At 46.5% G+C, this 71,901-nt stretch overlaps 1 long non-coding RNA gene across 8 annotated transcripts; it reads left to right on the forward strand.

Annotated features, from left to right (window-relative positions):
- Positions 1 to 15,875: 15,875 nt before the first annotated feature.
- On the forward strand, positions 15,876 to 25,554 carry LOC122221656. Of its 8 annotated transcripts, none has more exons than XR_006203367.1 (5): positions 15,876 to 16,321; positions 19,362 to 19,440; positions 21,089 to 21,263; positions 21,753 to 22,332; positions 24,636 to 25,554. It is a non-coding gene; the product is annotated as an uncharacterized LOC122221656 (long non-coding RNA). The 8 variants fall into 8 exon arrangements; XR_006203368.1 differs by lacking the exon at positions 15,876 to 16,321 and adding an exon at positions 16,334 to 17,986; XR_006203371.1 differs by lacking the exon at positions 15,876 to 16,321 and adding an exon at positions 21,500 to 21,543 and having other exon boundaries at positions 18,915 to 19,440.
- Positions 25,555 to 71,901: the final 46,347 nt, after the last annotated feature.

Below are 71,901 nucleotides of genomic sequence, written 5' to 3' on the forward strand. Positions count from 1 at the left end.
TATGTTAAATGTCAATTACCACGGAGTTTCAAAAGTTCTTCACCAGGGAGGGAGGCGATAGGGAGAGCTTAGAAGAGAGCATGGTGGGAGTATCCCTTCACGGCCCAGATCTCCAGATGTCCTACGCCATGGTAGCTAAGCACCTGGGTGTTGACAGACTGGTTGGATTTAGAATGGTGACAAATAGGCAGGTGTGAGGCAGCACCACAGGTACCTAGGGGAGCACGGTTAAAGACCTGGAGTTGCTTGTCCGGTTTGTTTTCACAGAGGTTGAGAGCTGGGAAGACGACGGCTGACAGCATGGAGGGCCCGCAGTGGCACTGGGCAAGGGAATGTTCCATGGCAGACATGCACAGACCACTCCTACAGTCTCCACACAGTAGGAGGTAGGAGAAGTAGACAAGGGTCTTGTACATCCTCTGGATCACTTTCTTAAAAAAAATGTTTCATGCTTATTTTTGAAAAAGAGAGAGACAGAGCGTGAGCAGGGGAGGGGCAGGGAGAGAGGGAGACACAGAATCAGAATCAGGCTCCGGGCTCTGAGCTGTCAGCACAGAGCCCGATGTGGGGCTCGAACTCACCAACTGTGAGATCATGACCTGAGCCGAAGTTGGACACTTCACTGAGCCACCTGGGCGCCCCTAGGATCACTTTTTTTTTTTTTCCTGAGGCCACATGTGAATATTAAAAAGGCTTCAAAATTCAGGGGGTAATGAAACTGCCAGTTACAATATGGAGGATGAAGATTTCTCTCCACATAGGCATGTTCTCTAGTGATAAAGAAAAAAATAGTGAAGCTGTTTAGGTTCCCTCTTCTGATGCAGCCTTTGGCCTACTCTTTTGCTTTTTCTTTGAATATTTTGGAGGAAGTGTTGACATCTGAGAGTTTTCAAAAAAACAAACAAACAAACAAACAAAAAACCAAATACTCCCATGCAAGGGGATACGGCCAAGGAATTGGGTTTTGTGTTCAGGGCAGCCTCTGAAAGGGCCCGGACTTCTCCGAAACCTATTGCAAAGGGTAAGTTGATTTGGCATAAGAGATTGAAATTTAGCAAAAGGAAATTTAGCAAAAGGAAATATTGCAAAGGGTAAGTTGATTTGGCATAAGAGATTGAAATTTAGCAAAAGGAAATGTGCCCCAGAGTAACCAGTGGCCCCAAATTATGAACAACTGAAATCATTCCCTCTCCCAGCCTGAAGGGTCTGGTTGCACCATGCCAAACAGCCTGGGTGTCGGCTTCGTACACAATGTCGTTTTTGGCTCACAGAACATTGCAATCGGCAGGGACACAGAGAATTCCTTCCGGTATCCGGTGCAGAGAGAAGTAGCAACACCACACTCTCCAACCTCTGCTCCACAGCTTGGTGCCTTTTAAGGTGAGCTGTGCGTTGAATAGTCTGGGCTTTTCTTCCAGGGCTCATTAGGGTGAAGACACAGTATGGAAGGTGGCACATTTTTCCACCAAGTGAAGTGTTCATTAAAGAAGACGCTCTTTTTCCTCCATTTATCCATAGAGCCAGGCAGCCCATGCATGGCACCGACTCCCAGTAGAAGCCCTCACTGCCACGGGCAGGGCACTGCAGTGGACACAGTGGGCCCCAAAACATATACAGTATGGTCTCTGAACATGGACATGACACCTTGGGTTTGGAGGAAAGATGTACATCCTTCAACACATGTAAGATTTATCAGCGTGGTATGAACTGGGTGAGAACAGAGGGCCCGAGGTAATAATCGTTGGGCTAGGCAGCTGGGAAATGCTTCCATGTTGAAAGGACACTTGGCCTTGATTTGTGGGGGGATCTGGCTTTTGCCAGGTGGATAAGGAGGAAATTCTAGAGGGCATACCCATACCCAGTCTGTGGGAAGATACAAAGTACCCCGAGTTTGGGTGACAGGAGTGGGGAGGCAGGAAGAGCTGAAAGATGAAGTTGGTAAGGCTTTGCTTTGGGGCCATATTGTCAGAGGTCTTACCATATGAGATAGGATTTAGACCTGGTCTGGCAAGTCTTTGGGGGGGGGGGGGGAGCGGTAACACTGGACATGCTCTCCGGGGAAGTACGATGAGAGCAATATTTTGGATAGATTCTGGTAACAAAGGGGAGGGGGCTCTCTGGCTCATGGCAGGGGCTGGGAACGAGAAACTGCTCTGGGAAGCTAGTTCGCTTGTGATTAAACGTCAGTGGTTTGCGGTGTGGGGAGCACGGGCTCTGACCCCCGACTTCTTGGGTTTGAATCCCGGCTCTGCCACTTACTGTTTGCATATTCTTGTGCATGTTACCTAGTCTCTCTGTGCCTTGGTTTTATTATCTATAAAATGGGGACAATAGGAGCAACCAGAGGAGAGTTTCTCGTATTGGAATGTGAACACACATCGGCTTCTTACAGTGCAGATCCTGATGTACTTGGCCTGTAGCAGAGCCCGAGATTCTGCATCTTCAATTAGCTCCCAGGTGGTGTTAATGATGCTGGTTCACAGACCACAGGCTGAGTGGCTCAGTGGCTCTTAATGGTTGTTTTGAAGATTATGTGAGTCCACACATGTAATAAACACCAAGAACAGCACCTGCCATAATAAGTAGCCATTGTTAGGACCCATAAGAAAGACTGGAAGTGTATCTCAATTATTGCTTTACATGTGCTTTGCCCACTAGAAAGTTTTCTAAAGACATTTACTTGCTACCTAAGCTCTCTTTCTGGCCAGATACCTGCAGAGGGTTAGCGTGGCTTTATTCTGGAGGGAGAATCCAAGCCACCCACAGCGATGGGCCAGATGATTCAGCCACCGGGAAAAATAACTTCACAGTGGACAAAAGTTATCACTGCGGATCTTCCAGCTCTCCATCAAGTTGGAAGACGGGACACCTGGCCTTTTCTTTCTGAGCAGGACATGGGACTTTCCGTGTGCAAACAGCTAGGTAGACAGTTGAGGATCCTTTCAAACCCCAGGGTTTGGGCTCAAAAGTCCGGGACAACGTCCAGCAGCTTCTACCCTTTTTCTTTGCAGGAATTTTAGCTACGGGCACTGTTGGGGTTGGGATAGGCTACCTGCTTGGCTTTCCGTTACAAGAGGGAGCAACGCAGTGCAAACGCATGGCCTTGAATTTTGCGGAGAACCTGGAAAAACGGGCATATGGGCCTGGATAACAAAGAACGCATCAGTCACACTTTGTAAGTACTTGGAATTTTGTTTGCAAAAGTGAGGTTCTGGCCGAGAAAAGGACCCCCAAATCTCTACCCTCCCCCTCCCCCAGTCATCCCCATTTTCACGTTCATCTGCTCTTGCTTCTGCTGTGAAGAATCAGCTCCCTGTGGGGAGCGAAGAGTGGTTCTCTGGCAAAGAGCAACACAAGAACCCCTCGCGAAGTGCTTTAGAAAGCCACTATACACGGGAAGGAAAGAGGTTCTGTTTCCAGCAGAACTTCTACACCGTGGACCCCCGACTCTCAGCAAAAGGCCAGCGCTGCTGAAAAGAAAAGGAAAAACAAAATTCCACTAAGAAAAAGGAGCATTGGCTTTGGAGATCCAGGCCACAGATCATTTATTTCTCTATGGCATTTCCAGTATGTGGAAGGAAAAGAAAAATAGGAACTACCCGGCTTGAGATTTGGCTAATCTCCTGATATTTCATTGGAAGACCATGATCGCTTAACTATCACCCGGACCAAGTGCCCGAGCCTCAGTGTTAATGTCTGCGCAATGAAGATGAAATTCAAGACTCATTGTGAGCATTCCTAATGCTCCTCATGTACCTGGTACATTCTAGGCACTCCAAAAATGTTTGTTGAATGAATGAATGAACAAAGGGATGGATGGATGGATGGATGGACAAAACTTGACAAGCAGCACTTTGTTTACGTTTTAAAGCCCTGTGTATCTTTAAAGGTTATTTTTATTTATTTTTTATTTTTTTAATGTTTATTTATTTTTGAGAGAGAGAGAGAGAGAGAGAGAGGGACAGAGCATGAGTGGGGGAGGGGCAGAGAGAGGGAGACACAGAATCCCGAGCAGGCTCCAGGCTCTGAGCTGTCAGCACAGAGCCTGATGCGGGGCTCGAACTCACAAACCGGGAGATCATGACCTGAGCCGAAGTCGGTCGCTCAACAGACTGAGCCACCCAGGCGCCCCTCTTTTTATTTTCAAAGGCTAATTTTAATTGACACTTCCTCCCAGAAGGCCCTTCAATTTTTCCTGCCCACCTTGCCCTCCATCCCTGCGTGACATCATAGTGATGAGCAATTCTCGAGTGTGTGTGCCAGCCGCCGTGCCAAGTGCTCTGAACACACGACTCCAGCACTCACACACACAGCAGTGAGAAATTCCTCTTGCTTCATGGGCAAAGACGCAGGCCCAGGGAGTTAATGTTTCTGACTCAAGCTAGCAGTTTGGTGGGTCCAGTGTCCCCAGACTCAGGTGTGGGGGATGCCCAAACTTAAGAGAACCTTGGCGCTTTTGCATGGAATTACAGAGACCACCCGAGGGCCACGTTTTGGAGGGCAGCTCTTTGAGGCTGTCACTATTTCCTCCATCACTCCTTGCTTTCCTCCGAGAGATCCCTGGAGAGCGTAGGAGGTAGGAGGCTACCTTTGGGTCTGTACATGTAGTTTATGCCTGTGATGTGGGGAAGGCAAGTTTTCTATTTCAGCTTCTGGAGGATCTCACGCTTCCCGTGCCCTCCCTGGGCAGTCAGACATGGAGCCCAAGGGGGTATTGGGGTTCTGATTTGTCCTTTTGGGGACACTTTCCATAATGGGGTTTCTCACACTTGACATTCTCCCGTGAGATGGGGGCTGACCAACGAGGAGTTTGAAGAAGTCTCGGGAAACCTCGACTCCTTGCCTCCCCGGTTAAAACTTGGTTATTAGAGTGCAGAAAATCTTATTTTTGCTGTAAAAAGAAAAATAAAACAGAGGGCTTGCTAAGGCTCCTATGGTTGCTTTTTTTTGTTGTTGTTTATAAGAAATCTTTGGTACATCCCCTTTTCCTCATGGTATTATTGCCATGCCTCAGTTTATCCCCTCACTCTTGAGTTGGTGGGCAGAATTTTACCACTGGTGCTGCCCCTTCCTTGGCCTTGGTTCTGCCCTTGACCGAGGCATGTCTCTCAAAACCACTCTGTTAGAGACCCTGACTCAATTTTCAGCCTTTTCTTCTTGAAACTCCCTCCTCTCTTTTCTTCCATGATCTTTCTGCTTCTCTGCTCTTTGAAGCCAACCTCCCTGTCCTTTAAGAGACGGGAATTCTCCAGAATCATGGCCTCAGTGCCCGGGCCACCCTTCTCTCCCAAGCTTATCTTATACGTGCCCATGGTGTTCCCCCATATTCCCGGCTTATACACGTTCCTTACACGTGCCACATCAGTTCCCCCATATTCCCGGCTGCTCCCCGGAGTACTAGTCTTGTACGTGAAGATGCTTTCACTTTGCTGGAACTTTTTGGTTGACACACCGATTTCAGTGCCCCTAAATCGACTCCTGCTCTGCCCCCCACTCAACACTGTCTCTTCTGTCTATGTTTGAGTTCCGTTTCCATTTCTCAAAGCCGGTTATCTAATGAAAACACGTCTCAAATATTCGTCAGTCATCTACAGAGGCCAGCTGTCTGAAAATGTGAGTGTTCGTTGGGGAGGGAGAGGAAGACAGTGTCCCTGCCCTCAAGGAGCTCACAGTCTAGCGGGGGAAGCGGACATGCCAGCCCGTGGGGACGCAGCAGCAGGACACGTGCGGTGGATCCGAGCCCGGCTGGGGGAGGGGAGGCGAGGAGGGCAAACATTTGTTCTGTCCGGCTGGGCTGCACGTGGGCCGGGAGACTCCTAGCAGGTATAAGGCCCGGTTGGAAGTCTGTAAAGCCCGCATTCGCAGCATTGGCCTAGGCTCCGTGAGGGACAGCCTCTCATGCAGAGGTTTATGTGACAGGGGACAGCAGGACATTGTGATTCGGCTCACTAAGGAAATGCAGCTTCACTTCTGCATTTTTTCCTTCTTGACATACATCTTTTTTACAGTCGTTCTTGTTTGTTGGTTTGTTTTGTTTTTTGTGTGTTTTGTTTGTTTGTGTTTGTTTTGTTTTGTTTTGTTTTAAACTCTAACGCTACTCTGAACCCTGAGGGTGCTGCTTGGGGTCAACTTTACCACTTCCTGAAATCTAATGACATCTTTGAAACAGGGCATTTCTGTGAGTGTAACTTTCCTATGTTTCTCAGTGTATTAAATCCAGAAGATGGATCTGTCTCCTTTAAAAAATAAAATCAGCTTCCTAAAGAGAGGCCTCCAGAGGACTCAAAGGCCAAGCCTCCCATTTTATAGACAAGGACACTGAGGCCCACTGACATCATCCTTTGTTTGCATGTGGCCAGTGACTGGACCAAGCTGGGGCTCAGAAGGAGTCCCCCTCAGTTCTCCATCTACATTACTTTTTAGGGACAGGCAGGTCACAGAGGGCCCTATGCGTCTGCTGGGCACCTGGCCCTATAGCACTGGCTGAGGGTAGGCCGGCCTGGCAGGCAGGATGGGGCCTCCTGCCCAGTCCAGCTAGATAGGGAGCTGGGAGGGCCCCGGGTGGTGTATGCTAAGGTCTGAGAGAAAATCAGCGCGGGTGATGTGCACCCAGAGGAGGGCATCGTTTCTCCTCACATGGGGGAAGCTTCTGGACTATTAATAGGCTCCACTTATGGAACCCTTCCCGTGAACCCAGGGTGGGCCAAGAAAGGGACATAAATGACCTCACATACCATCCCTGTGAAATATGGACCATTTTTGCTTTACAGAAGAGGAAACTGAGGCACAGAGCAGAGCTCTAGAATTAGTTCCAGAACTGAGATTGAAACCTAAAGTGCATCCCTCCTCTGGTGGACGCTTTGCCCTCTGGGACAGAGGGGCCACCAAAGGCCCGGCCTCCTGCACCTCCGCTCTTCATTTCAATCCTCTCTTTCTCCAGAAAGTCTCAACTCAGCCCCTCAGTTCAGCCCTTCCTTCCTGTCTTCGTGTGGTTTCTGCCTGGGTGGCTGGTCAACTTGTTTCTTTTTCCCTCTGCTATCGCTGCCTGGGACAGCCAAACACCAGTGAAACTTTCTTTGGGCCGAGTCCCTGACGCCTTTTCTGGGGGATCCGGCTCCCCAGTTTCCTGGCGGTGATTTCTCCTGCCTCCCCACCCCTTTTCTCATGTTACTTTCACCTCCCCATATGGAGGTGAGCTCCCGTCCCCCACCTCCCTTGCTGGGCCTGTCCCCAAGGGATTGACTGGGACAGTCCCTGGGGGTGGGGGTGGGGGGGTTGGCTAATGATTCTGCTGGTGACTGCTGGTTCTCAGGGCCTCCCACTGGAGAATTTGAGAAACAGAGACTGTCCTGGGGCAGGGCTGTGTGCGGCGGCCTGCGGACCTCCCCAGGGCGGCCCGTGTGGAAACAGGCAGGCTCCTCTGGCCCCAGGGACCCTGGGAAGACCTGCAAGTATTGCGTGAGACAGAGATGGAGACGCTGAGACAGCTCTTCCGGTTTCTGTTCTCTGTTTTGTGATAAGTCTCCTTTCTGCTCAACTGGGATCCCTCTTTTGCAAGTGCCGGTCTGGCTGGCTTTCTGTTTTCCTGTTCTATCATTGCACTAAACTCCTTCCTCAGGCTCCATGTGGGGTATTTTTTTTTTTTTTATGACAGACACAGGGCATGAGCGGGGGAGGGGCAGAGAGAGAGAGAGAGAGAGAGGGAGACACAGAATCCGAAGCAGGCTCCAGGCTCTGAGCGGTCAGCACAGCGCCCGACGCGGGGCTCGAACCCACGGACCTCGAGATCGTGACCTGAGACGAAGTCAGACGCTCAACCGGCTGAGCCGGCCAGGCGCCCCTGGAGTTTTTGCCCATTCACCGTCCTAAGGGATTTGCGGGTCCTCAGTGGGGCTTTTGACTGGTGGCTGCTGGGGCCTCCCTGTGAGAGAGCTCCTCTGCCTCCGGAGACCCGGTTTCATCAGGGAAGCATCGCCAGCCAATGGTCGCTTGGCCCGACCACTATTGTTGCCAAGAGCAGGTGATGGTGTCTCAGACCATCTTCTTCCCCTTCTTCTTCCCCTTCATCTAGAAAGATGAGGCACACGTGCAAGACTCCTGTCGTGGGGGCCGTCAGAAGGGCTTCCGTCTGGATGGCTGGACAGAGGCTTTGCCAAAGTTTGTGTCGCTGAGGCCTGGCTTGGGGGCCTGGCCAAGCAGAGCGGGCAGCCAGAACAGAGCCTCGCTGCAGAGCCAGGAGGCTGGGCGAAGAGGGACCTGTTTAGGTCGTTTGGCAATGGAGATGGGTAGGGAGTCAGCTTCCAGAAGCAGGTGCTTTACATTGTTTGTAAGACCCGGTCTTGAGGGGCTGCCCCACGCTACGGGATGATGCACTCTTGTGTGTACGAGGGTGTATGGGGAAAGGCCCCTGGAACCCCGGCTGGGCGAAGGGCAGACATGAGAAACCGAACTGGTCCTGGGGACACACGAAGTCTCTGGGCATCAGGAAATCAGACCGAGGAGAGGGGCGCAGGGGGACAACCCCGGGAAAGATGATCAAGGCCCTGAAGGCAGTGAATCGGGAAGAAGTTCTGAGTGGAAGACATCCCCGGGAAGGATTCAAAACCAGTATCACTGCCCCATTGAGGAGGGCAGAACCCTAAAGCTTCTTGGAGGCTCTGATGGGGCACATGAGAAGCAAACCCTCAGGCAGAAGTGGAAAGCTGGAGACCACGAGAGAGAGTGTGTGCGGTGTGGGGGGCGGGGACAGGTCCGTGAACTTTGTAGTTCTATTTTCAGGATTCTGAAATACACACAAGTCCGACTTAACGCCTTCATTGGATGGATCTGAACGACAATAATAATAATAATAAAACCCAGCAAAAACATTTATAACTCTACAGGCCCGTGATTCCTGCTCTGATAGGCATTCTTGAATGTGGGGAGGAAACGATCACTACTCTTGGAATCGCGTGTGGCTGGCCCCCTTAGCTTTCAATCTGAATAAAGCAATGAAAGCCTTTGCCTTCTTAGGACACCAGTCTTGCCCTTCATATGATTTTACTTCCTAAACCTTGTTTTCAGAGCCAGGGATAAATTCCTTATAAGTTTCCGGATAACAGCCTTGTCTCTGTTCCAGTAACATTGGGTAGTAACAGGGCTACAGTGAGCTGGTTCCAATAAAACCCATGCCACCCAAGCTTCATTTTGTCCAATCTTTGGTGCACAAGGACAATTGCTGATTGGACAGTGTTTTGTACTCTAGGAAAAGCAAAAGAGAATGGAGTTGAGGATACACCCTTACGTAGCTCGTAGCAAATGTCGCAGAGACACTTACGAAGGGAATGGTCATTCCTAAAACCTCCTCCAGCCTGGCACCTTCTCTCTGTCACCTGCTAATTTGAAGGTGGGGCATTGCTCCCTGGCTTGGGTCAGTCCCTCCAGGGGCATCCATTTTCTATAGACCGCCCCCCCACCCCGCTCCCACTTCCTCACAATTAGACTGTGAACCCCTCGGGGGCAGGGACTGCTTTTTAACCCACTACCCGTCCTTGCACATGGCCCATAATGAGCACGCAGTAAATGTTGGTGGGAGGAAAATGCTTTGCAAAATTCCACAAGTGTTGGCTTTGAAGCTTTGGCTTTTTGCCTCAGAGCACGCGCATTTTTAACCATCAAGTGTGATTATGAAGGGCAGCACTAGACCCGGACCTTGACATATGGTGTTGACGTGTTCTGCCCCCCAGAGGTGTCTCCGAGAATCCCCGCGTGGAGGAAGGGGGGCCCGCTGAGTCCCCACAGGGAAGCCTTCTCAGTCTGAGCGTTAGGTTCAAGGGGAGCCTGGAGACCATCAAGATGCCAAAGTCTCTAACTTCCATTACAGGAAAAGGGACCTACAGTTTCCAGGATTTTCATGTTTGTTTGTTTGTTTTTCTCCGAGACTCAGACAAGAATGCCACTTCCAGTATAGCCTGGAGTATTTGCACCCTAATCTCTACGTATGGTGCAAAGGAAGATCCAGTCTGGTGAGTTCCTTCCTTCTCAAACTCTCCACGTACACCCTTGGTCTCATCCCCTTCTGCCCGAGTCCAGCTCCAGCAGGTCCAGGGGTTCCCAAAGGAAGAACGGCGTCGGTGAAAAGAAAATAAAACTAGAATAAAAAACTGGAAAATAAAAAACTAAAACTAAAATAAAAATGGACACAGACAACGGCAGTGTGTTGAACTGGCCGATTTATCGCAGTGAACGTGGCATTATATATGCTAGTGATTTCCTTGTAGCATCCGTCAACGATGTTTTTCTAACATTACCTAATTTTGAAAATGTTCCTATGTGTGAGCGACCTTTCAGAAATAACATGGTGATTTTCCCCTAACTTTCCCGCATACCCTTTGATTATAGATTAATTTCTTGCATTATTCCATTATGCATCTGCGTTTATCTATAATCTACAAAGCGTTTGCTTTGCCGTTCTCGTGAAAGGCCCTCCATCTCTCAACACCTCAAGTGGAACAGTTACAGGGACATGACCTCTTAACCACAGGAGGCCAGAAGAACAATGTGTTTGCCTCGGCCCGAGGTGCCAGAAAGGGGCCGAAAAAGCCTTAGAAACCCATGCCTCATACATTCTGAGAGAGACCATGCACCTAGGAACCAATGAACCATTCTGTAGCTTAACCGACTAGGTTCAGTCATCATCTGGAATGCCTCCGGGGGGCCAGGTGGGCCTAGGGGTTGAAGTCACCCGTGCCCAGAGATACACTCCTTAGTTGCCGGAGTGGGGCTTTCAAATCCATAGGTCTCTCCTTTACGGGCCCTCTTTGCTGGCAAATGCGTGAGGCTATCCTTCCTGCAAGTAGAGGGGTCTCCATAGGGGATGGCAAGGGCTAAACGTAAGGCCGCACACTTTCTTGCGGAGCCTTATTTTCTTCCCTAATGGTTCTTTTCCCAGGGGGCCTGCCGAGCGCAATTCCCCAACAGACGATACCCCAGGTACTTTTAAGGCCAAATTGCCTAAAAGCGGGACGACAAGAAGCTTCACTGTCGGCGGGCCGCCCTGTGGTCGCCAATCCGTCCACAGCCCGGGCCCTGCCACTCAGGCTGGGTGGCTCGGCTTCCAGCACCCTTCCTTCATTCAGAGGGTGATAAGAGACACGGCGTGGTGTCCAGCCCATCAGGAGAGAAAAACAATACTGAGAGACGTGTATGTGGCGTGCTTGGAGGAAAGCAGCCTGGGTTCTCTTCTGGAAAGGCCTCCGCAGGTGCCTGACTCTGGGGGAGCAAGAATCCGAAGGCTAGACCTCCTCCCCCAGGGCTCAGCAGGGACACCTCGAGCTGAGCTCGGATTGTCCGCTCCCAGCCAGTAGCGGCTTCTGCTACTTACTCTGGGGCTTCCTCTTCATGTGCTTGGACATACTTCTAGAGAACCCTCCCTCCAAGGGGGCAGGAGGAAGGCTCTAGCTATTGAGTGTTTTATGACGAGATGCTGGAGGTAATAGATCCAGCATTGGCCCACTGAAGCCCGGGCTTGATAAGAGGACCAACGCACAATCAAAGTCGAGTTTATCGGAAAAGACACAAAAGAACCCACCCCCAAGATATTTTGCCTTGGAAAGAGCAGCTCATGAACAGAGGAGGTGGGGCCGGAGTGCGTCCCTGCAGAGTTGGGACTCATCCAGGAGTACCTCCTTCCAGGTCACTTCATTCTACCTCTACCTTCCCCTGTCGGCTCCGGGAGATGTGGCTGAGCCTTTGTTCACGGGCTTCAAACACTTCAGGATTGTGCCCTTTCTCTTTATTCCCATCCCGCTTCAGGCAAAGGGGAGCACTACCAAACCATGGGATAAAAACACTCCAACAGATTGAGAGGAGAGCCCACTCTACCCCCCGCCCCTGCTGGGGTATTTCTGCTCAGCAGGTGAAAATATTTACGTGAGTTTACAATTCTGACTCTGTACGCGTGCATTGCGTATTCCCACGTTAAAGGCCTCACACTTTTCAAAATCAAAAACGGTGCTTAGTCCATGGCACGTGCTCAGAAAGCAAGTGTTTGATTTGCTAAACTGAGCCCCACTCAGGTTTTTAGCTCCAGCGGGTAGACTTAAAATGTGAATCCAGCCCCCGCCTCGCTCCTTAGAATAAGCCAGTTTGTCTACCGCTGTGGGGAGCACGTTTGAGTCTCCCCAGAGGCCCCTCCGTGAATTCTCACAACAAGGCGTGGTGCTTCGTCAACGTTTGTGGAGGGTAGTGCGAGGCACTGAAGATTTTTTTGGAGTGTCTGGGGAGATTTATTTCAACTTGACATAGAGAAGCATGCAACATTTAGATATCATAAGAGAAATTATATGACAGCCTCCATCGGGTTGCTGAAATTCTCGTTGTGCCCTGGGCGGCAAACACATAAATGGGTTTTAAAAGAAGATTGAGAAGGAAGGAATGTCAAAAGCAAGGACCTTCTAGAAGAAGCGGTTGGGCCCGGCTCTGCCCTGGCACGAAACGTCATGATGCCCAAAGCTGAATATTTCTTGGGGCAGGGAGGCCTGGGTGGGGTGTGGATGTATGCCAAGGAAAATGAGAGTGATGAACAGGCATCACTATCATTCTTTTTTGGTTCACAGCATCTCATGAAAGCAGAGGAAAAGGGAGGGGAGGAGAAGGAAGGGGAAGGGACTCATCCAACAGATGCAGGGAGGGACAAAACCCCAGCCATCGCGGGGTGGGGGTGACAACCCGCCCTTCTCTGGATTCTCAGGGTCAGGGAAGGCCTGTGACACGGAAGGGGTTTTCTGGGTGGAGAAAAGGGGTTGGGATCTGAAAGATGGGGGTCCTCTGCCCGGCGGGAGGAAGGCAGGGGGGCAAAGGCCGGTGCCCAGGATGTGGTGCCGACAGGCGTCATCCCGGCGACGCCTTCTCTTTCTCTGCCTCATGCCCACCTCTCCCTGCCCCTTCCCCTCCTGCCGGGGCTCAGCGACCATTCACCTCAACAACTCATAAACATCATGGAGAGAGGCAGGTGCAGGGGTTCAGGGAAGACAGCCATGGAGAGGGATGCAGGCCGGGTCCTCCCATGCCCGGCCTGGCCTCCCTGAGACTTTGCTGGACGTCCAGCTCCCTATGCGGGCACAGCAGCAGCCACCTTGCAGCCTCCCCTGGGGGACAGGGAGGGGGGAGGAGGACCCCTCGGATCAATTCTATATTCCTTCAAAGAAAGCTGGGGGCCGTGCTGCATTTCCTTGAGCCTCACAACTGTGTCCAGTTCATTCTGGAGTTAACACAGAGTGGGGCCAGTGCCCGTGTGGGAAGGGTCAGGACCAAGGAACACAGCGCCTCTGTGTCTCCTTCTGGAACAGCTAAACCATTTCGGTTCTGAAGGTTCTCTTGTTCTCACACTTTTGGGGACCAAATGCCAGCCAGGAACCAGGCAGAACGCCTGGTTTGGAAAGGGCCCTGGTTGCTTTAGGGGACCTTAGGACGTTGCTGCGAATGGACGCACCATCCATGGAGCTTCTGTGAAGCTGCTGGTACGTGTCAGCTGAAGGAAGTGAGCTGAGGACTTGTTGGATTTGGGGGCGTCCCAAAATCTGTCCCGATGGACAGAATCTCAGAGTGATATGTATGGGCCTGGGCTGCGTGGGACTGGGGACCAGAGAGCCACTGGAGAGCTTGTCCCAAGAAGCTCTGGCAGGTGACGGTGGCGGGGGGGGGGGGGGTAGGGGGTCGTGGTGCATAGTTTTGGGGATGTCAGAGCTGACTGGTAAGTAGCAGCGAGTAGGAGGGCCCAGGGCCGGGAGTTTCCAGAAGGCTGTGTCTAGCACCTGTGTTTTCCTCCACGGGCTATCATGCCTGTATTTGTCAGAATCTCTTTTTCAAACCACTGCTAATCCACTCTCCCTCCCTCATCAACCCACTTGAGAAGGGCCGGGATGGTGGTTGTAATGTTCATGTTGCCTACAGTCAATGTGGAGTGGCCAAGGCATTCGTCCTCTGATAGATGTGACAACTTTATCTTCCAGATGAATTTCGGCATGAAGTTTTCAAGTCTTACAATGGACACCGCTGAGTATTAATTAATATTGGGGTATTGAGTATTAATTAACCGCTGAGTATCGCCAACCCACGTGATATTTGGACGCCTTTACCTCATTACAATTGACGGCAATAGCTGTCCAATTTTTCCTGCTTCTCTTTTTTCCCTTTGATAATTTTGAGGCCTTCTTTGCTTTAAGCGAATCACTTTGAAGATGGGTAAATCATCCACTATTTATTATCTTTCGTTACAAACATAGGGGTGGAACTCGGTCACCATATTATCCAACTGTTTCATTAAGCATATAGGAATGCAATTATTTTTGCGGAAATAAATCTTAGTTTACTCTCTTCTTCTGGGGCTGACGTATTTAGAGCAAGCGTGTTGTGACATGGGCTAGAAGGTAGTTTCTAGTCTTCATTCTGTCCCTTTATGACTTTTGGCAAACCACTTAATGACTCTAAGACTTAGTTCCTTATTTGCAAATAGGATGGCAATACGTGTCCTTTACCTCGATACATAGACTTGGGTTGGAGAATTATGCACATAGACCCACGTCTACAACAAAGTTTCTGTGCCTGAGATGCCTGGTGTGTGTGTGTGTGTGTGTGTGTGTGTGTGTGTTTTCTCTTCCATAATTGATGCCCAGGGAATAAGCATAGGGATTCCCTACTACTGATGGATTATAGAGCCCGACCCCCTTGCTTATGAATATACATACACTCATCTTTTCCTAGGACGTGCATTATTGGACCTTGTGTATTTGCCTCCTGCAAAGGTCTTGCCAATGGCTGCCTGTGTTTTTGCCTTCGGCATCAAGACCAGAACCATTCAACATGAACTCCCAACATAAAAATTCTACCTGCCCTTTATGAGCGTTCGTGGTTTGGCCCATGCCTGCCTCTCCAGCCTCATTTCTCCCAGGCCTCTCTGAGCTCCCGCCCCCTGTCCCACTGTGGACATTTTAGATCTGCCACGTTTCTTCTCTGCACTTAGACATTTCTCCTGAAGTTCCTTCTGCCTAGAGCACCATTGCCCTCCCTCTCCTCACACCCTTTTCAACTAGGTAATTCCTACTCATCTTCCAGATTCCACCTCCATTGTTCTTAGAGAAGCCCTATACCTACATTACATTGGGGCTTAAAGCTCTCCAAGTGCCATGAACTGTGCCTTTAAGATACCTAACACGGAGAAGTATTATAGAGTTACTTGTAATCTCCATTAGGCAGGGGCTGTCCTTCTGTTCACTATTATACTCCTCAAGTCCAGCACACGATAAGTACCCAATAAGTATTTGTTGAGTGACCGAATGAATGAGTGAATGAATGAATGAGTGGGTTTAGTATTTGGAACTTGTGTTTGTGCCTCTAGAGAGGACGCCTCTGGACTTGAGGTTATCCTGATTCCGAATGAACATCTTTTGCAAAGCTCTAGAGTCAGAAGCAGCCATGGTCCCTGCTTGTGGAGCAAAGAGTCTGTTAGCCATTGGCTGCAGAAAAGACTCTGAGCTTTGTCTTTTCCAGGACAGGCCCCCAGCAGAGCCATACAGAGTGGCCAGTTTGCCTTCTGGCCCATTGGCGTCTTTGGGTTCCCACCCCTACAATGTGCCCCGGACCCTCAGATCTTCTTCCATATCTTGGCAGGCTCCTATGCCTGCATTTCTGTTCTGTTCTGTCTCCAGAAACCTTTTCCATCCCTGGCTGTGGGGCCTCCGGGGACCTTCTGCTCTCTGAGCTCCTCTTTGGGGTGTCTGTGTCCTTCCCCGGACACAGGGAAGGCTCCAACGGTTGCCTTCAACTGCCGTCAGAATGTTCTATCCTTAAAATTCTCAGGGGTTGGTGCCTGCCCTCTGCAGCTAGGTGGACTCCAAGGCTTTGAGCCCAAAGTCCAGGCTTTCACCTTGACGGTTGGCTCAGCCTTCAGTAACCACACAGCCATGCATGGCGATTCGATTTTCTGACCAAATTCTTACTCAACTTTTTCAAGGCAGTCATGGCTGCCTGCCTGAGCCCTCTGGCGTGGTTTCACAACCTCACTGGACTCTCCCTGCCTTAGCTGAAAAGAACCCTCTCGTGGGAACTTTGGCAGACCCATCTGAGGGAAATTGGGGGGCCAAAGCACTTCCCGTCGCTTCACGTGGTCCAGCCCCTGCAAGGCAACTCTGACCCCAGGGTGCAGCAGCCCTTGGTTGCAACTGTCCCAAAGCAGCGTCTACTCCTAAGACTGGAACCACATCGGCCTCTCTATCCCAGGGCTGGGGCCACACCTTGAGGAGGAGGGAAGGCCATGTTCATGGCTCAAAGAGACAGTGCAAAGGTGTCATTTAGAGTGGCTTCCCCTTGGTCACAAACGTGTTTATCTTTAAGAAATATGAGCTTGTCTTCCCTACCCCTTAAATCCTTCAGGCTTGGCCGTCTTTCTTCTGAGGTTCTATCTCAGCTGTGCAAGTTGGGGCTTCCTCTCTTATTTGATTGTGTCTTTAATAAAACCCTGGGCTAAAGGCCCATCTGCTCTGAGTTGGCTTTGGGCCCTGGGTCTTAGTCTGGCCACTCTTGGTGCTCCTGGGACAGGGCATAGTGTGCTCCTCTCTCATTCATGCATTCATTCATCCATTCGTTCATTTAATATCTGTTGAACTCCTATGTGCCAAGCACTAGCTAGGTCCTGGGGATACCAAAAGTGTCAGGCAAATAGAAACGGGTGCTGATCCTTAGAGAACCCCTTGTCTAACGAAGGGGGCTCTTGGATGTGAGGAGGTATGTGAGTGAGCCATGCAAGCTGGGGATAAAAGTCAAGAGGCTGTGAGAACTTGTAGATCGGGTTTGAAATTTTCGTGTTTTGTCCTAGAAGCCTCAGGGAACCATGGAAAGATTTTAAGCAGCGGAGAGAAATGGTCACATTTGGGTTCTTGGAAAAAGACCCTAGCTGCTGTGTGGTTTTTGGGAAAAGACCTTAGCTTCTAACACCAGTTAGAAGGGGGAGGGGAGTGGGGATCGGTCAGGGAACCCATCAGGCAAGGCCAGTGTCTAGGATTGGAGGGGCTTGGGGAGAAGGGGTTGAGAACATAACCCACGTAGAGGAGGATGGCAGACCGTGGGTATAGATTGCAGAGGCAGTTGACCAACACTGAAGGCAGACACTGGAGCAGGGACACAACTGCCAGGCGTGGAGCGGATTGAGTTGAGGTGCCTTTGAAAGGAGGCGATATTCAGGTCAAGAGCTCAGGGGAGAGGTGTGGCCTATAGATAGCCATTGGTGAATTATCTGCTATATGTAGTTACTCCATAGGAATGGTGGAACTTGCCAGGGAGACAGACTGGAAAAGCGAGGGTGCCTTGGGGTCAGGGAGGTGCATCTGTCTAAGGAGGTTGAGGAGGAATGGCCAGAGAAGTAGGAGGGATGCCAGGGAGTGGTAGGGTCACAATAGCCTTGAAGGAGTATCTCTGTGTTTCTCCACGACCATTTGCCTTAATCACAAACACGTCTCCTTCATCCTGCATGTTAGATGTAGGGAGCAGGGGGCAAACTAGTCTGGTGCTAATGCCCTCTGGAAAGGGCATGTGGGCCCTCAGCCTGGGCAGGAGGGCCAAGGAGGATTCTGGCAAACTCCGTGAGATTAGGTGGCAACGGCAGGCACATCAGAGAGTTGGGGACAGGCATGGAGAAGCTTGTGGCAGTTCAAGGCTGGGTGGGAGAATTTTCTCTGTCTACAGGTCCATGGACTGTGAGTTCAGGGACATTATAAAGAAAGAGAACAAGGAGACCAAGGGACAGGAGATGCGGGGTCTCTTTGGAGGTTGTGGGGACTAACAAGCTCAATTTGGGAGAGGTAGTGAGAGGGAAGAGCAAGGCCAGTTCTGACCACTGGCTTCCAAGAAGGCCAGCTTCCATGGCCTGTTGGGTCTTGAGATAGAAGCTATTTCCCACCCCTTGTCATATGGGCATGTTTCTTGGAGAAGCAAGGAGTAAGAGTTTGTCAAGGTAAGAGAACAATCAGAGGGGAGGAGAAGATCACATAAGGGAAACCAGTGAGGATCTGAAAGGGAACAGGCCAGTACTCCAGGACTGTTGTTCCAAATTTATTCAGGCACCGAGAAAATTTCTAAAGCCCCTCTAGCCTTTTTTAGAGCTGCTCAAAGCATATGGGGCATGCCTAGGGCCCAGAGAAAAGGGGCAGTGGAGAGGCAGGCTGAAAGAAGCAGGGAGGGTCAGCGTGGGCCACAGGTTAAGATGACTTCAGCAGATAGAGGTAACCATCAGATCCTCTCCACCACTCTCTGGGCCAGCATACCACAGCTAGCACGGACAGACTCCTTCACCCCTCGCCAAAGCACTGGGTCTGGCTGCCATCTTGTGTCTGGCTATTTCAGACAGCCCCCAACTGGAGTCCCTCACGGTAAAGCCTTACCACGGAAAGAGCAGTCCTGCCAAAGTGCAGGCTTAAGTCCATGGACGGGGAAGAAAGAGTACTTTCAGACCCCCTTTGGAGTGTGGCTTCCTCATGACTTCCAAGGCAAGACATACATTGGGACAAAGAAATAGGTTTTCAGGGGGAAACAGGAGACTCAGTGTGGGTACCAGAGATGGCCACCATGACCCTGAAGGGACAATTTTGGAGTGGTTCTCCCCAGGATGGGGGGCAGGGGGCAGGCAATGCTTGCACTTCCAGCCCTCAATTTCCCCACTTGTAGAATGGGGGGTCATGGAAGAGTCTACCTGAGAGAAATGTTGAGGATTTTACGAGTTAATTTTTATATAGGATACTTAGAACAGCCAGACACATCACAAATGATAGTAAATACTATCACGATTTCACGAGACATTGTCCATTTACATGAAATTTTTGGACTTTGTGGGCACATAACACATTTCCTACCGATGTGACTCTACACTGCTCGAAAAGTAGGCATTCCAGTTTAATGATTTAATAGTAATGAGGAGATTTAATTCCAGAATTACATATTGGGATCATTTTGAAGAACTTTTCCACGAATGCTTATTAGAGTGGAAAGGATACAGAGTCAGGTGTCAGAAGACCGCAGATATTTGTTCTAGCATCTTCCATATGCTAGACTTCAATGGCCACTGTGATAGAAATGGCACTTGCATTAACAGAGCTGATGACTCAGTTGGGGAGACAAAAGTTTTTAAAAAGTTACAAATTAGGATTAGTGCCACCAAGGGGAAAATCCCCAAGGGGAAGAATAACAGAGAAGGCATCTAACTTTAGGTCATGAAGATCTTCTCTGATAAGTTGACATGAAGCCAACTTTTGGCCACTCAAAAGTGGTTACGGAGGTGTCTGGGAGGTGGGGGGTATTCTGGGTTAGAAAATGATTTCCTTTCCCAATCTTAGGCAACCCTGCGAGCACCAATTTCTACATTTGTAAAATGAAGATAAGCCTACCTATCCAACTGACCACAACAGAGCTGAGGTGAGGATACAATGAAATGATGTGAAAGAATTTTGTTAAGCACAGACAGATGCACAAAGAATCTAGGAGGGAAGAACTCACTGACAATTTCCTTTCACTTTTTCTATGCATTCAATTTGGTTTCTGTGTCTAACGCGACTGTAGTACACGAGGTCTGTCCGGGAGGGGCAGTGGCTAAAGACCATGTTGAGAATACGTGACCTTGGCGTCATGAAAAGCTGTGCAAGGCGAGAGGGGTGTGGAAGGGACACAAAGGTGATTCTCTGGAGAGAAGATGGCTGAGCTGAGCTGTAGGAGACGAGTGGGAGAGACTCCAGTTTTTTGTAAAGCTTAAAAGCTGGAGAAATTTTAGTGTGGGGTAGTTGGTACATATTGCAGTGCTCAGTAGACACGAACCCTTCTGGGACCCATCCTCAGGGAAGGGCATAGTCAACGTTATTTAACCTTTGCCAAGCTTCGCCACGAAGTTCTGGAAATAGGCAGACATGCTTTTCCCGGGGTACTCAGAGCTGTGACTTCCATCCAGTAGGTAATTACCAAATGTTTGATGCACTGAAGGACACTCCAAGATGGGAGGCATCCAGGGGGAGCACTGCCAGGTTACCCTGCAAATTCTGGGCTATAAAGGAGTCTGGGAGATGGGGATGAAAACTATCTGTGGGTTTGCAAAAAACCATCTTATTCCACACTCACAGTGAAGCAGGACAAGTGCTAGAGATGAGTGAATCCAGGAACTGCCGTACTCTGGGGAGGAGGTATACCCCTGGGCTGGACGGTGGGGCATCAGACATTGCCATGGTTCCTCTTTTAATATGAAACCTATGGAAGATGCTGTGCTGCTCATGATATCATAGTGTCACTGCTGGGCATTGGTGACTACCCAGCCTGTGTCTACAGTTTCCAGGTGGAGTTTTCTGATTGTTATTGTATTGGTGATTTTGAGAACATTTAAGGGGAAAAAAACATCAACCAGTTGAAGATGTTGCCTAAACAGGACTTGGCAAGATCATGTCCCGATAAAGACATTTTCTCAGCTACTCTTTCAAAAGACAAAAGCGCCAAAACAAACATTCTAGTGGAGGGGCTCTCAGATGCCCTTCAGTTGAGAGGGGAACCCTCTGGAAGGGAAGGAAATGGTTAAGGGGGCGGGGAGAGGGTCTTTTTCTTCCAGGAAGGGAAGGTCAGAAGGAGAAGGGACTGACTTTTGTGACACCATAGGTTTCTGTTTGTGGCTATTCCTTGCAGAGTCTGGGCCCCATGTTCAAGGGCACTTCCACAAGGGTCCATGGAAAACCCCTCAAGCTAAAAGCGACTTTGACTTTTGGAACTGAAAATGTTAACTTGTATGAATGGCCTTGTGTAGGTAAAGAGGAGGGACTAAGGAAGGCATTTGGAAGAGAAAAGTATAGAAGGGGCCAAGAGAAACTAAGGGCTCTGAACAAGAAGGGGAGCTGGGTCAAGGGAAGGAAACCAAACTTATTCAGGATTAGCGGAAATGACAGAATGGCAAAGGAAATCAGGAGGAGAAACTGGGAGGCCAGCTCAGAGCTGCTTGGGCTTGTAGGGGAGCATTGTGCAGGGACAGGGGGCCGGACATGAAGGGTCTAACCATTTCCTGTCTTGCACCTGTCTCTTTTTCCACTAACAGCCACCTGTCAGCAGTGCGTGGGCAGACTCCCGACTCCACAAGAATGGAGGGAACTCAGTGCATCTCATGGAAGGAAGACCTCACATTGCCAAGTTGTCAGTCCTCCCCGAATGGATCCCTGCCTTTGACCCAATTCCGATGAAAATTGCAGTGAGAGCTTTGTGCACTTGGAAAGGTATTTCTAATATGTATTTGGAAGAATTCATTTTGGAGAAACAAAAACTCCCGTGTGCATGCGCACACACACACTCTAAGATTAGCAAGTAAAAGCTTGCATTGTTAGATTCTGAAACACGCTTTAAATTTGAAATCTTTTGAACGGTAAGAAGCTAGTGGCCAAAGAGGCCAACGATAAAGAATACAAAGCCCAGATATGGGTTTATTTTTGCCTTATCTGTCATTTCCATTTAGGACTTTGAGTACAATAGATGCATCACTGTTCGGAGCAAAGCAAGGTAAGTGCCCCCCGTTCATTGCCATTGTGGCGCAAAGACTAGGGTGAGGGCAACACCAGCCAAGAGCGCCATTGTTTCACATCATGTCATGCTGTGTTCAGCGGCTTAGCAATCTTCCTTTTGGTCTTTACTACTTTTTATAGCTGGAACCCTGAGAGCTGTGAGTTCTGTGTTTGCTGACTAGCTGGTGTTCTTGGTTTTCTTTAAAGGTGTGAAGACAAAGGCGAAGGAGGGCAGCGTGAGGCCTCTAACATCCTACAGAGCCGGGGCAAGCGAATGCCGTGTCTCCACATTCACTCGCCGCTTCTGAAAATGGTTTTCCTGTTTTCTGAAATTCATCTGCGCGCTCTCTACCCCCGCCCCGCACCAACCTGGCCACCCTGTAGATTATAAACGAAGGCCCATATCCTTCAGTATATTGAGTCGGTGATTTCACTGAATGAACGTGGCATTCCAAGTCAGCGAGTAAGTGTACGTCATACAATCATTGGCCCAGAAATTACATTATTATTATTTTTATTATTATTATTTTTCGGTGAGTAATTACTGAGTGCCTGCTCGGGGGCAAGCTGGGCATTGTTGTGGGTGTTGCAAACCAGCACGTGAACAAAACAAATGAAGTCTTTCCTGTCCCAGGGAGCGGCCAGTTTTTAGGGAAGGAGAGGCACAGTGAACTAGGAACCACCCCAGAAGCTGAATCTGGCTGTGGAGACAGAAGCTGCTGGCTGTGGTCAAGGAAGACTTCTTGGGTGAACTGGGGCACTTGGGAAGACGCCAGAGGACGTGCAGGTGCATGCCATGTTGCTATCTGGGTGACAACATTCCGGGAAGTGGGTGTCGCAAATGAAAAGGAACAACGGGTGGATTGGCTGCCCGAAGTGGGTCAGTTTTTATACCTCTTCCTCTGTCCAGTAATTAGTGTCAGTAATCGTGCAATAACTAGAAATTGTCGTCTTGATGCCCTCTTTGGTTTTAAATCAATTTAAAGAGGTTACATTTCATTTTCAAGATAATATTCAATTTCAGAAAAATATTGCATAATGATCTTAATTATGTATATTTGCCCTTCACCCCCAACCCCCCCCCCAAAAAAAAACCCAACCCCTACATCTTAAAGAATCACGCCGTGTTCACCTCTGAAACTAAACACAAAGAACTCCAAGGGGTCAGATGGAATGACAGAATGAAGGAAGTCCGATTCTGATCCTTTGACTCTGTAATCATTGTGCTATGGTTGTGTCTTTTGGGTCTATTGTTTAAAGCTCAAACTCAGAGAAATGTAGGGCAGGGGACTGGAGAGCCCAACTGTGCCCAAAGCAAGCTCCAATGATTCTGAACCATTATCAACGAAACTGCGAAATGCTGTCGATGAATCCATGGTTATGTAGACCTAATATTTATTTGTCTTTGTGTGTACGTGTGTGTGTGCATGTGTGAGTCTGTGAGCATGTGTGACCTGCCTGCCTGCTCCCCAACTCTCCAGTATGTGCCTAGTCCCAGCATTTGCCAATCTACAGTGTGCAGATTTTCCTTAATCACGTCTGTGGCTGAAGTTAGGTTAAGTCCAGTAGCTCTCAGGGCACCTCCCAGCTTGTGGAAGGTTCTTTGGACCTGTATTTCTATGGCTCTGATGGGAAGAATGAAAAATTTATGTTCATCAAGCTTAGCTCCCTGAGGTTTTTGTGTTTCGGACTCTCCCACAGAATTTACTGTGAGGGAGCCTCTTCCTTTCCTTTCCTTTCCTTTCCTTTCCTTTCCTTTCCTTTCCTTTCCTTTCCTTCCCTTCCCTTCCCTTCCCTTCCCTTCCCTTCCCTTCCCTTTCTTCTTCTTCTTTGTTTATTTTCTTTTTTTTAATTTTATTATTATTTTTTTCTTTGTTTATTTTCGAGAGAGAGAGAGAGAGAGAGAAAGAGAGACAGAGCATAAGTGGGGAAGTGGGGGAGGGGCAGAGAGAGAAGGAGACACAGAATCTGAGACAGACTCCAGGTTCTGAGCTGTCAGCACAGAACCCGACGTGGGGCTTGAACCCACAAACCGTGAACTCATGACCTGAGCCGAAGTTGGATGCTCAGCCAACTGAGCCACCCAGACGCCCCTTGAAGGATCTTATTTCTATGTCACATCTTGCAGCTGCTTACCCTGTCCTGTCTTTGCTGGCTTCCCCGGGCTCCTGTTTCCTGGGAGTTTCAGTGCCATAGTGGAGCAACCAGATGAACAGAGGTTGTGGGTGAGAGTATCGTGATGCCTGCCTCAAGGGCATCCATTGTGCAGAAGAGAGACAGCCACCTACCGTTCTGTTTGGATGGATCCCAACTCTCTGATTGGGTAGACTTGCAGGGGGTGGGCTAAATGTTTTCCTTTTCTTTTTTTTTTAAAGACAATAAAGCAGCATTATTTCATATGGTTGAAAAATACAGCGGCTTTGGTTGTTTTCATTTAAACTAACCTAAGTTGGCAGAAGTTTCTAAATGCCGCTCCGTTTACCTGAAGATTGCCTCTCAGTCATAGTGCATATATGTCTCCATGTTCAGCTTTACCTGTTTGAGAATGTAGTAGGACAACAGGGGAACGGAAGTTCTGGGTGCCTGGTCAAATCATTTTCTTGAACCGTAATTTACGTTAGTGCCTCTGCTGGGGAGAAGCTGGAAGGGGTAAGGCTAAGAGGGACTTTATGTCTCATCACGTCTCTGCAGGCAACAGATAAGATGGCACCTGAGAACATTACCCCTCAGTTTGCTCACAGAGGGTGGTACAACCCCAGTCCAGTGAGTCGATGCCTTTAACGGAGGGCCTTTCCCTGGAACATGGCTGACATTGGTACCCTTCAGGGATGCTGTTTCTATGTCTATAATGTCCCGTTGTTGTTGGCTTTAAGGTGAAGGTTTTACATACAGGGATCTATTTGCTTAGAAGCTGGACGTTGCATGATTTGGCATAAGCCAACTGGGCTGACAGAATTTACCTCTACCTTTAGGTGGATGCTTGAGTTACACTGGGTATGAGTACACTGGGAAAATGACCCCAGCTGCCTCGGGTCTCTGCCCACAGGGTATGAAGGAAACTCAGGCTATTCATTTTTTTTTTTTCTCTAGAAAAAAATATGTTTACAAATGTGAGCTCTGAAGAAAGGAGACTTTGGTAGCCAGTGGAGGCCACTGTGTTCCGAGACCTCAGATGGCCTTCAGCGTGAAGTAAGCCTTAACTGAAGAGCTTCACTTCTGCTCAGCCAGGACACTTTCAGCTTGTCTCTCAGTCTCCGGGGAAGTAATCTTGTTTAACGTCCTGTATTTTTCTCTCACAGCCTCTTGTCCATTGGGTGACAGGAAAAACACTAACTTGGGTTTTGCGTTATTTACTTTCTAAGATCCTAATTAAACTCCATCTGGTGCTGTTTATGGAAGGGAAGAGGCCTCTGATAAGCACAGCTGGGGAGAAGGTTTCCCAGTGCTGCTGTCCCGTGATTTTGTTCACTTGCTCTCAGCACAGAGGCCCCTCAGTGAAAGGAAACCCGAAGACAAGATATCTGTTCAGAATTTCATCAAGTCCTCGGATTTGGGTGGAGATAGATGCATGACGTGGTATGGAACTGGAGACCCAGAAGATTCTGGAGAGTCTAGAACTCACTGCCTTTAAAGGCCCACCTGTCTTTCCCTTTCAACTCCATGCCAATGCTCATTCATGGCCCGACTGAAGAAACAAAAGGAAAATTAAGCTATTTGTGATCAGAATGTTGGGTCTTTAGATTGGGGAGGGACCAGAGAAGACATTCCACCCAATATCCTATTTTTCATAGACTGATCTAAGGCCTATTTACCCCCATGACACGCTTGTGTGTGATCAACACTGGCCTGCCGATAATGTGTCAGAAATTATTGCAAAGGACAATAGTTTCCTTCCTCGATGGCCAGGGATATGTGGGGCTAGGATCAGAACTCTGGGTCTTTAAAAACTATCCTATTTTTTTTTAAACATATGAACTGGATAAAAGTTATAAATAAATCAAAGTTCTTATTTTCTGTGTGGTGAATTCTCCTACCTGGGCCTGGAGGCAGAGTCTGCGCCATGGCCACATTTCTGCTCCTCTCGGGGTCCGTGGGACCGTGTTCTGTGACAGGCGAGGTCCCTAGGGACCCAGGCAGCCATTCAGACAACCTTGACATTTGATGGGATGCGGTCATGAGTGTTCTCTGTGGAAGAAGGTGCTTACCTGGCGATGTGGGAGCAGATTGCCGCTGAAAAGCTCACGTGGTGAGGAAGCTGGGCATCCCCTTCCAGTCAGTAACGGCTTATAAGATGCTTCTGTGCCTCTTTCATGAGGAATGTGGCAATTCCAGAGGCGAGGTTACCTGACAGTCTTATAAATATGAGGGTAAAGGGGAAACGGTGTGTGAATGTGGGAGCTAGAGGTGGTGGGGGGCATAGGAAGGACGTAACTCGGGGAGCAGAGAAGCACAGCAGGCTCTGTGGTCAAGAAGCGTCTGGGGGGGATGCTGGGGACCATTAAGGGCCTAGGGCTTCTTGGAGGGGGGACAGTTACAATGTAAAGTGATCTGAGCCCTCAGTCTGAGCATCAAACACATCATTCTCAAAGCAACGATATAACATGTCCTCCCTTCACGTCACTTCCTGGCACCACTTTCACAGGGACCCTTTCTATTTCTGGTTGAGGCATGAAGGCAATAGGCTGTGTGTGTGCGTGTGTGTGTGTGTTGAAGCTAAAATATCAATTCAAACTGACTGCTATAAATTTAGGAGATCAATTGTGATCGGTGCAATATTTAAGAAATAACTAAATATCTAAAGTATATAGGTATATATTCAAAAACGATAGGAAATAAAGAGAAAACAGCTCACAACAATGAAATCAATGAAACTCAAAAGAACATAGTATTGGAGTAGACAAATATAATCAAAGAGAGGGGTGCCCGGGTAGCTCAGTCGTTTCAGCGGTCTGACTTTAGGTCAGGTCATGATCTCACGGTTTGCGAGTTTGAGTCCTGCACTGGGCTCTGTGCCGTCAGCATGGAGCCTGCTTTGGATCTTCTGTCCCCCTCTCTCTGCCCCTCCCCTGCTGGATTGCTCATTCTGTCTCTCAAAAATAACTAAACATTAAAAAAAAAAAGAAGAAGAAATCAAAGAGAAAAATGGCAGAGGTCCTCTTTAGTAATTACAGGTAATGTGTTAAAGTTTCCAAAATTCAGTGAGTGACGGAATGGAAGGGAAACACCAAGATCCAATTTTGTCTTGTCCACCTATAATTTGCTTTAGATGTCACATTGAGAAAAGGTGAAAATGAAAGTATGAGAAAAGATGTTCTAGGTAAGGAGTGAAAGAGAAGAGAGATGTGAGGTCTATAATAATTGAAAAAAAAAATTGACTTGAAGTCAAAAACTCTTACAATAGACAAAGAAGGGTATAAGGTATTGGTAAGGGTAAATTACCAAAAATACATATACGTATGTAAAACATTTGAAAACACCCATGAAATTTACCCCCCAAAGCGGGGGGTGGGCACCTGGTTGGCTAAGTCAGAGGAGCGTTTATGACTCTTGATCTCAGGCTCGTGAGATCGAGCTCCATGTTGGGTGGAGAGATTACTTAAAAACAAACAAGTAAGTAACCTTTAGGAAAAAAAAAAGTCCTCCAAATATAGGAGTAAATATCAACTGAATTGAAAGAGAAATCGTTGCATGCTAATATCGAAGACTTCAAGAGCCCAATTTGAAATGGGGAGCACATCACATCAAAATCAATAAGGAAAAGCGGACAAGCATAGCAGTAAATGTATCTAATAGCCAAAAAAACAAAACAAACAAACAAACAAAAAAAACCAAAAAAAAACACACACACCAGACTTTGAAGGCAATTTTTTTGAGAATTTTTCTTGAAAAGAACTTTGCTGAGGACACTTTACTTCCTCATACAGAGCAAGAAGCGCGCGCGCGTGTGTGTGTGTGTGTGTGTGTGGTGTTGATCACTTCAGGTCAACAAAAACGTGTAAAAAAAGTTACACATGTCACTTTCAGTAAGAACCACAGTGGCTGGTGCCTGGCTCCTATTTTGAGTAAAAGACAGGAAATGAGCCAGGCAGGTGTGGGTGAAGGTGGCTGTTTTGCCTGCATAGCGTTTCCAGAGTGCGTTGGGGCAAAGAAGGTTGTTTTTGTGCACCAGTGGTGGGCCCTGTGTGAATCCAGATGTGAGGTTATCTAAGGACTCGTTTGGAAGGACTCACTGTGAAGGCAACTGGAACTCCGTGGGGAGAGGCTGAAGGGGGTGCTGGCTTCCGGGGGACCACAGGAGTAAGGGGTCATCTGAAGAAGCCAAGCGTCTGAGCACCTAAAAGAAAGCGATGGTTTCTGATGGTCCGGAGGTGGGTTCTAAAGGATGGTGAAAGTGTCCCATCAGGTAGAAATATCAGCCACGTTCAGAACACCGGGCCAGCTTCTCACAGTGCCTGGGGGAAGTAAGAACTTTCCTTATTTCTCCCTCTGTTTCATCCAGCCAACCCTGGAGGGGTCAGCACTGCATGTATTTGCAGAGGGAGAGGTGAACGGGGAAGAGGGGAGGAGCAGAGCTCACACCATTGTCCTGTCCACGGGTCTCTGCCTCCCTGCAGGCCCTGGCTGGGGGTCCTGGGGGACAGGGGTCAATATGGAAGAAGACTGAACTGTAAAGTATGCTATGACGTGACATTTTAACTTCTGGACTGAGAAGGTTCTATGACAAAGCGACCGCAGGACTCCGTGTTTCTTAAGAGTGGCCACAAAAGTCATGGGAAGGCTGGCTTTTCTTGGTGGAACGGTGTAAAAGGACCCTTGATGAAGCGCTGGTATGAGAACTGAGTACAGTTCATTTGTAATTGAGTCCAATTTCAGATCTTGCCAAATGAGCTTACACACGTCGATGACATCCTAAGTCCAAATCTGGCTCACCGTGAGCTTGGGAAGACCGTGGCAAAGTTCACCGAGGAAGAAAGAAAAAGTGCAGGAAAGAATAAAAACAGGTGCAGCTTACCTTGCCAGAGGGTGAATCAAATCCTAATATTTGCAGGAACTCACGGGCTTACTGCAAAGACCCAGGGATGGGCTGGTGAACCAATATGGTTAGTTCAGGACAGATAACCGTCTATGTGACAGTTAAGGATATACAGATCACGGCACAAACCGGAAACAAATTGCTCACCTTTAAGTGCCAAGACAAATGGTTGCCTATTTTGAAAAACATAAATTTGGATCTTTCAGAAAATCAAATGATTAAATACTTAAATATAAATAATGAAGCTATAAAGTATATGGGACAAAAAAAAACCCGGAGAATTATTATTTTGTTTTGGATCACTTAATATGAAGCAATGATAGTAGATACAAAGGAAAAGGATGTTAAAATGCACTTCATTGAATTCTCTTTGTCAGGGTGCCTGGGGGGCTCAGTCGATTAAGCCTCTGACTCTTGATTTCGGCTCAGGTTCCGATCTCATGGTTCGTGAGACCTAGCACTGCGTCGGGCTCGGCGTTGACAGTGCAGAGCCTGCTTGGGATTCTCTCTCTCCTTCTATCTCTGTCCTTCCCCCACTCTCTCTCTCTCCCTCCCTCAAAATAAATAAATAAAAACTTAAAAAAAAGAAATATCTTTGCCAAACACGTTAGAGTCAAAATTAAGAATCTGGTGATATTTGGGTTTCTGCCAGGATGATGAACGAGGCATTTGGAATGGCTCTGTCGCTGAACACAGCTAGAAATATTGGAGCAAATGTATTTTTTAAAATCCCCAGATGCGTACATGATGACACACAATATAAAGAACATGAAGGCAAAAATACAATGAATGTCATGTCTTCGAAGAGTTAAGATCCTAAGTTAGGTGTTGGCTTAGGCCATTGCTTGCATGGTTTCCAAAGTCATGGGTAGGACTCAATTCCCAACATCCATGCAGGTTGCAGGTTTGAATAGGAGATCCCCTCCATGCAATTGTGATTCTAAAGAAATTATCCTTTTAAGGGCAAACCAGAAAAACCCACCTCCCACATCTGCAGGGGACTGCAAAAATAACCATTGGACGTTGGACGTAACACTTGGAATCGAATTGAGGAGCTGGGACTTTCCCTGAGAAATTGTAACAAACTTCACCGTTTGCCTGTTTGCTGCCCCCAACGCCTGCCACCTGACAGGTCTCTAGAGTCTCAGTTTGAGAATTTAGCTTAAGTGATTCTGGACTGGAAATTTCCATACATGTCTGGCAGAAGCAAACGCTGATTCCATCTGGAAGAATTTATCCTCCCTCTCAATTAAATTCTGGAAGAAAATCAGCAGCTCACAATAAAAAAAAATTACAAGACACACGCAGAAACAAACTACGTGGAGTGAAACCAGCAGACACAGAAACATCAGATTCTTGAAGATTTCAGATATGGAAGTTATCGGATGCAGAAAAACACATCTGTTAAATAAGTTTCAAAATGCAAAAGAACAACCTGAAACTGAATACAGGACAAAGAGATTTGTAAAAGAATCAGATAGTCCAGAAATTAAAGATAACTGAAATTTGAAACTCAAGGGTTAGATGTTTTTGCGTGCAGTCAGAATTGAGTGACAGGTACCAGATTTTTATACTTTTGCCTTAAACAACTAGAAAAGGAGGCCAAACATAAGAAACACGAGTTTTTAGACATTGGGCAGCAGGCAGACAAGGACCTCTCAGCACTCAACAAGAATTAGAATAATTTGGTTCCCATTAAGCAGAGTGGAAAGCCCTCATAATATATGAGACGTCAGAATAATCCTCAAAAGGGTATCACCTTAATAATGGATCTAAATTAATACTACACTAGGGGCTCCTGGGTGGCTTAGTTGGTTGAGCGCCCGACTCTTGATTTTGGCTCGGGTCATGATCTCATGCATGATTCGTGAGTTCGAGTCCTCAGTTGGGCTCTGCACTGACAGTGTAGAGCCTGCTTGAGATACTCTCTCTTTCTCTCTCTCCGTCCCCCCACCCCGCTCAAAAATATATAAGCAGTTAAAAAAAGAATGCAAAAGAAGGCAGGGAAAAAATTTAAAAAGAGACAAACAGAAGACAGAATAAGTAGAAAACGAATGACAAAATGACAGATTTAAGCCCAGCTATATTCATAATTACATGAGCTGTAAATGATATAAACAGTGCAATCAAAAGACAGATAGTTACAGATGAACAAAAGGAACGCTTGATTATCTGCCGCCTGTGAGAAACACACTTTAACATAATGATACAGATAGTTTACAAGCAAAAGGATGAAAACATACATCCTGTGCAAACACTAATCAAACTGCTACCATTGGCATGTTAATATCAGCCAAAGTAAAATTCAGAACAAGGAATGTCACCAGTGATAAAAAGGGCCATTTTCATACTGATCAGGATGATATAACAGCCCCAAACGTGCATGCTCATGAGAACAGAGCTTCAAAATATGCTACCCAAAAACTATTAGAACTGAAAGGACACATAGACAAATCCGTGATTCCTGTCGGTGATTTCAGCACTAATATATCCGGAATTGAATGAACAAGTTGCCAGAACATCAGTAAGGGTATGGAAGACTTGAACAAGCCCAAAACCAATGTGCTCCAACTGATATTTATAAATCGCCCAAACTGGAAAGAGACACATTCATTTCAAGTGTACGAGGAACATTCACCAACATGGACCATAACACTGAACAAAACACGTCTCGATAAATGTAAGGTATCGAAGTCGCACAAAGTGCGTTTTCTGCCTACAAAACATGAACCCACAAAGAAGAAACAGAGACAGGTCTGAAGAAAATTCCCCAAATGTTTGGAAAGTAAACAAAATCATTCTAAATAAACCATGGGTCAAGGACAAAGTCACAAGGAAGATTTGAACTCGTTTTGAAGGGAATGAAGAGAAAAAAAGATACCATATCAAAATTTGGGGTGTGCAGCTGAAACAATGGTTAGAGAGGGACGTGTGGCATTGCATACTTACTGTTACAAACTGAACTGTGTCTCTTCCCCTCGTCCCCCTCTCGCTCCTATGTTGAAATCCTAATCTCCTGTACTTCAGAATTTGAAGTTGGAGAGTGTCTTTAAAGAGGTAAATAAGTTAAAAGGAGGCCATTAGAGTGGCCTCCAACCCAATAGGATTGGCGTCCCTATAAGAAGAGGAGATAGGACACAGACACACACAGAAGGAAGACACATGGGGAGAAGATGGCCAGTTGCAAGCCAAGGAGAGAGGCCTCGGATGGAACCGACCCTGCTGATACCTTGATCTTGATCTTCCGGCCTCCAGAATTGTGAGAAAATAAATTTCAGTTGCTTATGCTGCTTACTCTCTGGTGCCTTGTTGTGGTGGCCCTTGCAAATTCATATACTTATTAGAAAAGAATGAAAGTTCCCAAGTCAAAAATCTACAGATCCACCTTATGAAAATAGACCTATATAGAGGGGTGGCTCAGTTGGTCAAGCTTCCGACTTCAGCTCAGGTCATGATCTCAGGTTCGTGAGTTCGAGCCCCGCATCAGACGTTTTGTTGTCAGTGCAGAGCCCATCAGATACTCTGTCTCCCTCTCTCTCTGTACCTCTTTCACCCGTGCTCAATCTCTCTCTCTCTCTTCTTGCTCTCTCTCAAAAATAAATAAACATTTAAAAACAATTAAAACAAAAAAAATAGAATAAAAGTGAAGCAGGAATCTATAAAATAGAAAAACAGGAGAGAAAAATCAATACACCCCAAATCTGGTTCTTTGAAAAGGGAAATAAAACTGATAAATCTAAGTCAGTTAACCCAAAAGCTGGTTCTCTGAAAGCAGTAATAAAACTGATAAGACATGAGCCAGGGTGATTAAGAGGCAAAAGTAAAAACTCAAGTGAATGTCTGGGTTGATAAAGCACTGACAGGGATCCTAAGAGTATGAGGATGATAAGAATACCGTGAACAACATTATGCCGATATTTGCAACAAGTTAGATGAAACGGGCACATTCTTAGAAAGACACAGACTACCAGAGCTCACTGAAGAAGAAATAAATAACCCGAAGAGCTTTCTATCTACTAAGTAATTCTAATTTATGGTGAAAAACCTTCCTACAGAGAGGGGCTTCTCAGTTTACTTTAGTAAACAATTCTACACAACCTCTTCCCAGCAAATAGAAGAGGAGGGTACATCCCCTCACTCACTTTATAAGTTCAGCCTGACCTTGAGACCAAAACAACACAAATCCAGTTCAAGAAAAGCAAGCTACAGACTGATTCACCTCGCGGACAAGGAGGCAAAGTTAATTAACAAATTAACAAATTTTAGCAAATCAAATTTAACAACATATAAACAGAATAAGAGATCATTACCAAGTGGAGTTCATGCCAAGAATACATGATTAGTTTAACATTCACAAAACATTGTAGTTTACCATATTAACAGAGCAAAAAAAAAAAAAATCATCTTGATAGATCCTGAAAAAAATTGATACAGTTTAATATATATTCATCATAACAATTCTTAGGAAACTAGTAATAGAAGAGAACTTCCTCGACATGATAAGGGACATGTATAATAAAATCCCTACAGCTCACATCCTACTTAATGGTAAAAGAGTGAATGCTTCTTTTTCTAAGACCGGCAACTAGGTAAGGCTATTCTTTTTCATTGTCCCTTGTATTCAGTATCATTCTGGAGGTCCTAGTCAGTGCAGTCCAGGCAAAGCAAGGAAATAAAAGGTATACAGATGGAAAATAAAGGAATAAGACTGTCTTTATTCACAGAGAGCATAATTGTTTATGTAGAAAATCCTAGGGACCTTACAGAGCTATGAGTAGCATTAATAGGTGAATTTGGCAAAAGGTCTCGGAACCAAAAGAGTCCGTTGTGCTTCTACATACTAGCAAGACACTCAGAAATGGAAATTTAAAAAATATCATTAAAAAATATCATTTAAAATATTATCAATACCTAAAGCATTGAGAGATCACTTAAAAAACATATGCAATGCCTATGCATTAAAAATGATGAAATATTACCAAGAGCAATGAAAGGAAAGCTACATAAAAGCAATGATCATAGATTGAAAAACTTACTATCATCAGGCTATCGATTTTCCAAAATTTGACCTATCTCTATGTCCGTTGGAACCTCAAAGTCCCTGCAAGCTTTTTTAAAAACAGAAGGTCAGCAGCAAATTCTCAAATTTATGTGGAAATGCAAAGTACCTCGAAGAGACCAAAACAATTTTGAGAAAGAACAAATTGGGAAAAATTGCACAATCTGATTTAAAGACTGACTATAAATTTATAGTAGTCAGGGGGTGTGCTATTGGCATAAGGATGAAGATATAGAACAATAAAACCTGATAGAGAACTTAGAAATAGATCCATTTGGTTAATTAATTTTTTACAAAGATGCCAAGGTGATTTAGTGAGGAAAGGACCAATTTTTCAACAACTCTTACTTGAACCACCGGATATCCATATTTATAAAAGCGAACCCTGGCTCTTATCTCACATCGTGCACTAAATTAACTCAAAGTGGAAAACAAATCTAGATATAAGAGGTAAAGTGACAAAATGTCTAGAAGAAAATATAGCAGAAGATTTTTTACTGTGAGTTTGGAGTAGTCAAAGATTTCATAGTTTGGACATAAAACCATCAAAGAAAACAATGATAAATCACACTTCATCAAAAGTAAAAACTCTGTTCCTAAGTAGACACTGTTAAGAAAATGAAAAGGCAATCAATAAAATGAAGGAAAATACACGTAAAACAGAACCCTGATAAAGTACTTGTAGCCAGAATAAATTAAGAACATTTACAACTCAATAATAAGAAATAACAACCCAAGTAAAAAACGGACGGAAGTTTCAATACACACTTCACCAAGATGTGCAATTGGAAAATAACCAGCTGAAAAGATGCTGAACATCATTAGTATTAGGGAAATGCAAAATCAAACCATAATGAAACGGGGTGCCTGGCTGGCTCAGTCAGTAGAGCATGCGATTCTAGACCTCGTGTTTGTAAGTTCGAGCCCCGTGTTGTCTGTAGAGATTACTTAAAAATAAAGTCTTAAAAAAATACCCATAATGAAATGGGTACCACTACAAATTCATTAGGATGGCTACAATTATTATTATTATTTTTTAAAATTTTTACATTTATTTACTTCTGATAGAGACAGGGCACAAGTGGGGGAGGGGCAGAGAGAGAGAGAGAGTGAGACAGAGAGACAGAATCTGAAGCAGGCTCCAGCTCTGAGCTGTCAGCACAGAGCCCGACGCGGGGCTCGAACTCAAAAACCAAGAGATCATGACCTGAGCCAAAGTCGGACGCTTAACCGACTGAGCCACCCAGCTGCCCCAGGATGGCTACAATTAAAATGACTGACCATGGCAAGTGTTGGTAAGCACATGTAGCAACAGGGATTCTCATATATGACTGGCTGGAATATCAAATGGTATAGAAACGTTGGAAAAACAGTTTACTTACTCACTGGAAATGGAAGCATGTATTCACGCAAAAATTTGTGCTCGAAAGTTTGGAGCAGTTGGGTTCACAATAGCTGAAAATTGCCAACACCCCAAATCTTCATCAACAAGTGAATGGATAAACATTGTAGTATAGCAATAAAAGGGAATAAAAAGGAAGGAGGAACCACAGATACGCGACAAAGATGAATTTTAAAGGCATTATGATCAGTAAAAGAATACGGATGCAAAAGAATATGTATTGTATTCGAAATTTTCCCTGTATGTGAATGAAATTCTATCCAAGGAAGAAGGATAGTGATGGAAAGCAGATCAGTGATTTCTAAGCCTCAAGGGGCAGGGAATTCACTGAAAGAGCCACAATGGAACTTTTTGGTGGTGATGGATGTATTCTACAATTCTCATGATTGTGGTCACACAACTGAGTACATTTTCCAAAGCTCACTGAAATACACACATACCCTTGGTGTATCTTGTGTGTAAATTGTGCCTCACTAATGCTATCATATACATATACAGTTATATACACATACATATATGTATGTGTATATATACATATACATATACAGTTAATCATATACACAAACAGGATGAACTGAGATATTCTCAGAGATATTCTCCTTCTTGCATTTCAGAAGGAGAACAGGGAAAAAAATCAGGATAGCAGCAATATTGGAAATGGTTAACAATTTTCAAGAACTTTGAAAGACATCAATGCACAGACATGAGAAGCCAAATGCGTTCTGAGCATAAGAAAACAAACCCACATCTAGAAACATCTTGGAAAAACTGGATATTACCCAAGACAGGGGGATCTTAAAAAAGCCTGTGAGAATGTACTGAATATCTTAAATGACAGCCAAACTATATAATACTACTGAACAGCAACAATAAAATATGTAAGTTTGTGGGCTATGGGAAGGCAATTGAGAAACTAGAATTATATACTCAGCAAAAATATCTTTTATAAATGGGGGCAAATGAAAGCCGTGTCACCCAAACATAAACACAAACTTTTTTTTTTTTTCCTAATACGCTTTTCCTAAATTAGTCAAGTGTCAAGAACGCAACACAAGCAGATAGAAAACGATGCCAGATGGGAGATTTGAGAGATAGGAGCAAATTAAGGGTATTAAAATCTGTGGCTTAACATAAGCAGTCTTTGACTATGTAAGAAAAGAATAATACTCCGTGGGACTCAAAAAGGAGCAAACTAAAACACTAGACAGTCACGGGAGAGGAGGCATTTTGTGAGAAGTTCTTGCATGTGTGAGCCAGGAGGAATAAACGAGACTGTTCATGACAGCACTATGGATGATAACAACAGCTGAAAATAACTCTAACGTCATCAATAATAGGACGGATAAGTATGTATAGTCATACAATGGCGTATTTTACAGCATGAATTATAGCCTTGCGCAGCAACCTGGTTGAACTCCAAGAAAATAAAATGGAGTTAAAAAAAATCAAAGCAAGCGAGAGAGGAATATATATTGCGTCTTTGACATCATTAAAATTTAAAAACATGCAGAAGGGGTGCATGCAGGCAAACAATGTGGTAAGATTACACAGAACGGCAAAAGTCAGCAGAGTGGCTGGCTACATTTGGTGAGGACGGAATGAATGCACGGTATCTCAAAAGGACTGAAAGGGATTTCAGAGACCATTTTATTGTTCGTTTTCCTACCCTGGAGGGGAGTCCGTGGGTGCTCATTAGTTTAGGACTCTTTGTATCTTATGTGTATTATCTCTACTATCTCTCTATCTCTATCTCTATCTCTATCTATCTATCTATCTATTCTGTTTTGCCAATCGGTTTCTAATTTAAAAGCACCAGCGAATCTGGACCATTCCATGTGGTTTCCAACGCCCCCAGTTACCAGACTGGTGTGCTTTGGTTTAAGATTGATGAAAAGATCATGTGAGTGCAGGCCACATCAGTACGGGAGAAGCCACCAGGATGGGGTGGAAGGAAAGAGGGATGCTGGGAAGTTGGTAGGGAGGGGCCTCTCAGATGAAATGCTATTTGGGTATAAAACCCCTGTGAGAATAGGTGGCTAGTTTCCAACCTTGAAAGGAGCTAAAGTCTAAAATACAAGTGATACTAAGAGATTCATTGAGCGTGTATATCATTTCTATGGAATGGAGCTTTCTTTTTGGCTTACCAATCTTCATCAAGTGTTGGGCCAGTTGAGGACTTTAGGTAATTTTCCCTAAATAATTTGTTTTTTTTTGTCTAGAAAATGATCATCCATGTAAGTTTTATTTTCATTTAATTCTATTCAACATCTACTATAGGGCATATATTCAATTACAGGATTAGAATCTACCAATTCACTCCCTTACAATAAAAAATTCCTTAGTGTCTTAACTTTGTTGATGGAAATCTTTGTTAAATGTGTTGTGTGCTCGCCTTCCTTCTTAAATAGATGGTAACATAACTTACCATTTTCTTGCTAATGTAAGGTCATCATGATGGACATGAGTCGGGTCTTGTGCTGAAGCACGGTCATTGTAAGGCTTTTGCCTTTCTACAAATATCCCCATTGCTGTTCATTTTCAGCCTGCCGTTACATGCTTTTTTCCCCCTTTCCCTGACAGATTAGGCTGTTAGCTAATACATAACAGCTTTCTTGCCTCGGTAGTTTGCTGCATTTTGTGTATTTTGATCAGGAAGCAAGGCAACTTGTTAGAATTACGTGTAAACTAAGAGTAAATAGGCTATGAAGGAAGGCATTCTTTTTCTTAACCAAATTTAATGGCGATTATATTAGATTTTCTCTTGGATCTTTTCCAGATAATATTTTCTAAGCTTCTTCTGAATAACGTATATTGACATCTAAGTAAGGTGAAGTTCGGCATAGGGGTTAAGGGACCTTTGGAGCGAAATTGTTTGGACAAATCCCTTACTCTTTGCTTCACTTTCCTCCCCCCTAAAGTAGGAGTGATTAAATAATATTTACCACTTCAAAGGATCCTTAGGAAGATCAGTCAAGCTAGTGTCTATCAAGCACTGAGCACATTTTGGGATCTAAAATGCTATGAATTAATCACTCGGAATTCAGAAACGAGGTTGATGACCTTTGTAGCATAGCCTGCGAAAGCTTTCCTAGCCCATAAGGCTGCTGACTTGCAGGGCTGGCTGTAGGATAAGATTTAACCCGAGGCTCTGCAGCAGTCAGCCCTGGTGAGGATCCGGGCCCCGGGGGCCGTGTCTACCGTTTGCTTTTGCAAATCTTGGTTTCCTCCCTCATCCCACCTGTGCTGGACGCAGAAGGCTGACGTCTGCACGCTGCTGACGGCCTGTTAGGGAAAGACAGATACTAAAAAAACCCTACAGGATCTGACTGAAAGAATAAAAAGGAAATGCGATCAAAAGCTGGGGGCAGAGAGCACAGAGGGGAACCCAGCTCTTTGTGGGCCACCTGGAGGAGGTGGGAATTACGCGGTTGTTTGCAAACCTGGCAGAAGTTCGATGGGCGGGTGGAACAAAATCAGAAACTGTTGGGGACGGAAAACTGATAGTGCCTGGTGCCTGCTGACAGCAGCAGAGAGGGGAGACTGCTAGGCAGTTCCCAGGTTTTCATGAGATTTCGAATAAATGGGGAGAGAGAAACTACTCCCCCCCATCCCCCGCCCCGGCCGCACCCCAGTCCCCCAGGCAGTGTGTGGATTCTATGAGGTGATGTTTGGGCCCCGCCAACACACAGTAGGATCCCCATAAATGTTAGCTCATTGTCTCCTGGGACGGGTAAGTTCTAAATTTATTGTTGGGAAATTAAATGAAGACATCGGGGCTACAGCATGGCTAAGTTTGCAGCTGAATTTTGGATTACTGCTGTGCTGCCTTTGGCTGATGAAGCTGGGCCTTTCTTGCTGAAGTTGTTCTCAGCAGATTTAGCTCTGCTAAGCCTTTTTTTTTTAAGTGGCCTTATGGGGGACTGACAAGTCGATTATCATAAGAGACTGGGTGGGGGCACCTCGGTGGCTCAGTCGGTTGAGCTGCCAACTTCGGCTCAGGTCATGATCTCGCGGTCCGTGAGTTCGAGCCCCGCGTCGGGCTCTGTGCTGACAGCTCAGAGCCAGGAGCCTGTTTCAGATTCTGTGTCTCCCTCTCTCTGACCCTCCCCCGTTCATGCTCTGTCTCTTTCTGTCTCAAAAATAAATAAATGTTAAAAAAAAAAAATTAAAAAAAAAAAATAAGAGACTGGGTGGAGGGGGGGATGGTAAGAAGGAAACGTTGCATCTGATGGCACAGGGTCATTCGTGTTTTGTGTGAAGGTTGCAAGCAGAGGTTTTGGTTCTGCCCAGAGGAACCCTCTCTCTCCCTGGGGGTGGCTTTGCCTGTCGATTATCAGCAGTAGGGGGCTCTTGGCTACACCTCTCAGGGGCCCAGTTCCTCTGATAGCACTGGGGTCCCCACCCTCGTCACCATTTTGCTGGGGCAGGAAAATGGCTCTGTGTCCGCTGGGCCTCCTGCTTCTTTCCGATTCCAGCACTCGGGACTGCCTTCAGATATCCAGCAGCGGAGAGGTCCCTGTTACCGCCTGTCCCTCCTCCCGGCATTTGAACCCCGGAATCCCAGGCACCCAGGGTCCCTCTGTCCCGCTCCCAAGCCTGCCCAGGGCTAACAGGGCCGCCTGCCCAACCAGGAGAGATTTCCCAATTCAGACGAGCTGGCTGGTTCCCGTTCTCAGGTGCGAGGCTGGTGGGGGAGGGCGGGGGTGGCGAGCTCCCGGCCCTTTGGCAGTGACACTGTCTCTAAGGAGAGGGGCGGGTGGGGACCAGGAGGGGGAAACTCAATCACAGTTGCAGGAGGAGGGAGGAGGCTTTTAGTCAAAGTGCCCGTCACCGGGGGCAGCTGATAGCATCGCCCGCCCTGGTCTGGTTACACCTCCCTGCCTCCCCAGAGCGCTAATGAGAAGCCCGCAGTGGACACCAGAGAAGGTGGTCCCCACGAGCGGGCGGCGGGGGGGTGCTGGGACACAGGGCAGGGGGAGGCAGGGAGGGGGGCGTAGGATTCCAGAAAAAGCATTTTGTAGTTTTGCCTCAACTCATTCCCTTCCCCAGTGATGGAGATGGCTTCCTTCTCTTCGAAGTGCCTGAGAAAAGGGCCATTTCTTTTAAGGACACGATGTTCTGTTTCTTCCAGGACAGAGAAGGCATGGAGCCTTTCTCAGCTACACCAATTGTGGCTTGCATTTGGCCCTGCCCTTGCTGGACAGTGTGCGGGGCCTTCTCTTCCCTTCCATCAGCCGCTGGTTACTGAGGGCATGTGACAGCCACGCTCTGGCCAAACCCTATTGCAAACCCCTCTCCAGCCTGGTGGCAAGGGAGACCGGGACCCTGGGATTCTGGATGAGTCCATTTAATTCTCTGTTCATTGATGTGGAACTAAAGTCAGATGCCTCTTGCTGTGCAGTGTCACGTTTCCCCCCAAAAGGAGACATTTCTTCCTTCCTTCCTTCCTTCCTTTTTCTTTTTTCTTCTTTCTTCTTTCTTTCTTTCTTTCTTTCTTTCTTTCTTTCTTTCCTTTCTTTTTTCTTTTCTTTTCTTTTCTTTTCTTTTCTTTTCTTTTCTTCTCTTCTCTTTTCTTTCTTTTCAGAATGGAGTGTTTTCTCTAGGCCTAGCGCTAATTAAATGCTTCCCATGCATTATCTCATGGGTCCTCGAAATAATCCTACCCTGATGGGCATAGCTTTTCATCCTCCACTGTGCAGATAAGGAAACTGAGGTCTAGAGAGGTTAAGTCACATGCCCAAGGTAGTGACATAGCTGAGGTGCGAGATAACCTAAGCTTTCTGACTCCCAAGCCTTTTGACCCAAAAGTGTCACTGAGTGAGTATCTGGTATCTGTCGCCACTTGTGACTTGCGACAACCCCCCCCCCCCACCCACCCACCTTTTCTTTATCCGCTCATCTTACTAAAGTAGCTATACCATCCGCCAGTGCTGGGGATGGAGATGTGCAAGAGGAAGGCTCTGTGCCTGAGGATGTGGGATTCTGGCGGGGAGCTGAACCCAGCGCTCCCACCGAAGAGGACCCCAGTGCTGTAGGAACACGGATGAAAGAAGGCTGACTGCCCAGGCCGATGAGTCAGGGTGGCTACAAGGAAGCTTCCAGAGAAGCCCAGCATGGCCAGATGCCCCTGCAAGGGGTTGGAGGGCGGTCATTAGGGGGGGACCTGGGGTGGGCTGCACGGAGCCAAATCAGGAAGGGCCCCCCTTCCTCGGGACTGGGGGGGCGGGGTTGGGCTTTAACGAGTGTTTGCAGCTTACCTCACTGTACGGGCCCTTCTATTTCCAGACCTGGTGTGAGCGCCCTCCCTCCACCTCTACTCTGTTTGCAGGTGTTTTTTTCTCCCTGGTCTCTACATGGGCTGTGTTACTCCCAGGCTGGAAGGAAATCCCCTGGGAGTTCCAGGCCTGCGTCGGGGCGCGTACTCTGCTGGGGAACAAGAGCCCGGGCCACTGTCAGGCTGACTCCAGCCCCGAGGGCTGCTGAAGCATAAAGATGCCTCCGAAGAGCTCTGCAAGGGGTCTCCTTGCCACACCGGACCCGTGTTTCATTTTCCATGCAGGAAGGGTTTGGTGGTTGGTTTTTTTTGTTTCCCCCCACCATCCAAAAAATGCAACATGTTGAGGGAATTTAGTTCAGGCAAGGGAAGAACTTGGAGAGGAAACGTCAAGGCTTTGCCTGAGGATTTGTCCGCATGGTTTCTACAAGACAAGCCATCATAATCATGCACGGAAAGCATCTGTAGGGCCTGGGGAGGTCCCTTCTCCATGTGCCCCATTCAGTTGGGGAGGCACCAAGGCCCTGATTAAAAATGAAAATTATGAAACGCTATGGGCAGTTTTGAGTTACTTTGAATGATTTGTGTCGTTCCTTCGCGGGTCTCCCCGACGCTCATGGCTCAATGGACTCTGAGTCAGCTGACCCAGGTTTCTCAGCTACGACGCTATTGGCATGTGGGGCTGGATAAATTTTTGTTGCAGGGGTTGTCTTGTGGATTATAGGATGTTTAGCTGCGTCGCTGGAATCTACACGCCAGACACGAATAGCGGCACCCCGCCGCGACAACCCAAAACATCTCCAGACTTTGACGCAGTTCCCCGGAGGACAAAGTCACCCCCGCGTGAGAATCACTAGTTTCCCCTTTATTCTACGCTTCGCCATGTTATTTCTCAGTTGCACGGTCTTTGGCGAGTTACCCAAAACTCCAAGAACCCCAGTTTACCCACTTGGACACTGGCGATCACCGCGTCTGCCCTTCACGGTCACCGCGAGTTAACGCTGGTCGAATGCTGACCGACCCCTTCACTCAATTCCCAGAAAACCCGAGTCTGTCTTCCCCACCTCCAACCCAACGTCCCATGGTGTAGGAACCCCTTCCACCGTGCATCCACAGGCTGGATCTCCTTCGAGGTGTCTCTACAATGAAATGGCCAAAATGAGCCACCTAAAAGGGCAAGGGAGTGGACTCCCTCGATAATTTGCTGGGTGTGCCTGCTCTGTGTGCTTCCACGGCTCAGTGTCTCTTTGGAGGCAGGCACTGCTAGCTGGCCGCTGGCCCCGGTAACGGACAGGGTTTGCTCTGAGTTCGTTTGCCTCCAATCCCCATTCTTCCTTGTCTACTTTCCACACATTCAGGATTAGAAGTTTGTTTGTCTGTTTGTGTTCTATTTTGGAACCTTGCTCTCTACGTCCTTCGTTCCCTCCCTCTCTGGCTTGCGCAGTGCACAAATGGTTAAGGGCATTCGGCCTGGCTGCCTCCCCAGTCCCTGTAGACTACCTTGGAGGGACTGAATGAAATTGATAGTCCTAACATTACATCGCTCAAATCCCCAAAGAAAGAGTAGCTGGGCGGATAGAAGGAATGACCCCGGAGAAAACAGCTGTCAAGGGCAGCTATTGGTTTATCTTTCACGGAAAGAGAGACATAATTAGCAACTAGAGGGAGAGTGTTTTCTCGGTCGGGCAGGGGTCCTGCCGCACACGCAGGCACTCCAGAAGTTCCGACTGCCGTCTAGCTTGCACGGAGTCCTGGGACCGTCTGTGAGCCTGACCACGTTTGGGGAAGGCTGTTGGCCTATCTCGCAGACGAATGCCCCCTAAAGGCCTGGGCGTCTGCGTGTCCGTGGCACGAGCACTGCCAGCGCAGGCCCGTCCGTGGGAGGTGGGCCGCACATAAGCAGGGTCCGGACCCAGGCTCCTTTACTGTGACTCTTCTCCCTCCTCCTTATGTGTGCTTCTGCTTCTCCAGGAACAGGCATCTGCAGGGGCTCTGTAAGGGAGGTCACGAGTTTAAGAAGGGGTCGGACTTCGTTGGCCAACCGACCCTGACTCAGAACTTGGCTCACTTACCTGTTACCTATGTGACCCTCAGCAAGCTACATCATCTCTTGGAGACTCAGTTTCTTAATCTTTAAAATGGGGACAAAATAACGTTAACACCTTTGAGAGTTTTTAGAAGTTTCAGACCCAAGGCATATGGAGTCTAGCTCACGATGTCGCTCAGACCACTGGTCCAGGGAAGGAAGCTGGAATTCTTATTTGCCAGTGAGAAGTAAGGTTCAGTGCCTGGAAGAGACTTGGGTGTTGTCTCCTGGCCAGGGAGTGGCAGAGCAGGGACTCAAGAGCTATGCTCTTGGGGCGCCTGGGTGGCTCAGTCGGTTAAGCGTCCGATTTTGGCTCAGGTCGTGATGTCACAGTTTGTGGGTTCGAGCCCTGTGTCGGGCTCTCTGCTCTAAGTGTGGAGCCTGCCTCGGATCCTCTGTTCCCCTCTGTCTCTGCCTGTCCCCTGCTTGTGTTTTCTCTCTGTCTCTCCAAAATAAATAAGCATTTAAAAACAAATCCAGGGACGCCTGGGTGGCTCGGTCGGTTGAGTGTCTGACTTCGGCTCCCGTCATGATCTCACAGCTCGTGAGTTCGAGCCCCACATTGGGCTCTGTGCTGACAGCTTGGAGCCTGGAGCCTGCTTCTGCTTCTGTGTCTCCCTCTCTCTCTGCCCCTAACCCACTCGCATTCTGTCTCTGTCTCTCTCAAAAATAAATAGACCTTAAAAAAAATTAAAAACAAACCCAAAAAATTTTCTAAAAAATAAAAAAAAAAAGAACTATGCTCTTTCTCTCAGCCTGTGGCGGCCAAACTTTCGGACACAAAAGCACCAAGCAAACTGGCCTATTGTGCTGAGAACAAGGAATTAGATCTTAGGATGGGGTTTCTACATCCCTACCCATGACATGTGGGGATCAGCACCGGTAGCCTACTTTAATCCAGATTCTTGGCACCTGGTCAGATAGCAGCTTGTATGGAGGGCGGGAGTGTTTCTTCCATGAGCCTCCAGGAAGCATAGTCGGGTTGGGACCTCACTGGTGAGAATGATAAGATCCCTCACCGAGGCAAATCGGTTCACGTATAAACGGTGCGTTTGGTCGGTGGTGAAGGCTAAAACCACACCATTAATGGTATTGAGTTAATGCCCCACCTTGGGTAGCGAAAGGGCTAAGGAAAGTAAGCTTCAAAGCTGCTTGAAAACCACTGTTCTGACTCCAACAACGCTTCCATTGCTTTAAGGTTCTCGGGTCTGAAAAGGCACGGGGGTGGGGAAGGGCAGCGACGGCCAGCGGCAGCGCGGGGAGGCGGCGTGGACCGTAGCAGTGGACGGGGACAGTGGGATCTGTCGGGTGTGGGCTCAAAGCCGGAGGCTGGCCGGAAGGGTCAGGGTGTAGCCTGGCAGACAGAGTGCAAGCAGGGTAGCTCCAGACTTGCTTGGACTGTAGCTTTGACTCTGCTACTTGGCAGACAGGGTGGCTTTGCTCTAGAGCTTGGCCTCTTCGAGGCTCAGTGCTCTTATCTGCAGAATGGGAACGCAGCACCGATCTCTAGACGGCTGAGGGAATTGGGTGACGAGGCGAGGGCCTGGCGGACGCAGGCTCTGGTGTCAGGGTCACAGCTTCTCGGGGTGAGTCAGATGACTTGAGGCGGCCTCGCCCTTGACTTTCCCACGAGGCAACGTGCACAGCCCCCTTACAGTTGTTGCTTCTGTGGTCCGGTGAATGGGGTAGGTAAAGGGTTCTCTGGGAGCGGGTCTTTCAGATGTAGGAGGACAGGTGTTTCTGATGTCCTGGGGACCCAAGCTTCCGTTTTACCTGGCCTCTGCCCGCATCCAAAATGCCCCCCTCTCTCCCTCCCCCCGCTGTCTGGTCTTCATTCTTCTTGGGACATAGTAAGCTTGTTCTTGGCCCAGTGTCTTTGCACCGATGAGCCTCTCTCGCTGGGGCAGTCTGTCTTGCTTCTTTTGGGCGGGCAGCTCCGGGGCCAGGCCCTGACTGAGAGGGAGCCCTCCCACGTGGCTGACTGTGAGGGCCAGGCCTTCTAGGAGCCGTGTATCCCGCGGCTTTCCTTCTGAGACCGCCCCATCAGGGTGCTATGCCAACCCCCCTTCCCCCGGAGCACGTGACCATCTCATTCCTGCTCTCGTGCGCTGGGTTGCACCTTCCGCCTGTCTCCCTCTTGCAGCCTGGTTCTCTCTCCCCAGACTCGACCTCACAGATTTGGCTCCAGGTCTGTGTTTCGTGTTCAGACATTTCCTAAGGGGAAAAGGAGGGACAGAATCAGCGCTGGCTTGGTCCCCTTCGCCTCCGCTCCAAACCTGGGCCTCTGCCTTCTCGTCCCGCTCTCCACCCCCTCATGCAGACCGCCTTGGCACTCACAGGTGTTCCTGTGGTTAGCCCTCCAGGGCTGTGGGGCTTTAGGGAGAGAGCCATGCTGGCCAATGCCGTGAACTGGAGTTAGTCTGGCCAAGAAGACGGTGATTGTTGTCTGTGTGACAGCCAGAGTCATTTTCTAAGACCTGTGCTCGCTGCCGTGACAGACCCCGTTTGCACCAGATTGGAGCTCAAGACCTTAAGTCTGGGTGGCTTGTCCTTCTGTGTCCCAGGAAGTCACGTTACCTCTCCGCCTCGGGGTCACAGGCTTTCGGTGCGGCCAGCCTGGAGACCACATCTTCGTCCTACAAACTGCAAATGACGAGATCGGCCTCTCCACAGGCAACCCAGCTGATGCTATATATGCTCTAAGAGCTGAGAACTCATGTCGTGGAAAATATCCTTAGAGTTCTATTCCTCTGAACAACTGCCATGGCTGGGACCAGCGATGTAAGTTGTGGGGGCCGGTGCAAAAGAAAACATGGCCCCATGTTAAAAAAAGGGTTAACGGTTTCAAGACAGCGATAGCGGAACCTTAAGCCAACCGCAGAGCCTTCGAGTGCAGCCCCTGAGTGACTGAACGTGTCACTCAGTCGTGGAGTTTGCTACAGTCACGACCCCTCTAGAGCATTTCAAGGTCACGTGCCTCCTTGTGTTCCTGAACACCGGGAGCCTCTTTGTTTTCAAATGTAAGAGCCTGTCCAAGTTTGGTTACTTGGGAGGCGTGGGTCCCTTTCCCGTGGATGGGTGCTTGACCAGTATTCATTCAAAAGCGAACAGGTAAGATTGATGTGTGAAGAACTAAGGTGAGAGAGTCCCAGGCTTCTGTCTGCTGCACCCTTCTTTCTGTATGCGCACTTTCAGTGTTCCCAAGGAGAGCCGCGGTTCACCATTTCATGTCTGTGTTCTTTGTTTTCAGAGCAGGAGCCCTTTACCTTGGTTAAGTGGCCTAATCGTTCTTTGTCGCTTTCCTTGCATGATAAGTAGGGACCGCTCAGGGCCTTGTGTTGTGGATGAAAAGAAATGGCTCCCACAATGTTCTTGGAAGAAGCGAAGTGAGCCGTTGAGAAATTTTATGGGCAAGGAGGGACAGACCCACGGGATGATGGGAATGGATGGCCTCCAGAGTTCATCCTGTTTTTGGTTCTTAACATGTATCAGAACCACTTGGAGAGTTTTCAAGAAACACATGCCAAGTCCCCAGCCCCAGAAGTGCCAGATTCAAGGTGTCCCGAATAACATTTGGCTTGAGAAGTTGATATTTTCAGGAGATTCAATTAAGCACTGCTGGGCTAGTGCACCTCCTACATTTCAGACAGAAGGGAGCTAAGAGCTGGAATCATACCCTTCCAAATTCAGAGGTCGATTCCAGTTAGGGACAAAAATAACATTCACAGCTTGAGGATTTTTGAAAAAAAAATTTAACGTTTATTTATTTTTGAGATAGAGAGAGAGAGACAGAGTGAGAGCAGGGGAAGGGCAGAGAGAGAGGAAGACACAGAATCCGAAGCAGGCTCCAGGCTCTGAGCTGTCTGCACGGAGCTCGACGTGGGGCTTGAACTCAAGAACCGTGAGATCGTGACCTGAGCCGAAGTCAGACGCTTAACCGACTGAGCCACCCAGGCGCCCCGAGGATTTTTAAAATGATAAAATCCCATCGATGCAAACGGTAATGGTCATAAGGTTTGGGCTCATGGGAACATTTTCCAGCAGAGTTGGTAAGTAAGAGAATCGACTAACGTCATACAGTTAGTAAATGTTAGAAACAGGACTAGAACCTGGGTTACCTGAATCTCGAAGTAGTTTTTCTTTCCAGTCTGTTCTCTTGTCTTCTGTTTGGCTTAGCGCTAAGTCCATCTAGTCAGTGAATTGAATTGATTAACTCTGGTGCCAGCAGTATGGTCCGTCTTGATGAGCAGCTCATTTGTTTCTAATTCCAAAGTTAATGTTGACTTTGTTGGGAAGTTTAGATTGATTTCCATTTTCCCTTACTGTGGAGGGCCAGAATTGAGCACTCCCTGGGCTCAGATGATCAGTTTTCTGGGGGATAGGGGGCACAGTTCTCCAAAAAAGCAGCTGGTGAGATGATGTCCCTACTTTGTACCTTGGTTGTCTTTCTTGGTTAGGCCCTAGGGCACACGGCCGCCCATCTCCCTGGTAACGCCATGGTGATGATGATTTTTCCACTCCGTGTCACCAAAATGTACATGTGATTTCCTAAGTGAAAGTGGCACTTTCGGATTCCTTGAAAATACTCGCTGTTTTAGCCAGGTTCACACCCTTCCACCTTTTTTCGATGTCTTTGATTAAACCCTGAAAAGGTCCTTTGCCCTGAAGGACAAACGGGGCTAAGGGCCCTTTTACGAACACACTCACCTCTGGAGTGAAACGCTTCCATGCTGTGATTAAATGCAGATTGGTGCTTAAGAATAATTAGCCGAGGTGGCTCGTAAGCTAGCGGGCACCCTCACCTAATGACTTCTTGGCTTTGCAAGAGCTGGAATCACATTCTCCTGACGGGAGGAATCGATTTTAGACAGGATCAAAATAAACATCCATAATTTGAGGATGTTTTAAAAAATAAAATCACATCGAGGCAGATGGAAAGGGACACAGATTTTGAGTTCATGTAATCATTTCCCAGCAGAGACCAATTAGCTCTAGGTACAGGTCAGCAGAATAATTTTTCCTCCAGAAGGCATGGTCCGGGTTATCCACAAACGCAGTGAGCCTGGCTCAGTAGCACGTGCCATGGCAGATTTCTTAGCCCTCGGCCTCCGCCATCAGACAGGCTTCTCGGATAACCTGTTATTCACGGTCCCCTGTTGCTCTGAATGCTAACAACTGCCACAGCCAAACCCTTCTGCGTCAGGCCCTGTAGGAGACGCTTGGGGTGTTTTATTTTCATTTAATTCACACGGCCCCTCTGTGAGAAAGGTAGGGCTATCATCATTTTACACATGGGGAAACTGAGGCACAGAGTGATAAAGTACCCAAGATTACAAAGCTAATAAACGGCCAGCTTACGAGTCCATAGCATTTGTCCGAAAAGTGCTGGATAACAGAATGTGGCTGCGTCAGCATAAACTCCAACAGGCGCAGGTAAATGGTTCACTAACTGCCTTACCGTGGCTGAATCCGTCGTGTCTTTAGAAAGGGACAGTATACAGCAGCGAATGCGTCAATGTCTCTGTCGTGAGCCGCTGCATCTGAAAGGGGCAGTCATGCCCCTCCCCGCTCCACGTGTATCTCTGAATAGTAATGAAGTTCACATCCTTTAGATTCATAGGACTTGGGGGAAAAAGTTCAATTACTGTTTGTGTAATAAAGGGACTGAAAAATTGTCAACCAGGCTGCAATGAACACTTTCCGTTATAGTGTCTTTGAAAAGAGAGACAAAAAGAGGGAAAATGTCGTGTCATCTGACTAAGATACCCCCGTTTGCATTTTGGTATATGTTCCCGTAATTCTTTCCTCTGTTATATGTATTCGTTGTCTATGGCTGCGTAGCAGATGGTCCTAAAACGAGTGGCTTAAAAACAACAGGCACTGTTATTTCAAAGTTTCTGCCGGTCGAGCCTCCCAGGGTGGTTTATCTGGGGGGCTTTGATGGCGTCTCTCATGATGCCACAGCCAAGCTGTCGGCCAGGGCTGCTTCAAGGCTCGACTGGGGAAGGATCTGTTTTTGAGCTCACGCACGTGGTTGTCGGGTGGCCTCGGTCTCTCAGCACGAGTCGGCTTTCCACAGGCTGCCTCAGTGTCCACACATGGCAGGTGCCTCTCCATTAGGCAGGATGGCCTTTCGGGAGGGTTGTCTCCAGAGCGAGTGGAGGAGAGGCAGGAAGTGCGGGGAGAGACTGAACCCCCACTTGGAAACGGCAGTCCGTGTTAGAGTTGACACTCCTCTACTTCTACCGGGTTCTGCCCACGAGAAGCAGGTCGCTGAGTTCCACTCGGGCTCCAGGAAGGAGGGATTACGTTCCATTCTTGAAAAGTAAGGAGTAGCAGAGAAGGTGTGGGCATCCCTTGGAAAGCAGCACGCCATATCTTTAAAATATGTACTATTGTAGTACATATACAGTTGCTTTTTATCTTTTTAAATATTTATTTAGAAAGAGAGAGCAAGGGAGGGGCGGAGAGAGAGAGAGAGGGAGACAGAATCCCAAGCAGGTTCCGTACTGTCAGCACAGAACCCGACGCGGGGCTCCAACCCACAAACCGTGAGATCATGACTTGAGCCAAAATCACGTATCCGACCCTGAACCAACTGGGTCACCCAGGTGCCCCCTTTTTTTTCCCCTTTTAACATAATGAAAAAAATGTTTCACAGCTGCACACTACACCATAAAGTGGATTTTCATAATTTCCCCCAATACATAGCTCTACATATGTACATACATACATTCTTGTCGTAGGTCAAAAGTCTATTACCAGAAGTGATGCTCGATACACATTTTTTGGTCGTAGTTCTTTGTATTATTTCACTGGGATAGATCTCTGCAGGTGTGAAAACAGGGTCAAAGGCATGGCTGTCTTTTAGGAACCTTTTTATACTTCTTGCTATTTCCCCTTCTTTGTTAAAAAAAATGTTTATTTTTGAGACAGAGAGAGAGAGACAGAGAGAGTGTGTTAGTGTGTGTGTGTGAGTGGGGGAGGGGTAGAGAGAGAGGGGGACAGAGGATCTGAAGCAGGCTCTGAGCGGATAGCCGAGAGCCTGATGCAGGGCTCGAACTCACAAACCATGAGATCGTGACCTGAGCCGAAGTCCGACGCTTAACTGACTGAGCCTCCCAGGTGCCCCGCTATTTACCTTTCTTAAGGGCTTGGGCCAGTTTATACACCTGCCATGTAACAGATCTGCGGTAGCAGTTCAAAATCATGTTGTAAATCTTGCAGTGATATATCCACTTCGCTGCAATGACTCCTTTACCCTCCAAGAGCCCTGACTGCTCCTTTAACATCCTGGGTCACATAGGCAGATACTGGCACTCAAGATTTACAATAAGCAGATAGACTTGGCTAAATAAAATTGTAACAATAATGCAACAATATAGTGTTCCCTCCATGTACAGATAGAAAATTTATTCTTCATTTCACTGGAAAATTTTATTTATTTATTTTATTTTCGTTATTACGTTTTTAAAGATTTTATTTTTAAGTCATCTCTACACCCTGCATGGGGCTCAAAACTTACAACCCCAGGATCAAGAGTCGCATGCTCTACAGACTGAATCAGCCAGGATCCCTTCAGTGGAAAATCTTAAAAAATGTATTGCTGAGGTAGTCAAACTGCTGCTAATACAGTTTTTAAATATCTCCTTCCCAAACTCGAGTCGTTATGAAAAGGGCTGTTTGCTTAGTTCTTAAAAATAACTGTTTGATGAGGAAACTATCATTGCAACTTAGTTCTTTCTGTTAATGTCACAGCTTCATTGAGTTGCGATTCACATATCACACAATTCATTTTTTTTAGCACATTCACATAATTGTAGACACACAATAACAGATCATTTTCATTACCCTAAAAAGAAACCCAGTACCCATCTGCAGTGTGACTTAATTCCTTTATTTTAAAAAGAAACTGTAATAAATACCTTTTTTTTTTTATGGGTACCTGAAACAGTTTTTCTGTCTTTTTGTGATCTGATTACAAATATGGAGTGTGAGTGACCTCAGAACGTTGCAGAAAATCTGTTGTCCGACACGGGAACAAAAGTCAACCCTCTGAATCTGATGCCATTGTTCTTGGCTTAAAAGGATCAGCCCTTTACTTCCATTTTGCTCGTACTGGGGAGTTAAAGATTTTTTTTTTTTAACCTCTGAAAGGTTGTATGTTGCAGACACATGGGTCATATTCTAGCAAACGTCTTGATGAAATTTTTAATAGAAAGTTAGGCCACATGCTGAAAAAAAGGAGTTGTAGGCAATCGGCAATATGCCTGGCATCTCTTTACTGGCCAGAATTTAAACATATCTTGAACCGTCGATTTCTCTTAAATTCTGGTGATTTCACTTTTAGGTCAACGAAATCACTGCCTACTGGTGTCAATAGCAAAATAATGAAAAAAGAAACCCTTTTGCCCACAAACAGAATGGAATGTCAGCTTGTGACCCGGGGCCTCTGAGGGGGGAAGGGGGGTGTAATTCACTTCCTCCAAAAGCAGAGGACGCCAATTTCCTCCCCAGGAGGTCAGTAGCGCGAGGTGTAGGGTTACCATGGAGTCTAGATTCCGAGAGAAGTTTGAAATGTAATTGCCCTGCTGGTTTTGTTTAGCCACAAGGTTACTGTTAGATGTAGGGCAATAATGAGGAAATAATAGTGGAATGGGCCTGAGTTGACCCCTGCAGAGAAAGATGAACTTTTTTTTTTTTCTTTAATACAGGGGGGGGGGTGGTCATTATAGATCGCCCTTTCTTCCAAATCCATTTGGCATTGGTGGTCAACTGAATGAGACCAGGATTCTTAGGTCAGTCCGTTTCCCTGAATCACGAGACATAAATCAAAGCCGAGCATGGAAACTTCAGACTGTCTGTGACTCTGCACGTCTATAAATGGGGATGAGAGCTTCCGCTCTGGCCCTTGGGCAGATGCCTGCCTATTTGTATTCAGTGATTGAATTGGGGTCCTGGTGACATAATCTGTGCTGATTTCCCAGCAGTAAATAATTCTAATGAGAAGACTGCTATAGGGCCCAAAGCTATAGATATTTCCATAACGTAAGCCAATAAGCCGAGCGGGAGAGACCCTTTAAGGCCCGTCGAGGACACCCACACAGTGAGACTCTTTTTTGCCAGCGAAGGAAACCCACACACATCTTGCAGGAAACTCAGACATTGCCTGCCTGTAATTCCTTCTAGTGGGGAGAAAGCAGAGACTGTTCTGTCCCTTTTACTGATTCTTTACCTGAACCTGAACCCACATTGAAACACTTGAAAATTTTGATAAAGATACCTTTCCTGGTCTCAAAATAGAAATGTAGATTTTGAAAGCCAGACAGTGTTTTAAAATGAATTCTTCTGGAAAAACAGCTCTTGTCAAAGCAAAATGGCTCTGTTCAAGGGATGTAGAAACAGTGCAGAATTTTCCACCTCTCTAAAAGGTCAGAAGACTCTCTCTTTGAGATTAGAACTTGTGGTCATTGGTTATTGGCCCAATCTAAGGTCAAAATCTTGAATTTCTGGAAAGACTTTGTAAAATTTCAAAGTATTCTTATTATTGCCCCTTTGCAAGAAAACCTGTGTGCTCACATTCCCTTGTTAATCTCTCATTCAGATTTTATTTATTTAAAAAATTTTTTTAGTGCTTATTTTTGACAGAGAGAGACAGAGCATGAGCAGGGGACATGAGCAGAGCATGAGCAGAGAGAGAGGGAGACCTAGAATTTGGGGCAGGCTCCAGGCTCTGAGCTGTCAGCACAGGGCCCAATTAGGGACTTGAACTCATGAACTGTGAGATCATGACCTGAGCCGAAGTTGGGCACTTAACTGACTAAGCCACCCAGGTGCCCCTTTTATTCAGATTTCAAAAATCAATTAAAAAAAATCAGCATCTAGCATTTTTCTTAATAATGGAGACATTTCTATTTTGTCTTATTTTATCTTACTTTATCTTATTTTATTTTATTTTATTTTTTTATTACATGTTTATTCATTTTTGAGAGAGAGAGTGAATGAGTGGGGTAGGGGCAGAGAGAGGGGAACAGAAGATCCAAAAGTGGGTTCTGATGTGGGGCTCAAATTCACAAACCCTGAATTTATGACTGGAGCTGAAGCTGGTGCTTAACCTACTGCGAAATCCAGGCACCACCCCCCTTTTTTTGCAGACAGTTCAATATTATATAAAATCTGCATCTTCTATCATAGACTGTATTTTGTTTTTTTGTTTGTTTGTTTGTTTTTTATTTATTTTTGGGACAGAGAGAGACAGAGCATGAACGGGGGAGGGGCAGAGAGAGAGGGAGACACAGAATCGGAAGCAGGCTCCGGGCTCCGAGCTGTCAGCACAGAGCCCCACGCGGGGCTCGAACTCACAGACCGCGAGATCGTGACCTGGCTGAAGTCGGACGCTCAACCGACTGCGCCACCCAGGCGCCCCCATAGACTGTATTTTGATCAGGAAACAGCCCTTTTGGAGAATGCAGTTTGATAATAATAATACCAGCCCTGCTCAATTAAAAATGCCATTTTGAAGAGCAAAGGATAACATTTAAAAAGTGTTAGACTATAGTCAGTGTTTTCTTTTGTCTGTTATTAATCTTCGTACTGTTAAGGAACACACTGTGAAATGTGTTCCCCTGCTGTCCTAAAATTTTATAAGAAACTTCAGTATTTTGGAAGCATAGCCATTTGTGATGTCTTCAAGTATCTTCCGAGCAATCTTTGAGGGCTCAGCAAAGATATTTAGACCAGCAGGTTCAGTCTTGCTTTTTATCTTTTATTTGATATTGTAATAGACAGGAAAATAGGTTTGCCAGAGAGATCCAGGAGTATTGTTATTGTTTCCCTGGCACTTCCTCCATGGGACTGTGATATTAACAAAGGTGTGTAATTTACTTGTGGTCAGTGGCTAAATGGCCAAGTACCGCTGAAACAGAAAGACATCTGAGAAATATTTGGCACATCCCAATGGCCTTTTAAAATAGCCCAAGATGGGGGCACCTGGGTGGCTCGGTCTGTTGAACGTCCTACTTCTGCTCAGGTCACGAACCCACGGTTTGTGCGTTGGAGCCCCACATCAGGCTCACTGCTGTCAGCGCAGAGCCCGCTTCAGATCCTCTGACCTCTCTCTCTCTGCCCCTCCCCTGCACACAAACACACACACACACACACACACACACAGAGTCTCTCTCTCTCTCTCTCTCAAAAATAAATAAAACATTGAAAAGAAAAATAGCCCCAAACGGCAGAACTCCATCTAGCAGGATGGAGTTGGAGGTCCCCATAGCAACTCTTCAAACCTCTCTCCACGCAAAGGTTGAACTTGACTCTGACTTTGGGAATGCTGCGTATCGATTGTTACTGTCTTTCTATGACCACTGAACTTAGCTCACCCCCTCAGCTTGGCTCTTGCCTCTCAGTCCAGATGTGCTGTGCTGGCTACTCTCTGTGTGAACTCTTGGGGGTGGGCCTGCTTTTTTTCTTTCTGGCTTCATGGGGCTGCATTCAGTAATTCATGCCTAATTACCGACCTTGGTCAGGGAAACACTCCTCTTTGGTTGGATTTACCTAATAATAGTCAAGCCCACTGGTTTACTTTAAGCTGACAGGCCTGATGTACAGAAATGGGTTCTAATAACATAGAAGCAAGGAGAAAGGGTTATTGATCCATCGGGAATGGAGAAGTTCAGCAGGCAAGCTTGGATTGCTTTAAAGGGCAGTTAGGCACCTGGGGACGTAGTCTTTCTTTCTTCCTTTCCCCCTTTCCCCCTTTCTTCCTTTCTTTTTTCCTTCCTTCCTTCCTTCCTTCCTTCCTTCCTTCCTTCCTTCCTCCTTCTTTTCAATTTCCTTCTTTCTTTCTTTCTTTCTTTCTTTCTTTCTTGTTTCTTTCTTTCTTTCTCTCTTAGTTTGGGGTTGGAGATGAAGGAATTGGTGATCTGTACAATAAGTTAATTTCCAGCATTGTGGAGATTTTTAAAAACAGCTTCTTTATGTTCTAATTCTCAATCAACTGCTTCAAATAGTGCAGAAAGACTGTTATAAGTTAAATCATATCCTCCCAAAATATGTTGGAGTCCTCACCCTTAATATCTCTGAATGTGACCTTATTTGGAGATAAGGTATTTATACAGGTAATCATACTAAGATAAGGTCTTTAGGGGAGATCCTAATGCCATATGACTGGTGTCCTTATGTAAATGGGAAATGTGGACACAGAGATGCATAGAAGGAGGATGATGTTCAGAAGGGAAGGTGGCCATCTATCTGCACATCAGGGAGAGAGGCCTCAGAAGGAACCAACCCTGAAGACACCTTGAATTCAGACTTCCTTAGTCTGAATTCATAGTTCCTCCAGAACTATGAGGAAATAAGTATCTGTTGTTTAAGCCATTCAATCTGTGGTATTTTGCCACAGCAACCCAAGAAAATTAATGTGAAGACCTATGAAGAATTTTGATTATAGTACTGAAAGGAGATTTGTGAATATTGAAAACTTTGGTATCAACCAATTACGGTTTCTAAGAAGGAGGTGGGGGCACCTGGGTGGCTCAGTCAGTTAAGCATCTGACTTCTGCTCAGGTCATGATCTCGCCATGCTGAGCCCCCGCGTCGGGCTCTGTGCTGACAGCTTGGAGCCTGGAGCCCGCTTCCGTTTCTGTGTCTCCCTCTCTCTCTGCCCCTCCCTTGCTCGTGCTCTGTCTCTCTCTGTCTCTCAAAAATAAATAAACATTAAAAGAAATTTGAAAAAAAGAAGGAGGTGAATAGAATAAAGAAGTTTGAAAACACAGATGGTTTTTAAAACACAAGATATGATCTGTAGGGCAGATCCATGACTCAAGACCAGCCCAAGCCAAACTACCACTTTGTATAAAGAGAATGACTAAGGTGAGAGCAATCCCTCCTCTTGGGTATTTTGGGCATTTTGGGTGCTGCTCCAATGGCACCAGTGGGTTTGCTGAGCCCTGGGGCCATGTAAGCAAGTTCTCTCTTACTTTCTTTCTGGTTCCTGGAGTTTATTTTTTTTCACCGTCCTTTGGGAAATAGCAGTTGCAAAGGCATTTTGAAGAATGCCCATCAGGGTATATCTAGGGCTACCTTTTCATGGGCTAAAGAGGCAGCAAAGGGATCAGGAATCATAAAGGAAATCCACACAGCCTAGCTTTTATTCTTCAACAGACATTTCCAGCGTGCCCGTTCTGTTGCAGGAGCTGGCTGGATCTGGGGGCCAGCGCGTGGCTGAGTAAAAACTGTGGAGTCCCCTGCTCACATGGTACTTAGATCTATTATTTCTGAAGCAAGCTGGGACCTGAGCAGCACAGGTGGGGGGAGCTCAGATTCAAGAGGCAAGAAAAGACAACGTTTTAGTACTTTGAGTGATGGCCGGCTGGGGAGAAAATGGTGAGGGCAAGAAATGGGGAATGTTGGGAGGGCTGGTCAGATAAGGGCCCTCAATCCCTGCCCTTGAGTCAGCTCAGGCTCTTCTGAATCCACGTGCTTCCATGGTTAGCTTCCCTCTGTAGGAAACTGGCCTCGTCTTCAGGGGACTTGTGAGTTCTGGAAGAGAGGGATGGGCTTGGAATGGCAATGTCTGTGTCCCCATTGCTGTCTTCCCTGTGCGTGAGAAGGAAAGGCGTGAGCCCCGAGACTGGGGGAGAAGCAAGTTTTCTCTGATATATTTCATTTGAAAAGTAAAATTTATCCGTTTGTTTCTAGATTGTTCTTTCCTCCCACCTTAAAGAAAATTCATTTCTGAAAGTGTTTTTTTTTTTCCCCTTCTGCCGAGCAGCTTTTTATCTAGAAACAAAGGCGAGCCTTTAAACAGGTGTTGCAATATGTACACTTTCAGGCATGAAAATGGAGTCTTGAAGAATCTTGTAGATACTTGTGAGCTTCAGGAAACCCTGGCCCAGCATTACCTCATACTCTACAAAAGCCAGAAGGGGCCAAGTCTCAATGGAGAGCCCACAGAGCACAGTGCAGGTAGAGCCTAAGCATGTCTATGGTTTCAGATTTCTCAGATTTCTATGGCTCTGTCACAGGGAGCTTTTACCCCTCTGGGGGGTTGTTAGGAAAATCTTCCGAGGCCACCAGGAGGCCCAACAGTGCTCAGGAACTTCTGGAAGTCATGAAGCTGGGAGGCGCTGAATCCCAACCCCAAGACAGGCCTTGATTTCCCCTGGGCTGTTAGGTACCTGGTCTGAGTCCTCCCCTTCCTGCCTCTCCCTTTTCCCTTCCTCTGCTACCCACACATTTGTGCTTTCTAGCAAGGCACCTTGGTTGTAAGCATCTGTTTGACTTAGCCCTTCAAGACTCCTGTTAAATTAAACAAGGTGGGTCACAGACCAAGGTGACTCTAATGCCACGGTGGCCTATGTAAGCCAACCACAAGCTAAGCCAGTAAACGCCCCAGTGTTCTGAAATCCAAACCCTAATGATGATCAATCCCGGACAGCCAACGAGGCTTTCAGCTACAGCCAATCAAATAATTTCCTTTCTTTGTTTCCGAACTTTATAAATCTTTCCTCTAGCTCCTGTCTGGGGAGTGCTCTCTGACCACTTCTGGTTCGGTGCTGCCTGATTGCGATCGATTTTTGCTCAACCAAACTCTTCGGAAAACATTTTCAATATGTCTCAGTTTCTCTTTTAACACCCCCGATCTGAGCTTTCTACCTGGGAATTCGAGAACAACAAAACTGTCACACCTGATGGACGTTCCAACCAAAGAGCTCTTTTTTTTTCTTTTTCTTTCTGTATTGTAGCAGCTTTCCACTACCTACTTGGTATCTTAGAATGATCTAGAAAGGCGAAGGAAGCCAGAGAACCCTTAAACCTGAGGAAGGAGGCTGACTTGAACTTTCAGTCATTTGATCACTGCGGAGAGCCCGTACATGTGCCCAGTTCGGGACCTTAACCGTTTAGCAGGGAAGAGAAAATCCAAGCGGCTAAAAGACAATGCAGTACAGTGTCATAGAGCCGCTCCCAAGATGCCAGGGGCACCTGTATGGGGCCTGGGGATAGAAGAGCAGAAAAAAAGATGCTTAAAGACCTGGAGAACATGGCATGTCCTGCAAAGTCGAAGGGGTGGGGGCAGGGTGGCCAGTAGGGAGAATATGATGAGGTAGGGGCAGGAATGAGGGCAGGAAGGGTAGACTGGGCAGAGACCAGAGGGAGCCTTGTGTGGACCAGAACTTTACCATACAGTTGATGAGCCACACGGGAGGAACACAGGGTCAGGTTCGTGTTTCAGGGAGAGCCTGTTGATAGCACGTTGGGGATAGATTGGAGCTCGGGGAGCCTGGGGGGAGGGGAGTAGGAACAAGGCCGTAAAGGTCCCAGTGATTCATGGATTCAGGTGTGGGCAATGTGACCTCAGGTAGGTCTCTTACTGTCATGTCAGGAGCATTCGCCCTGTCACCTTGACCACCTCTGATAGGACACACTCGACTTAATTCCAGATTGACCGGACCAGTGGTTCAATAAGCATACTAGTGGCTTTTCTGTGTATCTTAACTGTGACACTCAATATTCTGGTTTCATAGCCCACAGAAAACAGACTGGTCACGAGGATCATCCCTGGCGATGGGGACACAGCAGTGAGTGAATTGGACTAAAGTCGCTTCCCTGGAAGAGCTCACATACTACTGGGGTGATGCAGGAACATAAGTAATCCACATTAGACTAGGTAGCAATGAAAGCAGTGGCCAATAATATACATGGGAGAAGACCAGGAAGTCCCAGGATGAAGGGGGCTTACAATTTCTTTCTTTCCTTCTTCCTTCCTTCCTTCCTTCCTTCCTTCCTTCCTTCCTTCCTCCCTCCCTTCCTCCCTCCCTCCCTCCCTTCCTCCCTCCCTCCCTTCCTCCCTCCCTCCCTTTTTCTTTCTTTCTTTCTTTCTTTCTTTCTTTCTTTCTTTCTTTCTTTCTTTCTTTCTTTCTTCATTTTTGAGAGAGAGAGAGAGACAGACCAAGCAATAGCAGGGGAGGGACAGAGAGCGAGGGAGACACAGAATCCGAAGCAGGCTCCAGGCTCTGAGCTGTCAGCACAGAGCCCGACGTTCGGCTCAGACCCACAAACCGTGAGATCATGACCTGAGCTGAAGTCTCCCACTTAACTGACTGAGCCACCCAGGCATCCCAGGGCTTGCAATTTCAAGAGGCATCAGAACAGCTTCAATGAGGTGATAATTTTAACAAATATGATCCCTGAGATCTTCACTTCAAGGGTTAAGTTGTCTAAGGGGAGGCCACCTGTGATCCAATAGTGTTTGCAGAGAATCTTGGGACCCTAATGGTGCCAGAAGGTTCTGCTTTCTGTCTCCGGAGTGGGCCGCCATGTTGGCTAAACAAGACCTACCCCTGGTAACCTTGCTGGAAAGAGGTTCTAATAACTACTCTCCATTTCTCAGCTCGGAGTTGCCCTTGAGTATTTCAAACAACTCACCACTCCCTCCTCCCTCCTTGGGCTGGCCCCCAATTTATTTACTAAAAAAAATGTTCAGCTCAGCTGTAGCATCTGTTTCCCAGGGAGGCCCCTGTTTCTTACTCAATTTCCCAGCTGGTTTGACTTATCAGGACACAAGCAGGTCACCTGACTGGCCCAAGGCCACACAGTGAGCAAAGGGCTCAGCCAAACATAAACCCGACCTTATTATTATTTTTTTAAGTTACACAGTTTCTGGAAACTCCATAGTTGTGGCAGATGGGATGTTAACCGCATTCACTGACAACTTAACACAAGGAGCCTCGGCGCAGATCGCTTCATCTGGCTCAAGGAGTACGCGCGAACTGGATACAAAAGCAGGGAAATGCCCCCCGCCCCCCGATTAAGAGGCCATTTTGCGCATGACTTGACGGTTGCCTCAATCAGTTGCCACAGTTCCAGGGCAGCAGCATTTTGGGTTGGCATCTTCTTCAAAGACCGTACCTCAGGGGCTCAGCCTTGCCTGATTAAATTATCTTTTCTTTTCCAGCCCGCTTCTCCACGTCCGCCCTCCCCACCCCACCCCACCCCAGCGCCCTTCCTATAGGCAGTTGTGAGTTCATAACCAAACTCCTCCAGTGCGATGCAATTTCTGGGTGCAAATTGCATGCAGTTGTGGGGCAAGATCTTAGGGATAATTGCAGTGAGGTGGAGGGTGACGCAAGTTTAGAAACTTTGCAAAGTACCTTTTGGGCCCTCATTTGTGACTCTCCTTTATGTTTTCATTCACCTTTGGGTTACCTTTTTCAAGCGAATGCATTCAGTTTTAATTATCTAAATCTTTGATTTTTGTGTCTTGGTCAAATGAAGATTAATGCAAACACTTGGTGTTTCATGGAAGATCCATTACATCCCTGCCTGATAGGGTTTTCCATTTTCCTCTCCACCCATCAGCACCCCTTTGTGATTCAGGGCCCCATGGGACAGTAAGGAAAGGTCTTTAGCTCTCTGGGCCTCAGTGTTCTTACCTGTCATTTGGACACAATTACATATACTTCATGGAATCTGTGATGATAAAGTTTAATGAGATGATGCATTGTGATGTGTGTGTGTGTGTGTGTGTGTGTGTGTGTGTGTGTTTTCCATACCACTAAGCAATTCTCTGACACAAGCCGGATGTCCTACAATTCAACTTGACTCTGATACAGTCTACCTGGAGATAGCATCAGATCCCACAGGTTAAGGGCTCAGTCCCTACAAGGCTATCCCTCTTTCAGATGCCAATCTCAAGTTCAAGTTTTCACCTGGGTTTCTGACCAACCAGCTATATATAGGAGCTTCCCATAACCCTCCCTTGGGTTTGACTGATTTGCTAGAGAGGCTCACAAAACTCGGAGAAACATCTTACTTACTAGATTACCAGGTTATTATAAAAGCGTATAACTCAGGAACAACCAGATGGAAGAGGGTAGGATATGGGGAAAGGGTGTGGAACTTCCATGTTCTTCCTGAGCTTTCCTGAGCATGCTACTCTCCCAGGACTTCCAGGCGTTCCTCAGCCTGAAAGTTCTCGGAAGCCTGTCCTTTTGCTTTTTACAATGGCTTCCTTACAAAGCTCACTTGATGAAACCATTGGCCATCGGTGATTGAACCCAATCTCCAGCCCTCCGCCTGCCAAAGTTGGGGGGGGGGGGGGGGCTGAAAGTTTCAACCCTCTCATCACATGGTTGGTTACCCTGGTAACCAGCTCTCATCTTCAGGTTATCAGGGAGCTTTCCAAAGTCACCTCGTTAACATAAATTTCGAGGGTTTTAGGAGCTCTGTGCTAAGAATAGGGATGAAGACAAAATATACATTTCTTATTTGAAGTCACAGTATCACATGCATACATAACGACTTCAGACGAAGCCCCATTATCCCAAGGAGTTCATTTCTTGGCATTATCATTTTTTCCCTGTCTTTAAAAAAAAATTTTTTTTAACGTTTATTTATTTTTGAGACAGAGAGAGACAGAGCATGAACGGGGGAGGGGCAGAGAGAGGGAGACACAGAATCTGAAACAGGCTCCAGGCTCTGAGCTGTCAGCACAGAGCCCGACGCGGGGCTCGAACTCACAGACCGCGAGATCATGACCTGAGCCGAAGTCGGCCGCTTAACCGACTAAGCCACCCAGGCGCCCCAATTCCCTGTCTTTTTAGGTATCCCCAACACTCTCATTCCAGACCATTCCCTTCCAGGCTCTCTTCTCCACTCTTCCTCTTGAAACCCCAACACCCACCAACATATTTTTTTTCCTTTAAAATTTTTTTAAAGTTTATTTTGAGAGAGAGACAGAGAGAGAGAGACAGAGAGAGAGACAGAGAGAGAGAGAGAGAGAGGAAGAGAGGCAGAGAGAGAGGGAGAGAGAATCCCAAGCTGGCTCTGAACTGCCAATGTGGAGCCCAACGTGGGGCGAGAACCCACAAACTGTGAGATCATGACCTGAGCTGAAGTCAGTTGCTTAACTGACTGAGCCACCCAGGTGCCCCCACGAACGGCCTATTTAAGGCCTGGTGAATTTTGAGTGCCTCAAATATACTCAGTGCCATTTTAAGTATTCCATCCTGCCCACGTACCCCCAGTATGCACCAGCATGCCCCACTTACTTCCTCTGTGTTTAGTGTGTCTCCCCAGGGCCTTGTGTCTCTACTTTATCTCCTCTGTCCTCATTGGTCTGTTTCTCTTATTTTCTAGAGTCAAACTGAACATCCTTAGACAATCCAGCAAACATATAAGGCATCACGCACTGCGGTTCTTGTGTGAAACAGGCCTGGACTGAGAACCGAAGCACAGAGAGGGAGAGGACAGAGCCCTCCTCACTGTTTTAGTCTAGCGCCCCCTTCACTGTTCTAGAAACTTCTTCTTGTTATCAGATTGGGATGAGAAGGTTTGAGGGAAAGAACGGAGACCAGGCTCTGCCATTAGAAACAGGCAAGCAACCCAGCCCCACGCTGGGTCTTTCGGAATAAATCTGGAGGCAAAAGGAACATATCCCTGCATGGCAACCTTTTGCAGGCCATGTGATGTGGTGAGAAAAATCCAGATAGCCCCGGATCGAAACCCCAGGTGTTTCCATTTGGCTGAGTAACATGACCTTGGGGGAATTGCCTAATCTCCCAAAGCATCCTTTCCCTTGCTGATGAAATAAGGAGAATAGAGTTGTCAGGAGAACATATGAGAAGCATGCAAGGTGCGAAGTGTCCCGACTGGTCTTCAGCTGAGACGCCAATAAATAGGAGTTCTGCTGTTTTTTTCACGTGTTTCCCATGTCTTCATTCTAGGCTTCAAATGGTCCCCAAGATTCCTGCTGCAGTTTTGACTCAGAGTAATAATAGGTCAAGATGCTGGCTTTGGGGTCCTCTGGCAGTGAGGGGGTTCACCTCTTCTGCACGGACACCAATGGCTGCTTCCAGTGGGGTCTGGGCAGGGGATGCTTCTTTCTAGACCAAACTTGCTTTAAAGAAGGACAGGACAAATCACGCTCGGGGCTGTCAGCCGTGGCTGCCAAGGACAGAGCTGCGGACGGCAGCCTTCCTTGTTCCTTTAGAAGCGCTCTGGGCCCCTGGGGTAAAGTTTCCTGTAAGTGTGGGTGTTAAAGTGGTTTGTTTTGGTGTTGTTTTTGATATGTGCAACTCCTTCCAGAGGCTAAGACATGAAAAGCCCCGCCAGAAAATCATCACAGAGGAATAAATAATAACCTAACCGCATCCTGAGGCCCCGGTCGTTCTCCACGCTCTCGCCACTGCTCCCCCCAACGCCCCTCCTCTGCTCTCCAGCTCCAAACTTGCTGGGGTTTCAGCAAAGAGGCGCGAGGCACAAAAAAATGTTCCAAAGCTGTTTTGGCTCAGCAGGGCCCGCCCATGCTGGGATGGGGAGAATTCCAAACTAAACAGGCTGCCTTATCATTCCAGACTTTCTTGGCTCGGACAGACTGTTTCCAGCCCCGAAACCTATTCTGTGTGGATAATGGACAACCAGTCACAGAGTAAACATGGGAGGAGTGGGCAGGTGCTATGTTCTTTGAATTAGCCAACCAGATGTTCTTCTCTGGGACTTGCCTTTTGCCCCCCTGGGCACCCTGAGCTGCACAGAAATGTCACTCTTTCTTGACCTTTTCAATGAAATAAAGCAAAGCTCTCCTGGGAGATTTCCTAAAATGTGCTGTCGATTTCACTTGCAAGCCCTTCATCCATTTGTGTCAATTTCTTCTTCTTTTTCTTCCTCTTTTTTTTTTTGAACCCCCATCTGGATTAGGCCAAGAAACACCAGTCAAAATAAACATGTAAATCTTGACCTTTAAAAAAGTAACTACTATAGCAGAACTATCAAAGTTACCCTGGGGAACTTAGGCTGCACAATTCATGCCCACGTCCTCGTGCTCTGGCTTGGCACGGGCGTCCTAGATCCTGAGCACCCAGAGCTGTAAACCAAGGCCAAAGCTGGGAGGTGCCTGTGCTATTTCTACCGCTCCTGGTCAAGATGTCCCACATGCTGGGGACACTTGGGGATATGTGGACGGCATGTTCTCTCTCTTTTTGGCCGAGTGTGCTGTGGATCTTTGGGTCAGTTTGGAGAAGGCTGAGTGCTTCTAGAATGTCTGACAGATTGAGGGAGGCAGTGAAGTGAATGTATTGGGGTTTCGAAGCAGAGACTTCAACACAAGCCACTTTCAAGTTCAGTCTCATGTGTCATTAGCCTAAAAAGATTTCACCTGGTTCTTTTATTTAAAAAATTTTTTTAAAATGTTTATTTATTTTTGAGAGCGAGAGAGGGAGAGAGAGAGAGAGAGAGAGAGAGAGAGAGAGAGAGTAGAGAAGGGGCAGAGAGAGGGAGACACAGAATCCAAAGCAGGCTCCAGGCTCTGAGCTGTCAGCACAGAGCCCGACACGGGGTTCAAACCCATGAACCTTGAGATCGTGACCTGAGCCAAAGTCAGCTGCTTAACCAACTGAGCCACCACCCAGGCACCCCTCACCTGGTTCTTCTTGAATAAGTCTTGGCCTGAGCATCGAACTGGCTTGACCAGAGCAAGGGGAAGATTACATGAGGACCCCCCTGGCCATTGAACCTTAGAATTCCCGGGGGCAGAAGGGAGCTACTCATTCTTCTATCCCTCCTTCCCCAGTCCGGGGGTAGCATCATCCCTCCTCAGTTGCCGAGCCTTAGAGTCATCTGATCTTCCTAGGAGGATCCTAGAAAGATCCTCCAGTCTTTCCCCCGCTGGTGATACAAGGAGGTGGTCCTAACACATCCTAGCACTTAAAGGTTGATTATGGAAAATGCGCACAGCATAGTTTGGCTGCATAAGAAATTCAGTGTCACACATGCTGTGTGCTCTTTGGAGCACTGTAGTTATAAGATCTTATTCCTGATCTTATTTGATCCTTATTAATAATACCTTATGCTACCAGAAGGAGCTGTCGTTATAAAATACTTTGGATTTTCTTTATGTAGGACAAATTTATGAGGCAGGTGGAATTTGTTCCCCTTCTGCAGGTGAATTAACTGGGTCTCAGGGAAGTGATGTGATTTACCCAAAGGGCTATGCCGGTCCGCAGCGAAACCAAACACCAATGTTAACCTCTTACCTCTAAATCCAGTCCTTTCCCCAGCAGGTTGGGCGTTCAGTGGGCTAGGTGCCACTGTTCACGTGGAGAGGAAAATGCTGAGCAGAATTAAATAACTTTGCCTGCAAAAGGTAGCTTATGACAGTGCCTAAGAAGCCACTCTTCCTGACTCCTAGTCCGGTGTTTTCTCCAGGTGCCCCGAAAGCCTTGAGGGGGAATCAGGGAAGGCAGGAGAGAGTTTGAGATCATAGGAAAAGAAATCCGATCTGTAAATCCTACTCTAGAGGCGATTACACATTTAGAGTGTGTATATCATCGGAAGGTGTAAAATCCTATGACTCGTCTGTTTCATTTATGGAATCTATTGTCCAATGATGCCTTTGTGTTATTGCAATATTTGTGTGTGGAATGTGTCTGCCCCGAGAAAGCAGTAATTTTGTATTCAAGACATGATGGGTAATTATATACAGAAGTTGCACTTAGGTTTCCTGTCTACTGACAGAAATGATGGAGTCAGTCACAGCCTTTCAACGAAACACATTTGTTTTCCTTTCCAATTAGAGTTTTATGAACAAGATGCAAGGGTGGCTCTAGACTGACAGAGAAAACGGTGACTCTGGAATTCGTTCTGTCACACGCAGGCTCACATCCCTTGCTGTCAATGTGCATTCAGATGGAAAAGCACATCTACAAGAAGCGTAGCAACTCCGGGTGATGAGACCTGCTTCGTGGAAGGTTGGCGATTGGGTTTGCTTGGACCTCGTGTAAGTGGGCTTGCCGGATGTGATAGCAGGAGGCAACTCATTTCTAGGGTGTAGACCCCATTTGCCCAGGCCAGGTGTAGAGTGTCTGTTACGGAGCTTCTCTGCCACCACACTTGTTGTATTGTCTGGCCTCCTGACTCTTCTATCAAAGCCTCGTGTGTCCATTTTCATCATGATTTATACTCTGAGGCTCTAACACAGTGCCTGGCATCCTGCAGGGACTGAACTAAAGTTGCCAAATAAAGGCATAGGAATGACAAAGAATGACAAAGGAACCTTAAATACGGCATGATAGTGATGCTTGGTGTGTCCCTAGAGAGTAGATGTTTCCATATCCACTCAGAATTCAGCCCATCCTGAAAGCGTGCAGCGTTGAATTCCCTAAGCAAAAGGAAGTAGCTCTTTGCTTGTTGATAGACTTGCTCTTGGACCAAACCTAAGGGCTTACCCACGGTTTTAGATCAATGGATGTTCTTAGCGTGATCTATGGAGTCACAAGCCCCTGGAATATCTGCAACCCAGCTCAGGTGCTGGCAGATACTGGGGGTCCAGTAAGGTTTTGATGACTGAGGGAGACCAACAAGTGAACAAATGGTCTGAGATTCTCCTGCTAGGGTGTAGGCTGACCATTGGCTTCAGTCAATCAATTTGCTTATGGTTAGCCATCTTTTTAATTTTTATTTATTTAATTAATTAAAAATTTTTTTTAATGTTTATTTATTTTTGAGAGAGAGAGACAGAGCGTGAGTTGGGGAAGGGCAGAGAGAGCAGGCTCCAGGCTCTGAGCCATTAGCACAGAGCCCGATGCGGGGCTCAAACCCACCAACCATGGGATCATGACCTGGGCCGAAGTCGATAGCTCAACCGACTGAGCCACCCAGGCGCCCCTTGCCATCTTTTTTTTTAAATACCTTCCCCTATGCATTTCTTTTCCCTGTCTCTGTGTAATCCCTAAACATTGGAGACACTAATTCTTAAGGTATCGTGAAACGTGATCCAGGGAAGTTTAGAAACTTTGTGAAATATGGCACCAAGTAAAGGCTTGCTGGTTATTTTTAAATCTGACTTTCCTTCCTTGGGTTTCTAGCATCCGAGATCATTAAAAATAGATAACATTGTAGAACATTTTAAACACCTACCTTCCATTATTTCCACCATTAATTTTGCTTGTTCCTCCTGCGGTTCTCCGAGGTTGAAGAGAGAAACCTCAAGGTCACTTTCAATATCAGTTTCCCTGCTCAGGCCCCACCTTCTTGTTAACAGGCGACTTTATTCTCACATCCTGCACCGTCTCGTTGAAAAGATGGTTCGTAGGATTGGATCTTAGGGTTCTAAAATTTGGAGCTCTGAGATTAACATAGCTGCTCAAGTATCATTTAGACTTAAAATGTGGAGGGACTATTTGACAATGTGATCTATCTGGTGATGAGATGAAATTCAAGCTTTCTGTTGACATTAGCATTTCCACACGGACTGGACTGCAGAACAGGTCTCTCCTCCGATCCTAATATTCTCTCTCTTTAACAATCCATCTGGGACTGGACTGAAAATCATTCTTCCCCCAGCACCAATGCAGCTCAGACCACATTCCCTGCTTTCTCCTTCCTCACCTACTTTAATTTTCTTCTGCAGGGCATTTGCACCCAAGTCCACTTTCCTTTCTCGATTGTAAGGTTCCTTGAGACAAGGACTCCCCACCCCCCGTTTTTTTAAAAGTTTATTGATTTATTTTGAGAGAGTGAACGAGGGCAAGCAGGGATGAGGCAGAGAGAGAGAGAGAGAGACTCCCAAGCAGGCTCCATGCGCAGCACGGAGCACCACACGGGACTTGATCTCATGGACTGTGAGATCATGACCTGAGCTGAAATCAAGAGACGGATGCTTAACGGACGGAGTCACCCAGCTGCCGTGAGACAAGGACTTCCTTATTCGTCTTCTTCTCCCCACCCCAACGCCTATCATGATGTGTTACAAATGTGTACTGAGTGAACACAAGACTTCCTCAAAAGGATAACAGATCCCACCCACCCCCAGAGGACCAAAGACAGAAGCCTCGGAGCATGTTGACATTTTTATTCTGCTTGAATCTTGTCAACACCAATGCCTGGAGGCCTTCTCTTTCGCTTTCCTTCAACCTTCCTTTTTCCCTGTCTGAGCACTCAATGTATGTTTGTTAAAATAATGAAAATGTTGACTGGCCGCGTCATTGATCGAATCTCAGAGAGTGAGAAAACAAACCTCAGAGGGCCTGGTTCTGCTTTCCAAGGCACCAGCTCCCCGCTGCCAGTGCAAGGTCCTTTGTGCAAGGTGGGCGGAGTGCCTGACAAGCTGCAAAGGCACACGTTTCCACTTGTGCTCTGAAACAGTGTCTGAAATCAATACCCATCGCACAGAACGTGACAGAGGGTCGGAGGCTGGCTGTGTTGCTTCTGACATTTCAAGAGCGTCGTGGCTGTCCCCAAGGGGAGTCTGACCTCATGCAAGCCCAGTGTGGTGAGGGGTGGGGCCGGCGGAGGGGTAGGGGCACACAGGGCTCGATCCACACAGACGAGCAGGCTGATTTTGTTCTAGCAAGATCTATCTTAATGCATGGTAGGATTGATTCGTAGGGCTGACGTCACAAAAAGAGTGATTCATTTTGCTGCTGTGAGAGAAATGAAAAGGGCTGTTTTTCGTAGATCCCTAGGGTTGGAGCCATGCAAGAAATGGACGTCTGTCCTCACCAGTGGGCAAGGACACTTCCTCCTGAGCATTAGAGCCCTACTCCAATGCTGTCACATCAAAGTCTTTTACAGGAGTTAATAGAGGTGTGTCCCAATTTTAAACAAGATATACATAAAGCCCATGTATACTTACGTATGCCCAGGTATACTCAGGGAGCTGTTCTTGGCACGTCTCACTGGCCACTTAGTATCCAGTTTCTCTTGTGGGGTTGGGGTACCCCTTTTCTCCCTGATCCCTTTCCCCCCGCAACTCTCGGCACCCCCAACTGTTTACCTGACGTGTCCCGAGGCTGACAGTTCTCCTAGCATATGGTGACAGGACTTCCTAAGTGGTCTTTCTGGCCCCAAATTCTTCTGTCTTCTCTGCTTTCAGTCCCTCCTGTGCCTTCAGAGCGCTCGTTCTAACACAGGCCCACTTTCACCTCCAGTTATGCTCTCCAGTGCCTTTCATTGGTATCTGTAGAGTGTTTCCAAAAACATTTGAATTGGGTCACTGCATTTTTGACTCAGGCTACATACCAAGCCCTGTCTCTGGACTCTCTTTTCCCTAATTTCTTTTCGAGGAATAGGACTGTGTGTCTCACCCTAGACATCAACGTGCTGTGAACGCACATGTAGGGCAAGTTCCTCTCCATCCATCAAGATGTGGCTCAAATGCCATTTCATTTCTGTAACTCTTCATGCTTCCTTGATATGAAGAATTAGTCATTCCACTCTTTTCTGGTCCAACAATGCTTCACATATCTTTATGGTAATGTTTATTATTCATAAGGCTATTTATGTATTATTTATAATATTGATTATATCATATAATATATAACATATATATCATAAAATATACCATATATGATCATATCATATAATAATAACACTGTATTGTTTAATTATACATATCATTTATTTAATATATTATTTAATATTTAATAATTATTTAATATATTATTTAATTATATCAATGTATTATATTTATCATATCATATTAATATGATATATTAATTATACTAATATATTATATTAATTATATTAATATACATTAAATATAATATAATTATATTTAATGAATGTATCATATATCATATTATTATATTATATTATATAAAATATACAATACATAATATTATATTATATATCACATAGAATATAGAATATTCTATAGACTATAGAATATGTTATATAATATATCAAAAACATATTTACTGATATAAAGAATATTACTATTATTATTAATGTTAATTTACTATTAATATGTACTTTCATAAAATCATCCATAAGAAGCTGTGAAGGAACTTCACAGTTCCTTCTGTTAAAGAACTCCACCGTAATTCCTGCTTGAATTTCTTGTGCCCATTTGTGTCTGCTAGTTGTCTGGTAGAGGCTTTGAGAAAAGCCTGGATTGAATCTCCAGATTTGAGGCCCTTGTGGTCCTTGGGTTTGGCCATTCATGAATATGAAACATTGGCGTATTGATACTTATTGATCATTGCTTCTGCTTTGGGGGCTGGATATAGATAGTAAGCCATCTTAGAATCGGAACCTATTGGATCCTGGAATTAAAAGTTTCTTGACAGGCTTCTAGATCCCTGTACTTCTTTTGGTTTAGAACGGTGCTTCTTAAATTTTTTGATGCCAAAAAGTCTGAGCCCTGATGCGTGTGTAATTCTGAATATGTTAATAAAGTGTCCACAGACTTCTTAAAGTGTATGCAAGAGATAGACTTACTTAGGAATCTCTGATAGAGAAGAATCTTTTAGAAAGAGGACTCCATGTTGATGTTTTCTGCTTGGTGACTTGTTCATGAGGAAGATCAGCTTATTGGTGAAGTTAGGTTTCATGATTTATTATTACCTGGGACCAGCCTGAGACTAATCTGTCAGGCACTGAAATCAGCATGGTCCTCAGGGGATCAGATGCTTTCATAGGACTGGTCTAATTAACTGAGGCATAATTCCTGATGGGAAGGAACACAGGCTTTGGAGTCAGAGTGCCTGAATTCTTATCCCAGCTCCGCTAAGGGGAGTGAGCTTAGGCAAATTATTTACCGTGTTCTTCAGTTTCCTCATTTATAACATGGCAATAATAAAAATTGCCATGGGAGAGAAGATCACAATATGACATATTATAGGACAGCAAAAGATCTATGTAGAAGGCTTGATTTGGTGCCTGATAGAGCCTGAAAAAATGAGCTATTTAGCTGATTATTTTTATTCGGTGCTCTCTGCATTGAGCTGGCTCTTCTAGATTTGGTTTTGACTTATTTTTCATACATTTAGTAAGTGTTAATATTTGGCAAAAGGGAATGGGTGATTTGAATGGTTACAATTGCCATGCTTTAAAATAACACACATCCTATAAACGAGATAATTTTAGGGCGTGAAGTATCAGGCAAAAAAAAAAAAAAAAAGGTCGGCCAACATTGTTTTGGCAACAGTTTGCCAAATTTTAAGAAGTTAGCATTAGAAGTTTATTTCTTATGAAACTACTGTTCCATAGCTTTTGTATTTTCTTGAAGCACAAACATAACCCTACCTATATTAGTGAGTGATCTGTGTCCTAATTCTTTCACTTTTTCTTTACCCTTGTAACTGTTCAGTAGGGAAGAGAAGCTGAAAACAAATTCTGGTCTCAGTTCTCGTATGATGTTAGAGAAACCCAGTGAAAAAATGTATGTGAAGGAATTAATGCATACCATATGAACTACTGCCTTCCTATATAATGTCTCAAATTTCCTACAGTTGTGAGACTGGTCTTGTTACTTGATTTTAGAGGTGAGGAAATTAAGGCCTGGAGTGGTTATAAAATGATCTTTTTATAAGAAAAAGATACTTTTTCTATTGAATTAACATTAATTTGCTCCCCCCCCCACCCCGCCCTGGTTTTATTGATCGCAGGTGAGAAGGGTGAGAGAACGTGGTAGACGAATTCTCTTATTTGAACGTCATGGATTTTTACAGCCTGCTTTGTCAGGATAAACATTCCTTTGCATTTTGCTTTTTGTTAAAAAC

The sequence above is a fragment of the Panthera leo genome, chromosome B3 (assembly GCF_018350215.1).
Source record: "Panthera leo isolate Ple1 chromosome B3, P.leo_Ple1_pat1.1, whole genome shotgun sequence".
Classification (NCBI taxonomy): domain Eukaryota; kingdom Metazoa; phylum Chordata; class Mammalia; order Carnivora; family Felidae; genus Panthera; species Panthera leo.